The sequence below is a fragment of the Pezoporus wallicus genome, unplaced genomic scaffold (assembly GCF_028554395.1).
Source record: "Pezoporus wallicus isolate ANWC-B61680 ecotype Strahan unplaced genomic scaffold, APGP_CSIRO_Pwel_v1 contig_4847, whole genome shotgun sequence".
Lineage (NCBI taxonomy): Eukaryota > Metazoa > Chordata > Aves > Psittaciformes > Psittacidae > Pezoporus > Pezoporus wallicus.
Window position 1 is genome coordinate 1,236,011 of NW_026642717.1, and position 72,089 is coordinate 1,308,099.

The following is a 72,089-nucleotide window of genomic DNA, read 5'->3' on the forward strand; positions in this document are numbered from 1 at the left end:
CTGTATTAATATCCTCCTTGGAGATGGTGCTATATCCAACAAACATGAAGGATCCAGGTGACATATTTCACCTTACGCAGAGCCAGAATGGATCTCCTGTGAATGTCCCAAAGAATGGAAGTATACTTGTTAAAAAGGGACACAAGTAATACATTCAGAAACCCCAATAACTCCACATTAAGCCTGATTTTTAAAGTCTCTGACAACACCCATGATTGAAAGCACTAAAGTAAAAAACTACTCTGATCAGTGTGCCCTGGAGACAGAGCTCCATGGGGGGATACTTTTCATAAGTCAAAGAGCATCCTATCAGTTACACATGTACACATGCTCCTCCAGCTCCTCCAAACATAAATCACAACAGAGGTACAGCGACACATTCATCCACTTTTGCATTAAAAGCATTTGAAGGCAGACACCTATTAGGATCAGGTTAGAAAATGTAAATTCTATGGGATCTTTTATATGTGGCTGCTGCAGTCTGATTATAGCTCCAAGTGTATTTACACAGGTTATACTGTGTGTTACTGCTCTGTTTGAAGCTTTGGGTAATTAATTAAACAAGAGAAGGCCCGGTTCATGATTTGACTGGAGTTATTACTGCAGCAGATGCTTACACTGCATTGTGCCTTGCCCTCTTGGGCACTGGAAGTACTCCTGGTTTCTTATGGTGGCTGGTGGTTAGTGTGACTGTGCCTTCAGACTGGATTTCTGCTCCTTACAAGTTCAGCACCTCAGTATGTAGATGACTCAAAGGCAAAAAAGGAAAAGCCTATTTTTTCTTCTGACTATGTCCTCATTTTGGAGATAGAAGAGTTATAAATAGAACTTGTCTAATAGTTGAGTTTTCTGAGGGCAAATGGGAAAAGTGTATCTTTGGTTGGCTCAAAACTTGTTTATTTAACAAATTCTAATAAAATGATTGGGTCAAATGGAAAGAAATGTTTACTTTCGTAAAAGTTCCTTACCATCTTTGTTAATGAAAATCCAGGAAATATGGGATTCTAGTCTCAAGCAGCCTGGGAAACCTCATTTATATAGCCTCAATAATGAAGTAAAAGCCCAAGGTCCCATTGAACTCCTCTGGGGAACTAAGTGACCAAGCGATAAATCCCTGGAGTAGGGAAAGCAACACCAGCTGGTGGGTGTTGAGCAGGCCCCTAAGCTGATCATTAGCTTGGGGTGGTGTCCCTGGGGAGAGGCTGCCAGGGACAGCTACCCTCCAACACGAAGGGGTCAAACCTTATTCATTTCTGCTTGAGCAAGAACTCTACATTTTTTTACCTTTCTTGTTCCATATAATTTGTTTCGGCTGCCTGAGATGTGAGGGTTTTTGTTTTGTCTTGTGGATTATCATTTTCGTTTAGCTCCTGCTCTAACCCAAATAAACCTGGTATCCCGTTTCAAGAACAAGTGCATTCCAGGAACGATGGCTTCAGTCATGCAAAGAACATAATTGGCCTTTCCTACTGTGAAACTCATCATTTTTTGTTTGACTTTATTTCTACAGTCCATCCAACTTCTTCATCTGGTTGTGGATCAGCTACTGACTGTTTGCAAGGGCTTTGGTATAATCATTTCATATTTGGATGGCTGTCTCCTCTCCGCAGAGCTGGCGTTAAAGTCACAGAAGCCAAGGGAAAGTTAAAAAGTCAGTGGCATTGCAGATTTCAACTGGCATTTTCAAATTTGCTCTGAGATCTGGTGCACATTGCCAGGTGTGGGTGGAAGGTTCATACATTATTACTAGTTGTGAATTCGGAAAGCAGAGGGTATGCTTAATTTTATGTCTGTGAACACTCACTTGGTGGGTGAACAGGAAAAATGCTGAGGGATCATTGAACCAAATAAAACAAAACCAGAATTAACATTTAAAATATTTTACACAAATCCCCGGGGCCTTGCCCCCTGGTGTATCAGCTGATAAGCTTGAATAACAGAATCATGTAAGGAGACATCAGTCAGCTCTCAGCTCGGTTACAAACTATAAAACATACAAACTTGCTGAAAATACTGTTCACAGCCAATTATTCATTCTTTTCTTGTTTGGTACCCAGAGGACTTCTGTTTACTGAATTTAAATAGTGCTATATCTCTAACACATAGTTGTTCTCATGGAGGACACAGGCAAAATTAACTTTCCATCTACCCAAGCTGAAGATTAAGCAAAATCAGAGGACAATATATAACAACATATTTTGTTCATTTTTCATTTTATTTTTCATGTCAGGCACAGAGACACTTTTTATCTCTTTCCTGAATATTTTAATTTTTCACATTTGTTCTAGTTCTCATAGACCAACGTTCCACCGTTTTCCCTCTGGGAAAATCAGGAAGAAATAGTACTGGAAGTGACCCTGAGAAGTAGTATAGTCTAACTTTTGGTCCCAAAACAAGATCAGCTATACCTGTCTTAATTCCTTCTGATCAATCATGGTTGTTGAAATGAAATTTCAGTAGCTCTCAATGTGTTGTTCCTGTGGATTCTATAGGGATTCTATAGGTACTTAGTGAATAAAAGACAGACGAGGGACAACGTAGGCCCCCTCCAGAAGCTATCAGGTGAACTGGCTACCCTGGATTTGGAGAAGGATGAGGTTCTCAATGACTTCTTTGCCTCAGGCTTCACTGGCAAAGGCTCTGACCACACCACCCAAGTCTTGGAAGGCAGATGCAGGGACTGTGAGAATGAAAACCCTATGCCCACCATAGAAGAGGATCTGGTTCAAGATCATCTTAAGAACCTGAATGTGCACAAGTCCATGGGACCTGATGAAATCCATCCGTGGGTCCTGAAGGAGCTGGTGAATGAAGTTGCTAAGCCACTGTCCATCATATTTGAAAAATCGTGGCAGTCAGGTGAAGTTCCTGATGACTGGAAAAAGGGAAATATAACCCCCATTTTCAAGAAGAGGAAAATGGATGATCCAGGGAACTACAGACCAGTCAGTCTCACCTCTGTGCCTGGCAAAATCTTGGAGCAGATTCTCCTGGAAGGCATGCTAAGGCACATGAAAATCAACAAGGTGCTTGGCGGCAGCCAGCATGGCTTCACTAAGGGGAAATCCTGCATGACCAATTTGGTGGCCTTCTATGATGGGGCTACAGAACTGATGGACAGGGGTAGAGCAGTTGATGTCATCTACCTGGACTTGTGCAAAGCGTTCGACACTGTCCCACAGGACATCCTTGTCTCTAAATTGGAGAGACATCAATTTGATGGATGGACCACTGGGTGGATAAAGAACTGGCTGGATGGCCGCACACAAAGAGTTGTGGTCAATGGCTCAGTGTCCGGCTGGAGACCAGTAACGAGTGGTGTCCCTCAGGGATCGATGTTGGGACCGGTCTTGTTTAACATCTTCGTCGCTGACATGGACAGTGGGATTGAGTGCACCCTCAGCAAGTTTGCCAATGACACCAAGCTGTGTGGTTCGGTTGATACCCTGGAGGGAAGGAATGCCATCCAGAGGGACCTTGACACGCTTGTGAGGTGGACTGATGACAACCTCATGACGTTTAACCATGCCAAGTGCAAGGTCCTACACCTGGGTCGGAGCAATCCCAGGCACAGCTACAGGTTGGGCAGAGAAGAGATTCAGAGCAGCCTTGCGGAGAAGGACTTAGGGGTGTTGGTTGATGAGAAAATGAACATGAGCCGGCTTCAGTGTGCGCTCGCAGTCCAGAAAGCCAACCGTATCCTGGGCTGCATCAAAAGGAGCATGACCAGCAGGTCGAAGGAGGTGATCCTGCCCCTCTACTCTGCTCTTGTGAGACCTCACCTGGAGTATTGTGTGCAGTTCTGGTGTCCTCAACATAAAAAGGACATGGAACTGTTGGAACAAGTCCGGAGAAGGGCCACAAGGATGATCAGGGGACTGAAGCACCTCCCGTATGAAGACAGGCTGAGAAAGTTGGAGCTGTTCAGCCTGGAGAAGAGAAGGCTGCGTGGAGACCTCATAGCAGCTTTCCAGTATCTGAAGGGGGGCTATAGGGATGTTGGGGATGGACTCTTCATTAGGGACTGTAGTGACAGGACAAGGGGTAACGGGTTAAAACTTAAACAGGGGAAGTTTAGATTGGATATAAGGAAGAAGTTCTTTACTGTGAGAGTGGTGAGGCACTGGAATGGGTTGCCCAGGGAGGTTGTGAATGCTCCATCCCTGGCAGTGTTCAAGGCCAGATTGGACAAAGCCTTGGGTGGCATGGTTTAGGGTGAGGTGTCCCTGCCCATGGCAGGGCTGTTGGAACTAGATGATCTTAAGGTCCTTTCCAACCCTAATTATTCTATGATTCTATGGATCCCAAGGCAGTGTAGTAAATGTTCACTTAAGTCAATAAAGCCATGGTAGCTCAGACCAGGTAGAGGTCTGGTCCCCAGGGTTTTCAGAAAGGGCTTTCACAAAAAGACATGGGTGACTTGACACACTGCTCTAAAATAGAAATCCATCGGTAATAGGCACAGTAAGACGAACCTTGTCAACAATGGGATGGGACAAGGCTGGCGGTGTCTGCAGAGCATAGGGCAATGTCTGCATGATAAGGCAGAAGTGGGACCAAAGCTGTAAGGTCTGAGGAGAGGCACTGAGGAGAAGAAACAAATATGGAGCTTTAGGCAGTGCAGGGGTGAGCCCCAAAGAGAAGGGCAGTGCCCCTGGCTTCACCAGGTATTTTTGCCTATGCTGGTTTATTTTCTTTCTCACCCGTGAGGGTTTTGTAGTCACATGTAACCCAGCACACCAGGGACCTAAGAGATCCTGTGGCTCTGCTGTTTGCTGCTCTGATTCAGCAGCATCCCTTCAAACAGCTCTGTGCAGAAAGGAGAGCTATCTCCCCCTTGCTGTCCTCCCCTCCTTCTTCTGCACACCAGGATACTTTCCAGAGACCCTGCTCAGCAGAGCAGTGAGGTACGTGACTCAAGTCCTGAAAGCACTGACCACTCCAGCCACAGCACCACTGTATATTGATGCAGAGAAACACACAGGATCAAAAAGCTGTTTGTAGAGCTAAATGGAAACGAGTTTTTGCTGGAAACTGATACATGTTTGTTAACACTTTTCAAGCTATTGCAATGTCTGTAACAAGCAGCACTGCTACACAGATAAGTTACATGATTGAAGTCTGACTAATGACAACTGCCTGACTGACTTCACTACTTTGGTAAGGCAGACAGAAATATATATATATGCCATACCCCACAGGTACTTGAAAAGGGTTCAATTTAAACCAATTAATAAAATAGCCTGTTTGGACAAAATATAATTGTTCTCCGAGAATACGTGAATTCAACACTGCTAGAAAATCCCTGCCATCTGACGTAGAAGGATTTATAGGTTTAGTGGAAATTGCTTTCCCCACTGTCCAGATTAAATACTGCAGGATGATTTTTTGTATGAGTAAACATCCTTCCAAGAACGATCAGACCGATAATGTCTTAAAAAGAGGAACAGGATCTACATTTTGGTTTTCTTCTTTTTGTATGGACTATTTCTGGATACAGAACCTTCAGGTTACATGTTGACTGTCCATAAAATGCATTTTAGCATCTTCCTCCTGTTGTGGGGATGGGTTTTATCCACTGAATGCAGAGCCCACAGACAAGGAAAGGAAATACATGAGGTATACAAAAAAGGCAGGTAAGTCTCATTTCTTTACATTCAAATAGTTACAGTACGGCCAAATGTAATGTTTCAGGTGAAGATATAATGGCTAAGAGATAATGAAAATTTGCATTTGCAGATTGTACTCTTTCAGTCAAAAATATTTTTTGCTGCTGGTTTTGCCAATGAATGTTTTAAATGAATTTTCTACAGTGAAAATCTACATTGTTCTCCTCCCCCCAGAAAAGGGGTTTCTGATGTATCTGAAAGTTTGAAAGTGTGCAGAAAAAGAAACATTTGCTTGTATTTGTTGTGATTAAAATGTGGTAGAGTATGTGCATGAAAGCGGAGAGGAAATTTAGGTCCATGAGGATTGTTGCATTCACTGAAGATTAGATTGACTGGAGATCTCAAAAGAAAACATTCAGAATTTCTTTTATTATTCCCATACCCTTTGTTTTATAGAGTTCTTGAGAAGAAAAAGTTAAAGCCTCTCTGCAGACTTCAAGGCTATGGTCTGTTATCAGAGGAAACAGAAAGAGCTTTCACTATTGAATGTACACATTAAAAATCATTTAAAACATTGACTATTATCTCTCTTTCATGCAAAGACTGTGACTTTTTGCTCTTGCTATCTGTAGACAGCCATTTTAGGAGGTTTTGAGTTGAGGAAGGTTTTTTGCTACAACTGATTTCTGATTACTTATATCTAATTTGGGGAATATTTGGAACTCTGCATGAGGATTTTTATACTCAGGCACATAACAAGGGGCATCTAGGGGAAAAAATCCCTTGGATGTTTTTTTGAGAACATAGCTGACACATTAGTTTTCTGTCCAAATGCTGTGTACTTCTGCCTGTGACAGACTGAACCTACATTGTTTCTGCTTTGCTATAGTCACTGTTTCTGTTCTGTAATGACTCTGTATTATCATCAATACTGTAATGTGTATGGGGTTGGAAATGCAGGAATGTCACAGTCTTGAAGAACTCAAACCACTCCTGTTATCCTTCAGGACAAATGACTGAAAGGTGGAAGGGATGGCAAGCACAGTGCCTTTTTGTTTTCTTGTAGCCTCTTGCAGCAAGTCAGGGCTACATTAGAGTGACTCCAGTGTCCCAGTTGGCACTTGGGGGTCCATGAGCCATTTTATACATAGGAAATGGTTTTAGCAGTGACACCTGTTTCGTGGACGTATAACTGACAAGATGAATACAGTGTCTCTGTTCATGATCAGCCCTCAGATCATGCACTATCAGAGACAGTGTGGATGCAAGACAGGCATGAAACCTCTATTTTCACTGAGGCTCCATGACAGTGGCAGAAGAGGTGACATGCTGACTGTAGAAAAATAAAGGGGTAAGAAGCAAGGTACTGCCATTTGAGCTGAAAAGTGCCCACCAGAGGAATGCACACACACAGCCATGTTCTTGTTTAGCATCTTTAACAGAAACTCCCATTGTACCAAACACTTAACAGTGCCAGTGCAAATAAGTCGACAGTATAGCAAATCACAGCAAATCACAGAGTGTTAAAAATACATGACAACAGAAAATAAATACCTATTCAGTTCATGTAGGAAATGCCTCTTCACCCATGCCTTTTATATACAGTGTAATTGTCCATCAGAAAGCCTCGAGGTGTCGTGGCTCTGAAAAACTGGGTCCACCTCCCTCCCATTGTGCCCACACTGGCCTTGGAGGTAATCTGTGGCCTATTTCTGCCTCAGTAGAGCAGTACAGATGCTGAGGAGGGCTGATGAGGAGAGAGGAGCAAAGCTGTCATGCGGCTGCAGGGCTGTCCATCAGCAGCGTGGTGCTCAGTACAGTGTTTACTTTCCCCTGTGATGGACTAGGCCGTGAGAGACCGATGGTTTTAACAGCTTTATAATTTATAAGGTGAAAAAGGTCACCTGTCTGATTTGGTGCTAAGCACAAGCAACAAAGCCTTCTGCATGAATTGTGCATTGACTCTCTAACTTATGATAATTACCTTCAGTGTCAAGTAAACTCAGAATAGGATCACAGATATTTTTTAACTTCAACCTCCACCCATTTGCTCCTGTTCTATGTCAGCTTGTCTCTTCTTCATCCATGTATTTACAGGTGGATCAAACCCCTTTTTCATCTCTGCTTAGATATATTCAGAAGGTTAAGCTTCTTATATTTGTCAGTGCAGGATTTTTCCCAAGCTTTGAGTCAATCATTTTCTTGTTTTCTTCTCACCCTTCACCCCCCACTAAACCATGCCACCCAAGGCTTTGTCCAACCTGGCCTTGAACACTGCCAGGGATGGAGCATTCACAACCTCCCTGGGCAACCCATTCCAGTGCCTCACCACTCTCACAGTAAAGAACTTCTTCCTTATATCCGATCTAAACTTCCCCTGTTCAAGTTTGAACCCGTTACCCCTTGTCCTGTCACTACAGTCCCTAATGAAGAGTCCCTCCCCAGCATCCCTATAGGCCCCCTTCAGATACTGGAAGGCTGCTAGGAGGTCTCCACGCAGCCTTCTCTTCTCCAGGCTGAACAGCTCCAACTTCCTCAGCCTATCTTCATACAGGAGGTGCTCCAGTCCCCTGATCATCCTTGTGGCCCTCCTCTGGACTTGTTCCAACAGTTCCATGTCCTTTGTATGTTGAGGACACCAGAACTGCACACAATACTCCAGGTGAGGTCTCACAAGAGCAGAGTAGAGGGGCAGGATCACCTCCTTCGACCTGCTGGTCATGCTCCTTTTGATGCAGCCCAGGATATAGTTGGCTTTCTGGGCTGTGAGCACACACTACTGGCTCATGTTCAGTTTCTCATCGACCAGCATCCCCAGAACAACCCCAAAGCATGGTTGCTTTGCACTTAAGTCAAAGCCAGTACCTTTTCCCACCACAGAACTAGATCCTGAAAGAAAAACAGAGCAAGAGGGGATGCTATATAGCATCAAGAAAAGCTTGTAGTGAAGATTGCTCCTGAACATTTTGATATTGACTCTATTTTCCCTCCCTTCAACACTCAGCCCTGAATATCCATTATGCAGGAGAAGAAGTCACAGCAACTGACTTTGTTACTCCTCTCTAAACATCAGTATCTCTTGCTCCACAGGGCTTGGGGTAAGGATCAGGATGGAAAACCATCCCTTCATTGCAGCCTTTACCTTCTGAAGAGAGCCACAGGCCTCAGTGGAGATTGATGGGGGAAATCTCTTCAAAGTGGAAAAGGCTGTCTCCCCACCACCACAGGATGCTCAGGGTGGCTTCATTTGCACACATGGCTTCCCTAGCCTCCAGAAGCTCTATAGGAGCACAAAACCATCCATCCGCTTGCCATACTGCCAGGGCTCAGCGCCAGCCACTGGTGCTGGCAGGCAACACAGGCACCTGCTGTAAAGACCTGCCACCTTGGGTGCGCTGCCAGCTTCCCACTGTCCCTGACAGACGTGGTCAGCTTTGCTCCTGATCTTCATGGTGCAGCTGGCAGAGGAAGTACACAGGCTTTTACCTTGTTTCTTTGGATGGTGTTGTTCTGCAAGTGTTGCTCTCAAATTAAAACTCTGCACTTTTCAGCCCAAAGGCTTGTCCTTTGACCAGCTCAAATCCAGCAGAGCCCACAGCCTTTGCACTCCTGCTGATGTGGTGGATGGGATGAATGGGGGCCTGCAGGATCAGACACCTTCTCTGTCACAATTTTTGGCACTGCAGGTACCCCAAGGCAGCCATTCTAGGATGTGACAGTGCACACTGAAACCAGCAAAGTAGATGGCTTTATTGCATGGGACTTATTTCAGAAACCTCCAATATTGTAATTCACTGTAAAAATGTCTGTGTGCCAGTCAAAGACTCAGCTACTTATTTTTGCTAATCTCCAGGGCAAATCACCTCAAAGGAATTTCACTTCAAAGAGCAGCAATATAAAAATAAAACCTTCCTCACCTTGCAGACCTGCTCACAGTTTGCAGTCGGCCATGTGCAAATCCTGCAGGGTTTGCAAAGCTTTTTACTCCTGTTACATCCACAGTGCCAAAACTCCTACAGGAAGCAGCTGAGATCCGGAACACCAGTAAGAGGGCTGTCTGCTGCTTTCCCAACTGCTCGGGCTCATGGAAAGCCACCAGGCTGCACAGGGGTCACTAGAAGGATACAAAGGGTCACTAAAGGTTACAACATTGTTATGCCAAAGCCTGTGTTACTAATTAGACTTGCAGAATCTTCTAGAGAGGATGAGCAATAGCGAAAGAACTGGCCTGGAGCTGAGCCCAGGTTGCTCTGCCAAAGCTAACTGCTGTGAAAAAAATCTCTTTTAACACTAAAATCTCCCTGGACAGCATTATAGCCACCTTTCAGACAAACAACTCTCAGCAGAAGAGATTTCACTGTACAAGATCTACAGATCATGTTTGTTTAATCTTAGCTGAGGGACTCGCTTTATGTTTTCAGTCATGTCCTTGCCATTCCCTGAACATCTTATAATCATTTTGCTTCACTCTGGTCTCCAAATAGTAACTAATTTTCTGCTCTGTTAGAACTCCCTGTCCATGTTTGTATCAATAAGAGCTATCTTTTACAGCAGCTGAATGACATCTTCTACAATAAGCCATGGGCTTGTTATCACAGCGTCTCTCTCATGGCCAAAGATCTTTATGGCATGTTCAGATGTGATTATAATTAGCGATGCACTTCATAAGTGATGGGAACCACCCTGCATCATTATGGCCATAGTTCCTTCCCAGTCCTTTCTCAAAGGCTTAGGATCATACTGAACGTTCACAATATTAGTTACCTTCCCTTGTTTTTGTTGAATTTGGATAGCAGTTCTGTGTTGTCAACTCCTCCATACGCTGGCCACATTGCGTGCGAGATATCTGGCTCTGTAAATCACGTGCAGCTATGCTGGTACCCTCACTGCGGCTGCCTCTTACAAGTAGGGCAGCTCCTATCTTCTTGCCCTCTTAATGCTTCCTCTGGCTTTATAAATTCATCCCTATCAGGATTTCTTCCTTTGCCTCCCAGCAACCCTTAAGCCATTCTCTTGTCCTAGAGTTTTGGTGCCATATCTTATCTTCAGGATTGATCCTGAAAGCATTTATTTGTATGAACAAAGCTTACTAACTCAAGCTGTCTTTAAATCAGAGTGCACAATAAGCCTATAAAATGCCTGTTGAAAGCATTGCCTACAGGACCACAATATCAATAGGGATCCAGGAGCACCAGCAGCTCCCAAGGCACTGTTTTTGAGGATCAGCAATTTCTGCTGAGGCTTGACACCATTTGCACCAGCAGTGCTGGGTCTCAGGACACAAACAAGTGTATCCATCTTCCTTGTTGGTAACTTGCCTTTCCCTTTCCTCCTCTCACCTTCATCTCCTTCACTCCTTTTCTTTCCCCCATTCAACGTTCCTCCTCTTCTCCAACTTGATGTTTCTCTTTTGTTGTCCCTGACTTTCTCTGTCCTCCTCTTCACCTGCCTCAGTTACTTGCCCCTAAGCACATCTCTTGCACCTGCCACACAGCTCTGCGAAGTTTTCTCCTATCACTTTTAACTCTATATTATTCTGTAACTTCCTTCAGTAGTCCAGCAGCTGATGCTGCTGTCTCAGCTCTTCCACCTTCCAGAAATCCTTTTCTTCTGTCCAGCAGTACCCATCTTCTCTGTCCTGTTAGACATTAAGTAACCTCTTATTATTGCTTTGCTATTTCTTCCATTTGCCTTTCCACCCCTGTTGTTCTTTCAAGTAACTTCAGTCCTGCAGGACAGCTTGGAAATCTTGAAGGTTTTTTTCTCACAACCTGACCAAAAGTGTCCTCTCTGCTTATCGTTGCAAATGAAGATGCTTTGAAAACTGTGTTTTCTACTTTCATCATTATCACCTTTCATCCTTTCTAAAACTTATTTTGGGTCTACACTTCACATAGCTTCCTATTTTCACCCAGGTGATTCATGGCAGAACATAGTCTCTACTGGTACTTCTGTAGCTATGTTCATATACCCATGTAGTGGTCCACACTGGCCCACTAATGATACAGTACCCAGTCAATGTTGCTACCATGTAACTTGCTCAGGACCAGTACCTTGGTATTGTCTTCTAGCCCACCTCACTCTGATGTGTTTTGTGACCTGGTGTGAGGAGATGTAACAGCCTTCAAAAATCCTATCTGCAGCCCAGAAAAAAAATACCCAACACAAAACCAAACCAAAAAACCCCAACCCAACCAACCAAGCAACCAAAAAACCCAACAAAACAAACACACAAACAAAACACACACAAAACCCCCAAAACTAAGTCAAACCCAAGGATACTTCAAGGCAGTTTCCGCCCTTCTGAGTTCATATCAATTGTTTGATTTTCTGGTTTTGGGGTTGGATTCACAACAGAAATGCTATTGTTGGTCTTTCTTCTAACAACTGCTCAGCCACCTTCTAAACTCAATTGTATTTTTAGCACTCTCAGTTTTTGATGAGAGTGAATATCACAGCATGATGACATACTGTGTTTGTGTACTTCCTTTCAAATTTCTTCTCCTTGCTATGTGTTACGGAAAATCTTTAGCAACACATTCCTGTCACCTTCACCAGGCCACTCCTGGTTTTATATCATTGCACCATGCCACTTGGCTGTTGTCTCCTTTCCCACCCAGAAAGCCCAGCTCAGGCTGCCTGGAAGCCCTCCCCACCTCCGAGCTCTTTCTCTCTCCTCTTACGCTGCTCTGTCTTTTCCAACTATGGGCATTGGCTATGTGAGATGTGGACATACCTTGGTGTTACTAATAGCACTGAAATGCTTTCTATTTGGTTTGCTGCTTTACCCCTAGTAACAGCTAACCTCCTGCTTGTCTTTCTGAGCACTGTGGAACATTAAGCAAGAAATAGCCGCAATGATACTGAGACATTGTTCCTAAGCAGTAACAATTGATTTGGAGACTCATTATCTTAACATAGTTTCTTAAAGTGCAATGGAAAAAATTAAAGATACAAAGTACAAAGCTATGTCCACTTTTCTGAATTTGCTAACACTGAATTTCTCTGAAGTCACTTGGCATCATGAGATTCTGTGGTAATTCTCTACCCAGAGTTCTGATTTTGACCGTGAAAACCCTCAATTATGCTTCAGTTTCTTATTTTGCAACCATTCACATGTGGGGAACTTCCATCTTTCTGACTCTTTGATTTCTTTACAAGTCTCTGGAAAGGAGCTGTCAACACACTTTTGGAAATGGAGATGCCCTGTGTCATCTTGGTCACCCCCATCTACAAGGTCATTCACTTCTCAGAGAATTCTATTTATAGAGCAAACATCCCTCGAGAAGGTAAACTGCTTCTCACTCTTCAATATATGTTTATCTGGTGTCTACTGTTAGTGGTTTTATTGTATTTGTAGCTAATTTGTCTAGTGGAGCAGTCTGTAGCTTCAAGGAGTCCACTCGGAGCTCTTTCTCCGAAGGAGTGGAAAGTTGTCACCTTCCCCTCCTGCGACACCAAGGACAATTCAAATGCTGGTTCAGCAGTTTCTTACTTGGCTTTCTTCTGGGTAAAAACCTAGTGACTTGTTACTCTTCATTTACTTTAAATCTGCCTCTGGTGCTGTGTCACGAATATTTCTTAACATTGCCCCAACAGCAGAATTGTTACAATTCTGTATCTTTTGTAGTGCAGACAAATTCTTTCATTGCAAATGTTTTTGATTGCCCTTATAAAGACAGAGTGCTTTCATTGCTGTAAGTGATGAAGACAAGCATAGCATCAATAATTAGCTCGTTATTCCCCATTCTGCATTTGTACAACTCTTTCTTGGTACTCCATACAGTTCTTTGTATTCTCTTTTACTAAAATCCATCTTCTTGACATCAAACCTTTTCTCCAGTGTGTTAAGGCTGCTTTGAATTCTGATCCTACAACCCAAATACCTGTTCCTCTTCCATGCATGAGTTTTGTAATTCTGCCATCTGCATTATTATTGAAAATATTGACTCGTAGTTTCCAGGATGGAATTTGTGAAATGTCATTTAATGTCTCTTGAAAGCAAACTAATGGCAGTTACTCTAACCATGATCTTTCAACCATGCTCGAAATCACAATTTCATTTCAACTGTATTTCCCTAATTTAGTAAGGAAATATTAAAACCCTCACTTAAATCTACTTTTCCCCCTGCTTACACTAGGGTGGCCAGTTACACTGTTAGAAAGGACGTTAGACTGGTTTGACATCAATTATTGCAAGGATTCACTTTGAGTCTTTATAATCTCGTTATCCCTGGGGGGAACAGACAAGTGGATCATGAGCTTGCCCCATTTTCTTTCCAAACATCAAAACTCCAACATCCTTATTTTGTCCCCTTCTTAAAGCCAGGTTTTGTGCTTAACCTCAGGGCTGCCCCTCAGGGACATCACCCATCTGTGAAGAGTCCTCAGAGGTACCTGCTTGCAGCTCAGAGGCTGTAAAACCTGGTGCTCCTGGTGTCCCCAGGGAAGTGCCATCAGCCTCTGTTGACTTAAAATACCTCCCATCTATCTAGATACTCCTTAACATGTTCTTCCTTAATACTGTTCTTCACTGATCTGCACTGCACTCTGTTGACATCTGTTTGTAAGTCAACAATCTTCTTCAAAGACTAGGGCAGACATGAAACCTTTCAGCATGTTCCGCATCGCCCCATTAGTTTCTCCTCTTCATCCATTTCTTTTTTTCACTTAGCTGAGCCTTGGCACCATGCCTGTCTGGCAGGATGGACCTCAGTCACACTCCTTCTGCTCCCTCCAACCTTTCCTTTCAACCCATACAATACAAAACCACCAAACACACCCCCTTAGATGCAGTTGGATGCAATTTCTGCCACACAGGGACCCTTCCATTTTTGCAAGATCAGGTACAGTGCCACGACCACCAGTGGCATGGCATTTTGTGAACAACCTATATGTGGAGGTTTGTTTCATTTTTCTTCTTTAGTAGTGTCCATGTCCACGCAAAGAACAAAGAAAGTGCAAAATGTAACACGTATGTATACGTCTCCTGGCCCTGCATATTTTGCAGTCTGAGATTGATCTATATTCCAGTATTACTGGATTAAAATGGGGTTCTCATTGAATTTTTGTGGCGCTCAAAAATAAGATGGTAGAACAACTCTGAATAACACTGTTTCACAGACTTTGTGACGTGAACATTAAAAATAATCCTCTTTCCCCGTTTCTGTTCATAGATTTAAACACCTGCAATAGCAGTGGGTCACCTTTCTTCACCATCTTTAAACCTACAAATCATAAAGACACATGACCCAACATAATTACAAGCAAATACGGGCTTACCAAATGCCAAGATGAAATACGTTTCTTGATTAACTTTCCTCAGTTTTTAGTGGCTAGTTTACAGCTCACAACTTTGTAGCTCTCCCAGTCTGAGTACAAATCAGTGTGTTTCTATCCTACGCTATCCCTGGGAATTAGTATATTACGCAGCGCATTGTGTCCCCTGCAGTGCAGTGCTGGATAAGGGCAGCTTTTCAACAAAGCCTTGACTAGCCATAGTTTTATGGGCAGAATGAGGAGAGCACACCTCTTGCCATCCTCCTGCCCAGCATGGCATGAAGGCTGTACAACATAGTGCGTGCATCACAGGAGGCACCACACAAGGAGCCTACCAGTCTCCACCTAGGGAGGGAGAGCCCAGAGCTGAGCATCATGGCATAGCTGGCAGGGATGGGGGACTTTTCATCACTTTCATTGTTTTCCAATTAAAATTCCTCCTGAAATCTGGCTCGGCAAGCTCCACACCCTCCCTTGCCTTGCGTCAGTGGTAGGAGAGGCTGTGGATCCTCTGCACCACAGCACAGCGTGAGCTGCAGAGCTTGTATCTACAAAGTTAAGCATGTGGTGGTTTCAGAGGGTAGGGGGAGAGCGTCCACAGTCTCTGCACCACAGGAGGAGTGGGAGCATCACCCAAGCACAAGGTATACAAGCAGGAAACAGCTACCAGGTATCTAAGCAGGAAACAGCTACCAGGTATCTCTGCCCCAGTTGTCAGCTTCCTGGGGTGGCAGGCACCTCTGCTCAGGGTGGGAGGTTTGGAGTGAGCTGCAGCCAGAGCCACGAGCCATAATATTGCTGATGACACAAGTAACCAAAGAGACAGAGATTATGCCACAGCCACTTGCCAACAATATCTCCTGAGACAGGATCTGTTCTGACATCTCTTCCCTCATCTGCCACCCTAAGATTACCACAAGGGATGGAGAGGACAGGCTGTCCCAGAACTTCATGAAATCTGATAATAATGTGTTAGCCCAGTTTGCCAAACCCACCAGTACCACTCCCCAAGGATGTCATCCTTTGGACCCAGGAAAGACCGTGTAAATCTGGCTCCATTACTTCAGCAACATACTTTTGCTTTTCTCTTGAGGAAAATATGCCACGTCTTGTTTTTTTCCTGAGGAACTGAAACCATGTCTTGATTTAACTCCTCAAGGAAGAAATGTTCTCAGATCCTAATGAGGTTATTCTAACAAGAGTGTAAAATAGGTCACCGTCTACTACAGATGTATTGCCTCCCGTAGAGAAAAGAGAGTATCACTTATAGGTGGGAAGAGTATGCTGCATAACTAATTACAAACGAAAATGCCAAGATTGATAGTGACTTCTCTCACAATTGTTATAGTTACTTCCAGAAGCTCTTATTTCAAAGATGAAGAATACTGTGGGTTTTCTGGTGCGCACTGGAAGTGTGAACCTGACACTCCTCTAACATATGTCCTGTGAAGCCCTGCAACACTTTTTACTGTTTTGGAGTGGCTATAAGTGCCACAGTAAATCTTGGGCTTAAAAAAAAGCTTCAGTTGCTTCATTCACCCTCAGCCCCAGCAAGACGCAGCTTCTAAGGCAGAAGCATCTCATGATCCCTTGAAGCAGTGGGGGGTACCTGGCGGAATAATGATGGCTTTAGAGAAGTTGCATCACCGCAGCTGCCATCAGCAGCCTGAGAGCTGATGCTCTAGCAATGCACAGGGAGCACTGTGACTAAAATAAATGTCACTGTACTCCAGTTGTTGCTTTTTTATAAAGTGCCCCTGTGAGTTCATGAGCCATGAAATGCCTTTTGGCACTGTAACGGCTGGAGATAAATATTGACACTGCAGGGGGAAAAAAGGCTGTTCATTGTTCAGTGTACTTCACCTCAGGAGTTATCAGTTAGTTCTAAAGACAGCCTGTCACCCCAGTGAAGGCAGGGGCAGTACTGTCACACTGTGTGGCTGCAGTGGCAAACAGTTGTGCTGAGCAATCTGTGAGCAATGTCTGGGCCAAATCTCCTGAGTGCAGCTGCCACAAACACTCAGGGACAGCAGATGTGTGAGGGCAAGCTGCAGTGGTGTGCCATTGATTCACAGCCCGAATGGGCAGGCTAATGGGATCCCATGATGGAGCTGCCATTGATCACTTATCCAGCAGAGCACTCCCCAGAAACTGGACCAGAAAAGCTACTTATTGAACAGAAAGAAATGAGGCTTCAAAAGGCAGTAACTGGGGAATGACTGTCAACAGGTAAAGAATGTTTTGCTGACACAGGAGGAGGCAGGAGAGTGGGGAAGGCTTGGTAACCTCAGAGCTGTGACAAGGGGAATGGGACTGGCAAAAACCCAGGGGGAGGACATGAATCGAGGCAAAAATGAACAGAATGTCTGGAACACGAGGGACAGTTTGTCATAGAATCATACAATCATAGAATGGTTTGGATTGTGAGGGACCTTAAAGACCATCTAGTTCCAACAGATGATTGTCCTTCTTATGTTGAGATCCCAGAGCTGAACACAGTAATTGCAAGTGGGGTCTCACCAGAGTGGGGTAGAGGAGGAGAATCACCTCCCTTAGCCTGCTGGTCACTCTTCTTTTGGTGCAGCCCAGGATACGGTTGGCTCTCTGAGTGCAAGCACACATTGCCAAGTCATATTGAGCTTCTTGTCAATCAAAACCCCCAAGTCCTTCTCCTCAAGGCTGCTCTCAACCCATTCTCTGCCTGGCCTGTATTTGCACTTGGGATTGCCCTGACCCATGTGTAAGGCTTTGCACTTGGCTTTGCTGAACGTCATGAGGTTTGCACAAGTACACTTCTCAAGCCTGCTGAAGTCCCTGATTTGTTTATGCTGGTTTGTGATAAGAAAATAAAGTTTAGAGGCAGTGGAGAAGCACCTGGAAGAAATAAGGGGAGCCACCTTGGGTTCCTGGGTGCAGAGGATGGGGAGGATTTAGACACAAATCCTTGATGGCTATGCTTTGAAAGCTCCCTCAACAGGCAGGATAAGGCCAGGGCCAACATAAAGCATTAGATAAGCTCCACAAAGAGAAATTAAAATTAGAAATTGAAAGAACATGCCTGCTTCATCTCTGTTTGAATACCAACATTACTCCTGAACAGCCAAGAGTTTACTAGGGCATTTTAAAGTCATGTAAGTCGGTCAGCTTGTTGCCAGAATCTGCTTATCCCCAAAACACATGAAATTACTTCCTGACAGCCAGCGAATGACAAGCAGGCAGCAGTGAGACATGTCAGCAGCAGCCCAAGGGCGCATTGACAAGGCAGAAGATTCCAGAGAGCACATTTTGCGTTTGCAAGTGCATTTTGCTGCACAATGCCTAGGTCCAAGAGTGCCTAAGAAGCTGCTCCTTGCAATAGCAGTGTTGCTGCATGGCCCAAGGCCATGTGTTCTGTCTTTGGGCTTATTCCCACAAGCAGAAGAAGAGCAGAAAACATCCCGGTTGGCCAACACTTTGCTTCAGGGTGTTTCAATGGTACAGCCCAGTGTGCCCCCTGCTAGCCTGGGAGATGCGGAGCTTGCCTGCTTCTCTGTGGCAGCAGGAAGATGAATTTCCCTCCAGTGCTATCGGCTTTTATAGTTCCCAGCCTTGGGAGAAGTCATCCTGCATAGCCTCTGTTTGGCCACTGCTCACCAAAGGGATGATGGTGCTCGGGTGGTGACATCAAAGGAGTTTGCTGCTGTATCTTCAGAGGGATTTGAAATGCATATTAATGGGCAGAAAGTCTCATTAGTAGAGTTGATTAGAGTTAGTTTTAATTACAGAGAGAAGCTAATTTTTTTTTCAACTTTTAATTAAGGATGAATTAAAACTGTTACATATTTAAAATGTTACTTTTGCTCAAGCTAGCTCTTACATTGCTAAAAGCAATATTGTTTCCTGTAATGCTAAAGTAAAATGTTGACCGATCACCTGAGAGGAATTTTTTTAGCATCCAGCTGGGGGACAGTATGAAACCAGAAACAAGCTCTTTACCTTTCCCACCCACCCCTGAATACTTTTCAAAGGTTTTGTTCTCATGAACACACGCAGCCACCTCTGGTAAGTAGATGCAGCTCTGTACTCTCCACTGGCAAAGGCTCCTGGGCAGCCCACCTTGGCCCGTGCAGTGTGTCCTCATTCCAGGGCCCCTCATGGTGCCAGCCATGGTGTTGGAAGGAGGGAGGTGAGCTGCTTGCCTGGGTCCTTTGCCAGGCAATCAAAACCAGTGGTGTCCCACCTTCCAAATTCATCACTCCCATCCTTTGGCCCTATCCAGGCTCTGAGCCCCCTATCCCGCTACCCTCCACACCTTCTGCCATGCATTTGACACTGACCTTTGACAAAAAGGTAAATAAAAGGTAAATAAAAGGTAAGAGCTGTTTCACACATGTGACAGAAGGTAACACCATGGGATCCGGTGCTTCCTGCTGCTCTTCCTTCCTGATGCCCACACCACCCACCCGTGACTGTCTGTCTCAGTGCTCCCTTTTCCTGTTTCCATGCAGCCGGCCGCAGCGGCAGCGACGGGAAACCCACGGTGAAGGACACAAGCAAGGCAGGTAGGTGAAACCTTATGGTGGCTGCTGCTGGCCCAGCTTTCCCTCCAAGCATCCCTTCTGCAGAGCTGAGCACCCCTCACGGGTTGTCCATCACACCACTCATCCCTCTGCCACTGCCAGGGAAAAAGCACTGTCAAGTCTGCTCACAAAGGTTTTGCCAGTGACTTGCTAATACCTCTCCCGTGCCTCAGCAGGGTGTGAATCTTCCCCAGTACATGCTCACAATGCCTACAGGTCTTTCAGAGACAAAGATAAATCTAAAGCAGAAGCAGGGGACACCTTTCAAAATGCCTGAGGGATATTGATGACTAGAGCTCACTAACGGAGGTAGATGAGTTCCCATTCCTAGAAATTATTAAAATGAGACTGATCATCTGTCTAAGATACTCCATAGTCCAGATAAAGCTCTGGGCTTGAGAGACGAGTCATTGATAACACCACTTAAGTCTCTGTTAGGAAATTGTTGTATTGGCTTCTTGGGGTACAAGTGCCCAAGAGTCTGTGAGAAGTACAGCATGGCGAAGCAGTCTCATTTAGAAGGAGCTTTATCTCAGGAACATATTGCCTGTCAAGTTGCTTTGTTTTCATTTGATCTGTTTCTGTTTTGTCTTGTGTATATTCAGACAAGTGCCTCTGTGGCCATGCCATCTTTCCTTACACTGAAAACCAGCAAAACCTTTCCTCCTGTTTCTGAGCCCTCCTGCTGCCCGAGTGGGTGGCGTGCAGCTCATTCTGAGGGCAACAAGACTTACCCTACATGATGGAGCAACCAAGAAGCTGCTGCCACCACCATTCCAGCCAAACACTGGGGGAGCTTTACAGCATTTTGCACCTTGGATGTGGAAGAGGAGCAGAACATCCTCTGCCCAGCATTTGGTGCAACTCCAACAGTTTTTAGAATGACCCTCCCAGGCTCTTTAATGCTCCATTTTATCCCCGTTAGAAATCTGGGGCAGGAGCTAATAATTTTATCCCAAGTTAGGGGATGGCCTGCCTCCTGGCCTGCTTCCCAGCCTGTCTCCATTTTGTTCCTGAGCAACAGCCAGTAGCTTATTTGGTATATTGTTTCCCTAACTCCTGGCCTCATGGCGCATCACAACTCAATGTCAGAAATGCCTCTTCTTGTTTATATTTCCCCGCTGACCCGCACACACTATTCCTCCAGCCCACACCTTGAATGATTGTCTCCAAACTGTGCTAGAAGCAGGGATAATCTTACAGAGACAAAATGTCACCAAACAAATGTTTTCTCAGTGCCAGAATTACTGCAGGTGCCTAAGTTGTGTGGTGAGTGCAGGGATCACTTATTAGTGACACACTGCAAGCCACTGAAGCAGTTGTGTGATTATGGTCTATGGCGTAAACGGTCTGAGGGGTAATGGAGTTAGGTGGGTGCATACTTCTCACAGGCACTGCTGAGGGCTCACAGCTGTGCTTCTCTCTTCCTGGTAGCCCAATCCTAAAACGAAGCCCTGACATCACCAAATCTCCCCTGACAAAGTCAGAGCAGCTGCTGCGAATAGATGACCATGACTTCAGCATGAGACCAGGGTTTGGAGGTATGAAACATGCATATTGTCATTGTTTCTGTTTTACACTGTCACTTCTTTATACTGTAGCATGTACTCAGGTGAACAAGCAGATTGGCAAGCAGAGCATTTTCCATCTCTAATTTTTGTTATTTTGTGTTGTGACTTCATGACATGCTCAGGTGGAGAGGGATGCAGTGATATAGCCTTCTTCCTTGGATGAGCAAATAGTGTGCTCAAAGGCATGGAAATGTGATTACAGACAATATGATATTCCTGGTATTCAGCAACACTTTCTTTTGATAAAAATCTGCAAATACACCTTATGTTTATCCCTCTAAGATTTATGTTTATCCCTGTAAGATGTCACCTCACTACAGTGATGTGTGTGCATAAATAATGTACCATGTCTACTGACCTGGCCGTTTCATTTGTAACCCAAAAGCAAATATATTTACTGTTAATGCTTGCTCTTAGTTTTGTGGTTGTGTGGTAGAGCAACCGAAGCTTTCAGGGAAATGGATGAAGGAGAACACATTTTCTTTCAGCCCATCAGATTAGAGAATGTTGTAATTTATCTATCTTTTCTGGCTGACAGATGGTCATTCAAATCCAGGATACCATTATATACTCTGATGGAAGAAGATTTTACTGCTAAATGCTCAATATACCAAATACCAGCATGTTCAATTAATTTAAAAAGGTTTCAGTTTCATCGGAGTCTGCTAATGTGAGCATTATTTGTCTTGACAGAGCTCCCGCCGTGTAATTGCCAGAGGTATACAAGAGCCAGTCAAAGCCTGGAGAAGGGAGAAAAGATCAAAATCCCTATTACATGGAGTCGCAGTCAGACCTCTGGGGAGCCCCAGGCTCAGTGGCACATGCTTGTGTCTTGCAACACATCCCCTCCTGTCACCCTGTCTTTTCTACAGCTGAGCAATGGGTGATGTGAAAGTCAAATACACAGAGTAGCTGGCTCTCAGGGGTGTTACTGGCCTGAGAGGGAAGCAGAAGTGAGGAAAAAATTTGGAGTAACTCTCCCACATTCCCTTAGCTGCGCCAATACTGTCCATGTAAAAGGATGTTCTGCTGGGCACCTGTCTTGAGAGCCCTGGACCCAAGCGCTAGAGCTAAAACCAATGAAAATTGCATTTAAGCTTTTAAAGGACACGTGTAGGATGACACAATAAAAACAGAAAGCCTGCAATAGGTCAATGTCATTGCTGATTTTGGTTGTTATTAGGTTTTTATTCTGAATTCCAATCCCTTCTACTTAGAATTTGTTTATTGTCATTTCTATTTCTTACTGAGCATCTATTTTTATCTCTAAGATATGAAAGCCAGAGGATTACTTTGTCTCATCAGGTTTATATTCTGCAAACTTGTAATTTTCCCCCCAGGCCCTGCAATTCCTGTTGGGGTGGATGTCCAAGTTGAAAGTCTGGACAGCATTTCTGAGGTGGACATGGTAAGAGTCACAGAAGAGCTAAGGTCAGATGGGACTTCTGGAGACTGCCTAGCCCAAACCCCTGCTGAGAACAGGGCCATCTAGAGCAGGCTGCCTGGGTTTGTGTCTGTGGGATTTGAATACTTCCAAGGATGAACACTTCACAGCCTTTGAGGGGCAGATTCATGTTTGATCTGAATCTGCTGACAATTACTTCTGTTGATCTCACACTACCATTTCACCTCCCTCTAAGCAGAAGGCAGAAACCTGACATTCTCTTCTCTAAGACAAGATGATGCAACACTGCCAAGACTGTCCCAAAAGATGTGGGTTTCTGCATATTCTTAAAAACCGATAACACGTTTCTCCTCTCCGAGGAGACCAATTAATGTGCTGGTTTTAAAGCACTTTGATACATTGCAGACACAAGCTCACTTCAGCCATGTCCTGAGGTGGTTGGGGGCCAGCTAGCTCCCAACCAGAAGTCATGAACCATCCTGACAGCAGCACTCATTCAGACTGTTAAGTCCTGCTCTCAAAGGGCAGGGCTTCTCCAAGGGGAGAAGTTTCTCCAGAACTTGCCCTTTGGCACATTAGCAGTTTTATCACCCCCGCTGCGTGCTGGCAACCAGCATAAGGCTCTGTTGGTTATTAGGTTTTTGTTATGAATTCCACACTTACTATAGCTCATATACAGTATCTTCACACTAACAGTGAAGTAGGATTTCAGGGGCATGCAGGACTAATACTGGTGCTCTGCACAGGATAATTTCTGTACTGAGTCTCTGTTCTTCGTTTCCTACGATACAATTAGTAATGTAAACCCAGTCAGTTTTCGAATGCTCTCAAAGGATTGCAGATTTTGGTCTTGATGACTTTTGCTGGAAGGGCTTTTTTTTTATCACCAAACACTGCTGAAAGAAAGATGTTATTTCTGCAGGAGATTTTCCATGGGAAGATTCTCCTGCATACAGGACATGTAAACAACAGCCTGTGCAGAAGAGCAGGAGCATAGAAAGGGAATAGATATTTCAGCTTTTGAGTGAGCTGGGTATCTACAGTCAAACAATGACTTGCAGGGTACAGCAGGGAAGAGCAGGAGCATAGAAAGGGAATAGATATTTCAGCTTTTGAGTGAGCTGGGTATCTACAGTCAAACAATGACTTGCAGGGTACAGCAGGGTTGCAATGCTGAGGCACATAAGGGTGCACATTCCCCCCAGCCCTGGGGAGCCCTCCAGATGGCTCTTCTGTCTCCAGTGCTCTCGGCACTCTGACTGTCAGCCATGGGGACTCCGAGATGTCACCTCTCCTGGGATGGTCCCTGCCCTTCTGGTTGAGGAGAAAGCTTGTGAATGCAGCCAGAGAGCCCCTGAAAAGCTTTGGAACTTGAAAGCAAAGAGAAAGAACTTAACACTGAGGATTTAAAAGTAAAAATAAAGCATCAAACACACTCATTTTTTTAAGCAAGCATTAGGATTTTGAACAGCTTCCCTTGGTTTTTGAATACTGCCCTGCACATCATGCTGCAAACATCCAGTAATACACAAGGAAAAACACTGTATGGCCTCCAGTAAAACAAACAGTCAGGGTCAATACTGGCTGTTTACAAAACAATGATGGAGAATACTTTATATTGTCAGAATCAATTCATTTTAACTTGTGCAGCTTTATAGAAAAAGGCCATAGTGGTTTGCAAGACCATTGCTTGTTTTTTAAAGAAGAGACAGCAGTGACAGAGATATTCAGTCTGCACTAAATTAAAGCTCGAGGAGTTACATATATCAGTGTTTCCTTCTTTTTCTCTTACTTTCTGACTATTTGTAAGACAGTGGTAAAATAATAGCGGACATTATGAAATTTCATTAGGACGTTAGAAATCAGATTTTTTTTCCCCCAATTAATTTGAAAACTTATAAATATCTATCATAGGCCAGAGATTCTGTGTCCTGGTTTTGGCTGGGATAGAGTTAATTTTCTAGCCAAAGAGGTATTCCATACCACAGCATGTCATGCCCGGTATAGAAACTGGGGGCAGTTACCCAGAAGGGCAGATCTCTGCTCAGGTCAGGCTGGGTACCAGTCAGTGGGTGGTGAGCAATTGTATTGTGCATCACTGGTGTTTCTGGAGTTTTAGTCCTTTCTCTTTTTTCTTTTTTAATTATTATTAAATTTTACTTTATTTTCATTATTTACCTGCTCAATCCATGGAGTTTATCTTTTTTTTTTTCTTTTATGAAGCATTCCCAAGAATTATATTGGCCTCTAGTATAATAATAGCACAGAATGCAAGTAACAAACCACTTATGCTGAAAAAAGACTGCAGAACCCCCCCATATTTCAAAATGCTTGAAAAGTGCTATGGAGAAAAAGTTCAATTGTCAAGTAATTAAAAAAAAAACCCAGCACCCCAAACTTATCTGACTTCTACCTCAGACATCAGGGCTGACTTATGAGCCTTAGACACTTCCCTCAGTTTATGGGCAATATATTAAGATACACACAAAGATATTGTGCCTATAAACACTTGTATGTGAGGTTATCTTCAGATATGTGAGATCTCCCTTTGAAATAAGAAATAAGGCAAACCCAATTTATGTACCTCTGGGGTCTGATTCCAAATACAACAGAGCTCAAAGAGAAGGAGCATGCCTCTGGTCTAAGAGTACAATGTGTGGGGAGAAACAGCAGAAAACCCTATTTTCGTCAAATACTGAGTAAAAAAGAATTCAGTGGCTGTGCTGGAGGGAGAGCTCTCACTGCAACATGCTCTTTCAGCTGCCTGGGGGGTGGCAGTTGCCGGAGCAGCATGAAGGGCAATGCAGGCAGCAAATGCTTCTTCACAGGTGGGTCCAGAAATGCAGCACCATATAGGACTGTGGGATTAAGTGGTCGGTGGCACTCTCCACCTACTGCTGCCTCAGCATGTCTGCCTTTTCATCCCTGGAGTGGCTGCAGACATCAAAACGCAGTATTTGCATTTCAGAGGTGCATTCACTGCCTGCATGGCCTCTGATTTCTGAATCCAGTAAGTCAGTCTGACCTGGGGAATAAATAAGCTGCAGCCAGTCATGTCCCCTGCAGCTCAGGGGGTGGATGTTCCTTCAGGAATAGTACTTTACAGCTTGTGGTTTGTCCCAGAGAGGAGAAATCACTGCTATGCCAATAAGGTGTATGCTGTAACACAAGCCTGTTTGTTGCAGGACTTCACCATGACGCTTTACCTAAGGCACTACTGGAAAGATGAGAGACTGTCCTTCCCCAGCACCAACAACCAAAGCATGACCTTTGATGGCAGACTGGTGAAGAAAATCTGGGTCCCTGACATGTTCTTTGTCCACTCCAAGCGTTCTTTCATCCACGACACCACCACAGACAATGTCATGCTGCGGGTCCAGCCAGATGGGAAGGTACTTTACAGCCTCAGGTAAAGCTGCATTCAGTCAACGGGAGTTATTTGTGGAGCGAGAGAGAAAATGGTTTAATTGATTCCTGTATAGTGCTTTTGCATGACTTCATACTGAAAAAAAAAGCCTAACAAAGAATGAATGTGCTGACTATCCACTGACATCTGAGTCCCTGTGCAAGTTCATTAAGTGCTTGTCGCAGGAAGTCAATCTCTATGCTAATGTCACTGCTTCCACCAGTGTGCTTTTGCCTTGTGTGCGTTGTTATCCAGTGCTCCTGCTGTCAGAAAGCTGTAGCCAGATGTCATAGTCCCCTTGGGGCATCTCGCTGGGGACCAGTGAGCTGTGGGGCACACTGATGAAGAGCCAAGGCACCATGCAAGGAAGAGAGCAGTTTCTGGTAATAAACAGAAGTCCAATGCAGCTATAGTTATCCACTGTACAACAAAGTCCCTGGGCCTAGCAAAATGTGCAATTTCTATTCTAATAGGTAATTATGAAGAAACATAAATTACACCAAGCACAACTTGAGCTTTATCATAAGCAACAAACCACGTAGAACATCCTTCAACATCTGAAGTGACAAGCTTCAGAGCAAGGGTATATGGCTCCGGGTGACTCACATGTACGGTTAAAGCAAACCAAACCCTTGACTTTGGCTTTTCCTGCTTTTTGCTCAGTTTCATGTGAAATGCATAAAAGCTCCTTGAAGGGACATTTTGGGTAAACTGTTTTGTCTTCTAGCTTGAGGGGTGATCCCAATCCTGGCTTTCTCCCTTATTTTCCAACTGGTTGATCAGCTTTGGGAGAAACATTGCTGGTCTAAGTCTGAACATTATTAAAGCAGGATTTTTTTCTTTCTGATAACTAACACTTTCATACTTGGAGAGCTTTCATACCTTTATACTAGATGGGGAGCATCTGTCAGTCTCCAAAAGAAACTAAAATCAGCGCTTTAGTTTTCCTTGGCTGCAGCTCCACTGAGAAAACAAGTCTTGCCAAATGACCCGTAAGAACCTATTAAAGAGGAAATTGCTGTACAATATTCGGATGCAAGAATGTCAACAGTCTCCACAGCAATGAAATAGTAAAACACATCCTAAATAAGCAAAGTATCAGATGACAGATAATGTATTCTGAAGGACAAAAGAGAATGAAAATCTGACTGCTAGGAGGTCAGCATCAGCAAAATCCATACATAAGTTTAACTAATGATAGGGTTGCAGAAGCTGTGAAGACCTTTAAGTGCATTCTATACAGCAACCTTAGGAGTGGCAGAGGTAGAGCTGAGCCTGCCATCAAGTGAGAAATTCATCTTCCCAGCCTGCTGAGGTGTTTTATGATTTTACAAAAGAAAGGGAAGCAAATAAAGTCTTGATCCCTTTGGTGTATCAGTTTGACAAGAATTTTCTTGTTCTATGACATTTTTATATTCCTGTACATTGGAATTCAAAGCCTGAAGAATGTCTACCTTCTCCTTATTAAAGCTATTTCTTCACTCAGCGCATTAGACAAGGTTCAGGTATTCCTTAGTCCTTTGCAAAGTTTGCTCAGGTCCTTAGCACAATAAGAAAAAAAGACAATATAATGTCATATTGCTGCATGATACCAATCACCTGCGCAGCAAGCCTTTATGGTGTCTAAAGAAGATGGGAATTGAAGATCAAACTACTTAGATCCTGCCATGCACAGTCTTGTGCTTAAACATTTGTCCTTTATAAAATGGTGGTGAATGTCTTGAATAGCAAATTGACAGAGCTTAATTATTTCATTCGGTGGCAAACTGTAGGTTGGAGTGCTTCATGAACACTGTGGAAGTATGAATGCTGGTCTCCCCTTAGGAGCAAACGGGTCATTGCTGCCTGCCTGCCTTTGCTGAATGCCTTTGCCTGTAGATTGTATTTTTCCTTGATGTCTGCCTTTTTAAGGTTCTTCGCCAGACTTTGCCTCCTCTTGTCTTGAAAACCACTGTAGACCTCACTGGCACCTAAACAACAAGTCTGAGCCAAGCACTTGCACTCAAAGACTAAATCCAGATAGGAAAGCAACATCAGTAAGAGCCCACACTTGCAGAAGGACTACTTAACATAAGGGACTGCACTGTGTTTTTGTCACTATGTGACAGATGTCTGTCTACCATTAGCACTGCTATAATTCATTAATTCTTTCTCCGTTATGATTTACACTTCTATCTTCATTTACTTTCCTAGAGTTCAAGACAGTTGAGTCAAGATTTATGGATGTTTCCAGTGCAAACACAAAATCATGCTGTTAAAAATGAGATAATGAGACTATAGCATGACCAGAGCTTTTGATTGATGGGGAAGGGCATTTCAATGGTCTTTGTAGCATACCAGCTCCAGCATTGCCTGTGCCCTCTGGTGGTTGATACCCATGTGTGGTCACTGGATTCTCATTTAGCAGCTGGAAAATCAGAGTGCAGAATAAAAAATCCTACCTGCATCCCTCATGCTGCTAGGATGGCTTTGAAAAAAATGACATTATTTTAGCATACAAAGCATCCCCCGAAGGCACAAATCTCTGCAGAGAGATATTGGCTGATAGTCAAAGAGGAAGAAGGTCCCTCTCTGCCCTTTCCCATTTTCTCCTCCAGTATTTTTGTCATCTAGTAGCAATTTGTCGTGGCCTAAATTTCTAGTCACCTCTTCTAACACTGGTTTGCTTAGAGGAAAAAATGGCTTTAACTAAATTGGAATGGCTCTGTCCTGGGTTCAGCAGTAGCAGTCATGTTTTTCCTTTGTGTTAACTGGTGCAGTGCTGTGTTTTGACTTCTAGTTTGAGAACAGTGTTGGTGAAGCCGATGTTTTCGGTTGTTGCTAAGTGATGTTTACCCTGACCAAGGACTCTGAGTGGAAGGTGCTTGTTTCCAATGGACTGTTACTGGCCAGATAGTTACTTAATAAAAAACCCAAACAGACAGCTTTATTATTTTACAGTCACATAAGAAGACAAGTTTTTAATGGAGTGGGTTTTATTATCCCTAGAGTTACGGTAACGGCAATGTGCAACATGGATTTTAGTCGCTTCCCACTGGACACACAGACATGTTCCCTGGAGATTGAAAGCTGTAAGTAAAGCGAAGGGGAGCCAAGGGCTGCACCTCAGGGGCACCCAAACTGTATTTCATTATATCAATAATTATATCAATAATTGAATTGTTGCTACATGCATGGAGGCTCCCACAAAGTCACTGCAACACTAAGAGAAATTCCCTGCCCCTATTTTTTCACTGGAATTGCAACAACAACGCATTGCTCTGAAAAAACAGCTATGAGCACTGTCTTGCCAGTGTCCCTGAACCAGGCTGCCCCATGCGACCCCAAGCCCAGGGCCGCTTCCCTGCACATCAGCAGTCTGCAGCTGCATCTGCTCGCCCGTGTGCCCTCAAATACACAAATAAATGGCCCTACACCCTTGTTGTGGACCGTCTGTTCATCTGTGGTATAGCAGCCATGATGGGGCACTGACATTAGTTACCTTCCTCCTACATTTCTTACACCTTTTTGAGACAAATGCAGCTTATACCCACACGTAGCTCCTTTGTCCCAGGTATGATGTACAAATGAATTAGCTAGATTGCAATCAGAAACGTTTTAAACTTCCCCCTTCTTAGGGGGTTTTCCCTTCTCCTTCATAAGATTGCAGTAAGAAATTATAATCAATTCTGCTTTAAAGCATTTATGCGTGACTTTTTTTCCCTGTCTGGGAAGAGCTGCCACTAAACCCATCCGAAGGGATTAACATTACTATATTTCCACATTACTATTCTCCCTCCTGCGTGCCTCAGACCATCAGTAGATTGTTTCTCCTGTTACCCTAAGCAGGCCCTTTCCTCTGAGGCTCCTTCCTTTGCTCCTGATTTTAGGACGTTTAGAAGGGACAATTTTTGAAGTTCTGATGTGGCGGGTTACCCAACATACATATTATGTGCGTGAACCGATGACGTACCAGGGGTCAGGCCTGAGGGCTGTGACAAGGAGCACGCCCACTCCTTGCCGCAGACATTCCCACCCTCGGCACGGCTCTCAGCTAGGCCGTGGCGTTTGGCCCTTTCAGCCGGGACCCCGCAGGTAGCCTGAAAGGTGTGTGGGGACACGCTGGGCTGTGGGTGTGACACCTCAGTGCAGTGGCACTGCCAGGTTCGCTTTGCTGCCCTAGATGCCTACACTGAAGATGACCTTATGCTCTACTGGAAGAATGGAAACGATTCCCTAAAAACAGATGAGAGGATATCGCTGTCCCAGTTCCTGATCCAGGAGTTTCACACCACCACAAAGCTCGCCTTTTACAGCAGCACAGGTGAGAACCAGAGTGTGTCTGATAGAGAGTGGGCTAGGGGAAAAAGGGGTGCAAGCTGTCCCTTCAGACCTTGGCCATGAAGGATTATCCATTGAGAGGCCTTTCTGTGGCCCATGAGATCTGCCTCTTTTCTACGCTGAAGCTGCTGTCCCTGCCACAGACTTTTACCTTGACAGTTGTACAGTCTGGAAAGACAATCCTTCTTCAAGATCACCCCAAGCCTTAACAAGAATTAAACTCTTCAAGTGCACAGGTTATATTGTCTTCTCTGGAAGTTACGGTCCTGAAAGATGTTTTGACTTTTATAGCTGGTTCCATAAGGAGCCCTTTCTGCAAACTGCAATTATCTGTGGTCATTAACGGTGTTTTTCTAAAAGCAAATGAGGCATTTTTCCCCTAATGCAACATGACCTTACCTGAAAGTACTTCGGTATAGGTGTGACTTCTCTTTTTCCTTCTCTCTGTTATACAGGGTGGTACAATCGCCTCTATATAAACTTCACTTTACGCCGACACATCTTCTTCTTCTTGCTCCAAACCTACTTCCCTGCCACCCTCATGGTCATGTTGTCCTGGGTGTCCTTCTGGATCGACCGACGAGCAGTTCCTGCCAGAGTCCCATTAGGTAAAAACCAACCTTGCAGTCAGCAGACCTAAGAGACAATTGCTGCAGCTGCAGCCTTGACCATCAAGATGAAGTCCCCTGTGCTAAGCACTGCCCCGTTGCCCTGTGGCACAGAAATCAGCTATGCCACACGTGTGTCCCCCATGCAGGGGCCTGGCCCTGGTACAAACTCTCCATCTGTCCTGCAGTACCAAGCAATTACCTTCCCTGCTTGCACAGTTCAGTGTGAGGGATTCAGCTTTCCATTTCGCAACATCTTTCAGACAGATGAAGCCATATGTCAGAGGAGTCACCATGGGAGCAGAACTACGATACGGTTATAAATCTTCCAAAGCAGGTGCCTTGCCCTTAGCAAAATGCTGTTTATGTTTTCCAGACTTTGAGACCCAAGCTTGTTTCTGCTTACTCCAGGCAACACACTCCTCAGGATTTTATTTATTGTTAAAATCATATTCCTCAGTGGAGGGGATATACAGAGGCATAATAGAGATGGCAAATGGGGCAGTTATCCATGTCTGTGTTTAGAAACAGCATCCATTGCCTTGAGACCTTATTAAAAGCAGCATAAGGGTTTTGGCTATGGCTTTTTGGAAGATATAGGCACTGCCTTTAGCAGCACTCTTTAGCACACAGATACTCCTGTGAATTCAGTCCTTTATGCTTATATACATCATTTCAACTTTCAAAGGGATCATAAATGTGACATAATTAGCCCCTGAAATAAGAGGACCACAGAAAGCCTCCCTCAGAGCCAGGATAACACTGAACTACAGGGGTTCTTGCCTTTGCCGATGTGCTTGTTGTGCTCACCCATGGTGTAACATGGGGCAATGTTACACCTGCGGGACCCCATTAGTCTCTGCTCTTGCTCCAGGGAAGGCACAGACCAGGGTGACTTCCCGCAAAGCAGGACTTCCTAGGAGCAGATGGAAAACAGGCCTGTGGAAATGGGTGGAAGCAGTAGCAGCAGCATATGGGCTTCATGTGTGTCCATGCTGTGGAGGGGCTGAACTAGGAGATACTCAGGATCATAGAGTCAATGTCTCGAGTTAGAAGGGACCCATAAGGGGCACTGAGTCCAACTCAATGTACTTATACCCCTCCAGGGACAGACTGTCCTGAGCCTGGAGATGGGGTGCAGCCAGCACATGGTCAAAGCACTACTGCCTGGCCATGGGGTAGGAGGCTGGTGGTGTGGTGAGGAACCAGGCTGGCTACACCATGAGACCAGAACTAAAGCTGTTTTCATCAAAAATGCAAGAAAACCCAAGTTAGAAATCAGGGCTGCCTGGACCCTCCCGGGCAGTGACACCCATCACCTGGATGTGAAAAGCAATACTGAAAGGTGAATTCCGATGTCAGGAGATTGTAACAGCAGCTCTATTTGTGATAAAGAGTCTGGCTTGACAGAGTCTTATGGTCTCTCTGCTGGCGTATTCCCAGGGATAACCACTGTGCTGACCATGTCCACGATCATCACTGGGGTGAATGCCTCCATGCCTCGTGTTTCCTACATCAAAGCAGTGGACATTTACCTGTGGGTCAGTTTTGTGTTTGTCTTCCTCTCGGTGCTGGAATACGCGGCTGTGAATTACCTGACTACGGTGCAGGAGCGGAAGGAGAGGAAACTGCGGGACAAGGTGAGGTTTTTTATCTCTAATGCAGCCTTATGCCCCTGGGAAAAGACATGGCAAATGCCTGGCAAAGTTCAAAACCTTGCAACTACAGTGTGCTGCTCCCAGCTGCCTGGGAGAATGCAGCAAAAAGACACCAGCAATGAGGCATTCCAGGGTGTAGACAAACCATACCCAAGCTCACTGCTCTTTCTTCAGAGTCTGAGGATGCTGGTTCCCTCTACATATAGTCCCCCACCACCTGTATAAATGGGATAGGGTTTAGGATTTTACCTTTATGTATTTTTTATATTGAGGATCCAAGCCTGTGAATAGCACCAGAGGGATACTGCATTTTGTGCTTTATATAACTTTTCTCCAGGCACAGTCTGAACCTACACAATGGTCCAAATTTTTCCCTCCTGCTTTTGTTACATTTAATTATAACCAAGTAAAATTTCAGCCTCTTCTCTTCAAATGGGGCAGGCCTTACACATTCCTCCTTGTGGTTTCCCCCTGCTCTCTGATTTTCTTAGCTTCAATGTACAGGTCCCGCATTTATTTACACCCTGATAGCTGGGCTGAAGCCAAATGAGCTTTTCCACAGCCAGCCCCACTCTCTCCCTGACTACACTGTGTCTTGCAGGCACAAAAATGGAGAAGGAAAAAGCTGCTGATCCTCTAGCTCTCCCTTTTGTGTCCCAGCAGCCTGAATTCCTCAGACTTCTCTCCTCTGTTTCTGTAAGGAGAAAAGGGATATCTGTGTATAGCTGGACTCTACTAAAACCCATCCCACACTTGGTGTCCACAGCTTCCCTGTGCATGCAGCCTACCTCAGCCCCGGCCCATGATGGTGGACGGCAGTTACAACGACGGGGATGTGAATGAACTGGGGCACTACATGTCTGAGAACGGGGACAAACAAGACCGAATGATGGTGCAGCTGGCGCTGGGGTCTGAGAGGGGTTCGGGCAGGAGGAAAAACCAGAGATACGTCAGCATGCGGATCGACACTCATGCCATTGACAAGTACTCCAGGATAATATTCCCTGGTGCATACATCCTATTTAACTTGATATACTGGTCCATTTTTTCATAAACATACTTAACTCCTGTAGTCACAGAGCGTTGTGACATTCAATGAAAGTACAGTCTCATAGGCTAACAGATAAAACTCACTTGTGGCATGAATAATTGTGCGCGTTGTTGTGTATTTCAGCAAAATAGAGGTGATACGATCGGAAGTTTTATACTTACTTAAAGCTGTGCTATGTTCTTTCTTGTGCCTCATAGGCCACTGTAAACTATTTTAATAATTAAGTGACTATAAGTGCTAGTTGCTTATATATAGTGCATCCTCCATTTAGTGCCCCTGAGATCCTAATTCTTTAAGTACCCGAGCATGTGCATGCATCTTTCAACTCAGCAGAATTCTACACATTCAATAACAGTAAAAGCAAGAATATGCAAATACTTGCATGCTTGCAGGATGAGGTCAGAAACGGCCATTACATACACAAAACATCCAGTACTGGAAAACACTTTGACAATGTTATTGCTAGCTACAGCTTGCTTTCACTGGTTAATGCATGCTGCCCTCACAGTACTGTGCTGGCAAGTCCACACAGGAATACTTTCAGAGTTGTACTTTGTCCTGATCGTATCTAAAAGAAAGAAATCTCACCAAGCTATTTTGACTATCTTTTTAAAGTATGACTTGCAATGTACATTCACTAAAGAACAGCGCTAATCAAATCCTTTGGAAACACAGGAGCTCTCCTTGGATCTGCTTATTTGAGTCAGTGGGAGTTTTCTCCTTGGGTTTCCTGGGAAAAGAAACAGGTCTCTGTACAAAATGACCCATTGAAGACAACCAAGTGTCTACAAAGAGCAAAACTACTCTGTGAGAAGCCCATTTTCTCTGCGATAGTCTGGGCATTACTGGTCTGTACAGCCTGAGAACCTGTTGCAGCCTGTAAAGACACCAGTAGTTGTATTTGCTTCCAGGAAAAGCCTAGTTCATCTGGGTTTTAGTAAAAGCATAATAGAAAGGTGCTTAACAGGTGACAAAGCAGTAGTAAGGGCCTTATATTTGAGTTACTAGAGCTACCATGCCAAAAACTTCAGAGTGAAGTAAAAAAGAACTTCCACCACGAGGTAGCAGCTCCACTGCAGACCCAGGTACAACTAACTGAGGACTCTGCTTTCATGCTGCATTTGTCTCCCTGGCACCCTGCATCCCTCTGTGACCTTAAAGCAGGCCCAGCATTTTCCAGAGCAGGAGCAAAGAGACACAGCTGGAGCTGAGGGCACTTGGCATTGACTCAAGTCCTAGCTCTCCATCATGGTTTCTGCAGAGCAGCCAGTCAGTAGAAATATTCCGTATGGAAGAGGCAAAATCTGCAATGCAGAAGTAATAAAATAGCTCAGGAAGACAAGAATCAGTTGAATGGAATCAGGGGCCTTTACAATAGGAGGAGCACCAAAGGTGTCTCAGAAAGCGTAGCGTATAGCATGTCTGCTGCCACGTGCTGTACAACTACATCCACAAAGCTAACAGAGGGCTTGGGTGAACAGGACTTTAAACCCATACACAATTTTGCATGCAATTACCAAGTTCTTTACTCCCTGCACAGCAGCTGCTGTTGTCTCTTACAGATGTAGCTGCTCTGAGAATCAGACCAAAGCAGTTGTCTCTAAAATGAAAGTGAATCTTCTGACATGAGACCTGCCCTGGCCTGACTAATCAGCCACTCTACCATCAGGCTCGTGACACAGACTTTGCAGCTATTTGATCACTGCTGGCTATTGATTTAATTCCCTATGTAAATAAACATCATGTAAACATATGCAGCCTTTCTTACAACTGCTAAAATCATGATGTGCAAAACAAGCTATGCTCATCTTGCCCTTACAGCCTACACTCCATAGGTGATGCGATGAAATCACAAAAGCTAAAAGCCATTAAAACACACCCATCCATGAGATAGTTTTAGTACTCATTTCTACATAGCTGCTTTTTTTTTCCCCACATACACATACTAGGTTTCACTTTATCAAGTTTCCTCCATATCATATTACTCTTCAGTAGACTTTTTCAAGAAATTAAAGTCTATTTGATTAAACCATAAAGGTTTCTGCACTCTGGCAAAAGCAGAGGAGAGGCTGGCCACCTTACCTTATTCTTTGCTATAATGGCACCTTTTCCCTCAAAAAGCTGCGAGACTCCTTGGGCGCTACTTGCACAGGAATGTATTTAGATTCGCAGTATTGTGAAAACCCATTTATTCCTACGATTTAAGAAGAGCACAAACAGGAGTGCCAGATCTTGTAGTAAGCTCTCCAGCTCCGTAAGAAGCTTAATGCTATGTAGTTTGCTGCAGTACTGTACATTCCTTTCTAGACTCCTTAATCTCATGCTACATGTTATTTGGCATCTGAGTAGTATGCGTATAAGGGAGATTCTGAAGATTAAAATGGGAACTAGCATGCTGAACTCCCTGGCTTTCAGTGAGAGACTGGTTCCTAACTTCCCAAGTGATTTTCAAAGTTTCCCTTCGAGCCCACCAACCTGAACAGATTTCCCAACCACCATGTTTGGATTTACATTGTTAATTTACTTGTATTTTATTTTGGGAAACTCTAGTGCCTTTTCAGTCTTATGTAAATGTGTATATAGATGTATTCTATAAGTACAGGATATGTCATATACAGGCAGTGTTTGCTATCAACAAGTGTACTCATTAAACATATTTACATACACCACCTTCTGTTGTCTAGCCTTTCAGAGCACGAGTTTCATACCCAATCATTAACACTCTGCTCCTTTGCCCAGCCACAAGAAATCAGTTGTTTGGGTTTATTTCCAGAAGCACTCAAAATCACAATAAAACTTTACATTTGTACAGCACTGTTTATTTTCTGTCTTCAAAAGAATGATCTCCGCGAGAGTCCATGAGGTGTGAAGCGTGTTTCAGCCTCCAAGAACCAAAAGTATATATGTAAAACGAAAGTATATATATAAAACAAGAAAACCAAGGGAAATTACAACTCCTGATGACTTTTTAGGGCTTATTAAATAGTTATGAACAAGGCTCCAGCACTGTAATTCTGATGAACATCAATTACATTTGTGTGTTTTCATCCTTCAATATGGTCTTGAGAAGCTAAGAGGAAATGGGCTGCGATTACATTTGCCCATTACCTTCGAGACCGAACAGCTCAAAAGGTAACTTTGTATAAGTACACTAGCACAATCATATGTGATAATGGTGCATAAACAGCTGTTAAGACTATCCACGGCCATGTGGACTTCAGCCTTTCCTAATTCTGAGGCATTTGGCTTCTCACTGTATTTTTAAATAAGGACTTCCAAATGCACGTGTGGCTGAGTAAACTCCTTGATGCGTTTGTCAGAAACTTCCATTAAGGCCTAAAGGAATCTAAAACTGCAGCAATCATGCCAATGTTTCCTTAGCAGAGATTTTGCGTAATAAGTCTTCAGAGGTATGCACCTTTGCTCCCTGACAAAAAGATGTGGGTGTCAGCAAGAGTCAACCAGACAGACTGGTGGACAAAGGCCCTGTGGATGCCTGTTACTTTGAGGACCAGGAAATGGCAATCTTTAGGGAAAAAACAGGAAATCATGTAGACTTTTTATTTTAACCTTAAACACTTTGTTGTAAATAAAAGCCTGTTTTAAAGAAAGCTGTTAGCAAGTTGTAAGATCACTCAGTGAATACAAGACGAAGACTCACTTTGACAGCTAATGTGTTATGGCTCTGCAGTCACAAGCAAGATTGTGCTCCTGTGAAGAAATGTAATCAGGTCCAAGTACTTAATGGCAACAAAATGATTTCAGAAGTATGATCCACAAGAACATGTAGCAGCTTCCCATTTACTGTTTGAAGAAAGGCTGCTGGACCTTTCTACACCACATTGCTCAACTCAGCATGTTACAACTTCTCTCCTTCAAATCTTCTCATGAAAAGTAATCCATCGCATTTCATGGTTTACTTTTTAAGCCACACCTATCTTTTACTCAAGTTTTAGGAAAGACATTAAATAAGGAAGCACTGCAGTTGATAGGGCAGAGGCTTTAAGTTCTTCACAAAGTCTGGACATAATCACCTCATCCTTCCGTGACTCACATTCAGCTGTTCAAAATCATTTTGGCAAGTACAGTTTATTACCTACACATTTTGATTCACTGCTAGAAGTACTATTCTTGACATATATTCCAATATTCTTAAGTTACAGGCAGCTTGGGGACGACTGCAGCTAGGGTAACTTAAAAACCATGCCTGATATTTTCATAGATTTATGAGCACATATTACCAATTTCATTCCCACGGAAAGTAAGTTTCTCTCATATATAGTATCATTGTTATAGTAAAATCCTAACATTAAATCCCAAACTGCTTTAGTTCTAGACCTAAAGAACGAATGTTCTGAGGCACAAATCAGAACTAACTTGCCTGAGGAAGTCCAAAGTCTCTACCCTTGAAGGCTTCCAGAATTCAGCAAATGAAGACAAGCTCACCTTACCTAGTGCTGGCAACAACTCCACTTCAAGCTGGAGGCTGGACAAGGTTTAGCCTCACAGAGATTCTCCAGAGAGCCCTCCCAAGCACCATTCCTATTATTCAATGGATTCTAACATGTTTTAAAACAGCCCTACAACTATATAGACTACCATTAAGTATTGTACTTGAAGAGCAGTAACACAAAAAACCCTGCTCACTAGGCAGACCAAAATGGAAAGCTTACACATCCTCATTCTTATATAATCATACCAAACTGGGGGGAGGAATCAAATACGCTATTCAAATGAAGTCATGCAGCATCCCAATATTAATCAAAAGACAAGAAAATTCAGTCGCAATTAAACTGCTTTATTGATATCAACTCATCTTTAATCAGCACTTCAGTTTCATTTTAATTCCAGCAACAATTACAATAAAATGAGGACATGATTTTAATTCAGAAATGCGTAATTAAATGATCTTGGGCATAATGCAGCCAACAGCCAGACAGTCTGGACAAAGAGACCTGAAAAGGATGCATCAGCCAGTAGGAAACAACAATGCAGCATGTATCGCAATCACTAAGATCCCAACACTGCACCTTAAAAACAGCAAAGCAAGAAGGTAAGCAGCTCGTGCAGGAGGAAATGAAAATACACTTATGCTAAGGAAATTCATAAACCACCTTGTTAACCCAACAGAACTTAATGAATTGTAACTGTGTCTGAGAACTGGCAGAATTTAAGTTAAAAATTGCAGAGAAAGTTCCTTTGACAAACCTTGGACCAATTTCAGTTGGATTTAGTATTCAACTTACAATCCTGGACACACCTACAACTCAAAGTCCAACCCTCACCTGTTTCATGTATTCATCTGTCAAAATTGCTTACTACTGAAAGCAAGGACACTGGTGTAAGGACAGGCCCTCTTGGAACCTGGAGTACTTACAGTCATGCTCTTCAACTAACTGGCTTGTAATACCAAACAAACCCCTTTAACTGCCTCTACTTCCTAGATAATCAGTTACTTTTTCAAAGGACACCGAGCAGTTAATATATTTAACAGTCTGTGTCCTATTACTACAAGCACAGAGACTGAAGTATCAGAAAGTCTAAAAACTGTCAAGTTGTTGTCTATGCAACATATAGAGGCTGTATAGTCATACATACAGTCATCCCTCTAAGAAAGGAAAGTCTCAAAAGAATTCATAAACAGCAGCCTGTGTTAAAAAGTGTGCAAAAATGCAGAGGGAGTGCACAGTTAAGCTAAGGAATCTGTTTCTTTCCAGAATTAGAAACTGAATGTAGAAATTAATAGAATATAAATTCTTATTAGAAATTCTATTAGAATTCTGGAGTTTACCATTTAGAGACTGGTTCTGATAAAAATTCAACTTCCTGGGGAATACAGTTTGCTTGACTACTTATCAGAAGCTTACTATAACACTTATGCTTAGAAAAACGTTAGCCAGTAAGCTGCTTTTTCACTCTGACTCAGCTATTTGTATCTGAACAAAAGATTAGTTCCTTCTCTACGTACTCAAGTGATCCTTTAAAAACTGAATTAGAAAAAAAATTCCTAACATGTTTGGACGCATACACCACCAACCTAGGTAAAATCTGCAATATTAGTGTTTCTGGGAAGCAAAATAACAAGGCTTAAACAGATTAACACATGGGAAGGACAACTGGCAAGACTTAACACATCTACTTATCTTACAGGATATGGGAACAAACAGGTTTGAGAAGCCAGGTACTGCACAAGCAATCCCCAGTGCAAACTTCTCAAGAGCTTACTGGTTTGCACACACCAGTTTAAGGTTAGCTTCATTTACTGCTTCACAGTACCAGGCTTGCAACTTTGTGAGAAAGATTCCCACTTTGTTAGCTAGATTTACAGAGATCCTTCAGATCAGCTAGGCTAGTGAACACCTCGTCTGCACACTGGTACTGCCTTAGAGTACAACTTAAAAAAAGGACCACATGCATTTCTCTGCAGTGGTTTAAACATGTTAATTTAAATAAATAAACATTCAGTTGCTTTCCAATTTGTTGATCAATGACTTCTCCATATCACCTCCAAAACTGTTAGGAGGCAAGCCAATGCATTTCAGGACAATCAGACTTTAAAGATGCCATTTCCATACAAATGGTTCTGCTCCATTGCTAGCGGTTACTATTGTCAAAATCAGGCATTCTTCCAAACATACGCCCTTCTTTCCAGTGAAATCAGCTGAGGTTTTAAGCCTCTATCTTGTCCCAAGAAAAAGTGACTGGCCAGACAGAAATACTTCATAGATCTGATTCAGCCTTTGATCGCCAAGTGAACAGAGCTCATTTTAGAACCAGCATTTTCAGGTAGATGTCGTATTTCCCCTATAAAGAATGTTACTTTAGCAATACATAGAAAATCACTGACAGGGAACTAAACACTCATTTTTTCAACACTGCAGCTTAAAGATGATGTATTTGTTTCCAGAGTTCATCACCATATTGAATACAGCAAACATTACAGATAGATGAAATTGCACACTTTTGAAAGCAATGATACTGTTTGCCTTTCCTAAAGTTCCCCCCCAAAATTGAACATTTCTTCAGCTATGGGTTTATCCAGCCCCTTCCAGGATTTAAATACATCATCTCCATGAAGTCAGTCCTACTGAGAGAAGCTGAATAAAGTTTAATGGGATGCACACACTCCTGCGCCAACTCCAGATTCTTTGATAGGTTCTACTGGGTTTATTTGCCCCTCTTCTTTTAGCTTCACCTGTCTAAAGTCTTCCCTGACTTCTTCTAGAAGACCTGGCTTGAAAATGACATCCAGTGCTGTCATTGCCAAAGCTTTTGCTGTGCGCAAAGCATAGAACTGAGCATTTTGTGACCCTGCAGAAAAGTAAGAGAAATTTCAGGTTAAACTACTACTATTAGACACAAACCACTAGCATAAGGCATATTCTATAAGATCTTCAAGTTTCAATTGCAAGAACAGTTTCTTAAAAATCTACTTGCATGAAGTATGTCTATTTTCTGATGCCTCAAAACAAGTTTTCACATGTAAGTACTCAACTTTCTGCTACTGACATAAATAAGACTGAAATCAGAGAAGTGAGTGTTCACATTTTCCTTTTTAGAAAATGCAGCCTTTTATACTATATTTCCCGAGTATCGTGCTTTAAGGAGTAAAAATTACTTTCACCTTTCGGTTCATGTTTAGAAGCTCTTCTGAATACGCTGTTAGGGATAATCCCTCTAATTTCTTCTGCCTACATGGCATACTAAGTCAGGCTTTTAGCACAAGGAGAGGTCATCCTTCCCGCATACATTCAGCTTTAAACACACACACACACACACACACACACATTCTACATTTTGTCAGCTCTTTTCTGCAACTCTACAGTTAGCTAATTGTCCATATTCAGCTCAGATCCCACCATGCTTGAAGAAAGCAACTCCATTTCACATGTAGCCACTTTCAGATCTAGTACTTACATTTTTGTACATTTACTACACAGTACCTCTGAATACCACAGAAGCATGTGAAAGCTTTAATCCTCTGTAACTTTAAATAATTTCTAGATCTGCTGTAGTGAAAATTCAGGAAGCAGTCACTACAAGGCACAAAGGTTCCAAATACAAACCTCTAGCCCTTTTCACTTCCGCTCACCTGCAGCTTCTGTGTACTGCTCAGTATGATTCAATGCATCAGAGCCAATATAAAAATAAGGATGAAGCCCAGGGACTACAAATGTAACATTTCCAAAGTCCGTGGAACCTAGAAGCAGAATAGAAATTTTCTTAATGAACAAGTGTTAAAGAGCTTCAACTGCTGTAAGAAAATGTATGAAAGATACATCCAGCCCCTATCTAAAATGTAATATCCTTTACCCCAAATACTAAATTAAAAGCATACCAAGTGAGTCATCCATACAGAAGTCCCCATCACCAATATGTTTTCCCTAACTAGCAATCTTCAGATGCTGCTCTCTACTGTGCATATGACCAATAATCAGTTACTGGACTGCAGGGAAGATTTACCAGCATGTCCCTATTCCATTTACTGTTGAGTTTTTAACAAGCATCTCCTGAGAGTAAGCTGTTAATTCAGAAACAATGAAAGCTACAAACCTTGTGAGGACCAGGTAGTTCAGCTATTTTCCTGCTACAGCCACTTTTCACCAATATGCAAATATTCAGCATTAGGTAGGGGACTCTGAAGTACGAACAATCTATCTTTAAACAAAACCAGATTGAGGACAACTATTTTTTTCCTGTGCCTTTTGATTATTCTCAGTTATGGAAATCTTCAGCAGCACAAACACTCCTAAAATAACAAGATCAGACTAAACTCCAGACATAATGCTGGTACTTTGTAGACATAAAATTCTTAATAGCAACAGTGAAGACTTTAATGCTTTCATGCCTAGCTAGTGTTACGTTAGCTACTGGTATCTCACATCTCTGATTCCATCCAGAAGCAGTGGATCCTTCACAGTAAACCATCCAAGAGTTTGCAATTACTTCCTAAGTACCCCCCCACCTGTTTTTTTTCTACCCAAACAGGCAACCCACTATTTGTTAAAACAACATTTAGAAGCCAGAGAAATCAACATATCAATTACTGTGAAATTCAGATACCAAAGGAAGCATTGTTTCACAGTGGGAGAAAATAGGGATTACCAACTAAGATCTCATTTAACTTTTTTTCAGGCCAATCAGAGCTGCAAGATTTATTGTTTTTTTTCTTTAGCAATGCCATTACACAGTGACTGTTCTTAAGATTTAAAGTTATTTGTAACACATCAGGTAGCCTCCATATCACAATACTTTATGGAGAGAAGGTATCGCTTAAGGATTCAGTAATGACGCGATTGAAGGATATAGATTTTACTTGGAAACATATATTTATTAAAAGCAAGTCCACAGAGCCTACATTATGTGATCAAAGACAAGACTAGCTTGCTATTTGCTCTGCCTACAAGCTGAAGTGGCAACACTTGTCCAAAACCATGATCTTTTCCCACACTGTATCTGTGTGCCTTTGGAGAAAATCCAACTCTCGGCACAGCAGCAAGTTATTTTAATTTTTAGTAGTCTACAGTACTGCCCCATTCTTCAGTCAGTCTGGAAAGACAAACCAGAAGTCTGGAAGTTCTGCCTACTTCAGACTAGGCCAAGAGTTCTAAACTTGCTTTACTAAGTCCTAATACACATACTTCTGGAAAGACTCTTGGCCTTTTTCCCTGCTCTCACTCAGCAAATGAAGCATTAAAAATTTCAGTGCATCCCAGCTCTCGGTCATGTAATTCCACTTAAATTTATGTCCATATCCAAGCGACTACCAGTTCACAAGTTATTTTTGCTGAACGTAAAGAATTTAAACTTGGTATTTTCTAGTAGGATGGAGAGTTTACCAAGCCAAAATCCAGACAGCTTTTTATGAACATGACACAGTCACATCTTTCCCTCTTTCAGAAAAAAAAAATGTTACACCCTTTTGTGGTATTAACTTAGTGCCATGTTTAAAACGTCAATTACTCCAATGGGTTCCATACAAGCATCTGGATCTGTATGCTTGGTAGAGATGTATGAATTGGAATTCCTTCTAGAGGCATAAATAACTGCACAATTATCAACGCAATATATAGACTTGTGCACTGTCTTCAAAAGGAAGGTACTAGGGGCTCCAGCCTCTCAAAAATATATCCTGAAGCTGACACAGAAACCTCTTCAAGTCACTGAACACATTATGGAAATCAGTATTATCACACACAAGAATGGAAGGGAAAATGCAGAAGATTCCATGAAGCATTTATACACAGCCCCAAGCTTCAAAAGTGGTATTTTCAAAACATACTGGCTCCATAAGATCGTCTATACCAGTCTTGTGCATGAAATCCATGACTGCTAAAAATACCAAAGTTATTACAAATGCGGGTACCTCACCTAACGCATGCTAAACTAGGCCATCTGCTTTGGGAGGTAATCATTACCCTGGAGTTGAGCCACGCTACCAGCAGAAGGAGAACCAGGTTATGCCACCTGGTCAAAGCTAACTCAGATTCACATTATCTCACATCATCCTTTCTGTGTGCCAAATGAGCAGAGTGTGCACAAGGCACACAAAATGTAGTATGATTTGATGGATTGAAGGAATTCTTTGTAATGCTTAGCTGCCTAGAGCGATACCTGTGAGCAGACCGATACTAATACCCATGTAGAGGTGGCAGCGAGTATGCTCATCTGTTAAGGACTTTTCTGCTGCACAGACATGGAGAAGCAACTGAGCTATCTTCCTTCCCTTTCAACAGAAGAAACTGATATCCTAAAAGAAAACATTGAAAACCATATGAAAACTAAACAGAAATAGAGGTCTTGAAAAAGATGAGACAAAACATTCAACCCCCCCCAAAAAAGGGCAGCATACAAAATTCCACTCCTATGTCTCTAGAGATTGTGGTTTGTTATCACTCCTGAAGCCCCACTGCAAAAATTCAGAGAACCAGCTGTGGGAAGAAAATTCAGTAAAGCCTACTGTAGTGTGAGATAAAAAAAGCAGTTGCTCAAGCACATTCTGACATTTGACAAGCAATTTAAGGACAGGACAGGCATATGGGGAGTTTCAGTTTAAGCAACTTCAGAATTAACATTTTGCATATCATGTAAGTTACATATGAAAGCACTATTACAATTAGGTGTCTGTACTAAGCTCATAAGAAGTCCTCTGAATGCAAGATCACGAGTATTCACGATCTTCACCCTTAAACCAGTGTTTTGAGGGAAGCTACCACCAGAGCTCCAAAAATTTTCATTAAAGTAAACATTCTAAGAGACATTCCTCAGACCCTTTCTTAGGCTAAATGAGGAAAGCTGTAAACCTTACTTATACCACAAGGAAGAAAAAAGTTTATAGAGAACTCTGTCCCCAAGCACCAAGATCTCAAATATATTTTGCAGTTAATATAGAGAAGATTAGTGCTGTCATGAAATTGAGTAACAACGTTTTACTGAGAACAATCTCTTCCTTTTACCCAAAAAGGAAAATCTTTGACGTAAGTGGAGTAAAAATGTTTAGATACACAGTTATGGTCAGTAGTGAAGGCTATAAAATATCATCAGCAGGTTAAGACTTCAACAGAGCTCCTGCAGAAAGATTCTGAAAAAAAACAAGTTATGAGTAATGAGAAACCCACCTGACTTTTCAAGAATTCACACTCCTATTGCTTTAGCTCTGAGAGACCAAGAAAATGACATAGTTTGAGACACAGTCAAGACTCAGAAGTGAACACCTACTCGAACAGCACCCTTTGGAAAACTAATCTGTTGAACTCATGAACTAAAGTTAGAGGCATAAGATTACCTGTTAATGGAAATAGGTTTAAATTAGGGTTACTGAGATGCTTAAACTTCCACTTAAAGTCTCTTCAAAAACTCCCTCTCAAATATTAGCCAGATGCTAACAAATTTGTTTATATGTAAGCTTGGAAATATTATTAAACAAGGTTCATGAAAATAAAGTCCAATCTCCACTCACAGCAAACTAGGACTGAAAGCAACAGAATGGGCTGCAATTCATTACACATCCTTAATGTTCTCAGGAAGAGTGTTCTTCACTTTCCATCCTTCCACACCTCCCCCCAACTAAGCTGTTTTGTATTTGAAATATTTTCAGAAATCTTATCAGAAAATTACTATTGTTGGGAAAATTTCCTAGTTTCTACAACAAATACAGAAACACAGGCCAGAGGTATGATCCTTTTACGAGCTTCAACTTTCTAATTTGGCTGTTTCCTCTGACCAAGGTATGTTTAACCTAGCTCTATCCCATTCTTTTATACACTTAAGAGCTAATCAACTTAAGCTTAAATTGTAACAAAATGCCCAGATGGAGTTACCTGACAAACCATTCAAGATACAGTCTTCGGATATAAATTCTATTCCAAGCTTCTTTCCATTCTCCTTGTAAACTTTCTGCAGGCTCTTATTTGGAAGCACGTTGTAGTAATCATTTTCACCACCTTTTATTTCCACCTAGACAAAAAAACTTGAGTTATTAGAAGTTTTTCTCCAACTCCAGCCAGTTTAATGAAACCAATTTAAAGACCAGAAAAAGTAAATACATATCGATACATCAAGTCCATGTCAAAACAGACATAAGTACTAAGTTTCTTTCAGAAATTCAACATTCTGCCAAGTGTTACCCTTCATCAAAACAAAGCCGGTGTTCCATCAACTTTGCACTAGACAGCCAAATTCCAGAAGGGTGGACTTCACTGATATCATGTCCAAAAATAGGCAACACCTGTAACTGACTAAAAGTTTCCACTGCAGGTACTATTAAACTACACAGAAATCAAGTTAGGCCTTCACCAAATTTACTATTGTTTAGAACAGGTCCAGTACCACAGCCCTACCCATAAATGACTTTACACCAGCACGAAGTTTGAAAGCAAATGTAAAAAACCCATACCAATGTCAAATTTCAAGAGAGATCTTAACTTCCTGAAATCCTTTTCTAGCTAGAATGGAGAGGCCATACCAGTAAACAGCATGCAATACCTAAAACAGACCTTAAATCTCACTAACTCACATTCATATACACCACACCTATTTGTTCTGCTGAGCACTGACATTCTCTTCACAGCTGTATTAAACAAGCCTGTAACTACAGAGTAGGTAGAACTATGTATCTTAGCAATACACTGCAAGGTAATCATATTGCTGGAACCAGCTACAGGAAACATTTCCATTTACTAAAAGGAAATAAACAAACAAAAAAAAAAGACTGCTAAATGAATCACAGAATGGTTGAAGTTGGAAACCCACTCTGGAAATCATCTTGTTCAACTCCCCTCCTCAAGCAGGGTCATCTAGGGCTGGTTGCCCAGGACTATATCAAGGCAGCTTTCGAGTACCTCCGAAGATGGAAACACTACAGACTCTCCAGGCAAACTCTGCTCCACTGCTCAGTCATCACAGTCTAAACATCAGGAAAAACCTTGGTCACCATGAGGTGGGTGGAGCACTTGAGACAGGTTGGGGGATTTCATCCTTGGAGATACTCAGAAGACTACAGGGCACCAAAAAATCTGCTCTAACTGGTATTGCTCCAAACAGAGGCTTAGACTAGATGACCTCCAGAAGTTTCTCCCAACCTAGATTCTTCTATGATGCTGTGTCATTCTATTTATAAACCAAAGCTTGCTTAGATGGGACGCAGCAACAAAAGAACAAATAGTATATTCTGGCTAAATACCATGCAGATAAATGCTGCTAAGCCTCCATTTCCTATTCCAGCCTACCTTACCTTCATATATTAAATGCACAACCATTAATACATTCTTACTTTGCATCCTGTGGCCAGTGCTGCAGATTTGAAGCAGTTCTCAACCTTCTCGATCAGAACAGAAAGATCTTTCATTGAAGGGGCACGCAAGTAGAACTCCAGCTCAGTGTAAGAAGGAATGATGTTGGGTTTCACACCACCATTTTTTATTACACCTGCAGAAAGGGAAAAGTCATATTACCAGTGTTAACTATAACTACTTGATCTTCAGCTCTGCCATGAAACTCTTTGCTCAAAAACTAAATACATAAACAAAAACCAACACATCAGCCAAGCATGAAATACGAAGAATGTCAAAAATACAGTATGTGGATAAAGTTTCTTCATCCCATCAGATTAAGTGGAACATGTGTATATTTTTCAGCACAATTTCATTACATTCTTTGGTTAGACATCTGTTATAAACCTTAAAGCCAAACTAGCATTCGTAATTAATGCCCTGAAATTCAATGCAGAGTCATAAAGCAAGATGGCTGCCACTGAAATAAGATTTATAAAGGCTATCTTGGATTCCAACTTTTAAAGGTTTCCAACTTATTTTGCCAGTTTGGAGAGAAACTGAGTAAGTTGCACTGCCCAACAATACTGGAGCAATGTGCGTGTTGCAGTCCACAGAAAGTTCATTAAATTCCTCGTACTAATTCTTTAGAAATATTGGAATGTATAATATAGGTAGTTTTATTCCAGAGTGAAGTTTGAGCTGAAACTATTCCCTCAATAAAACATGTGCCAAGTACATAGTTTCAATTATGTCAGAGCCTTAGTACCTAAGTATTTCAACAATAAACATTGTAGACTTCCATTCTACATTAGATTTCAGTGCATTAACAGCTAGTTGCTTTCAACAGGGTGCTTTGCTTGTTTCCCTGGCCTCCTACCCTCAATTTATATATGTGGAGTAAGCTTTGTTTTCTGTAGAATCTGAGGAACTATCTACTTTAAATGGAAATACTGCTCAAAGCTACTGATGCATGTCACTGAAACCTGAAATGACAGCACTATCAGGAGGCAAATGGGCAACAAATCTTTACTTCTGGTGCAGAAAACCTATTAAGACTATGAACTCCCCCTCAAGTAAAACTTTTCACTCCCAAATAAAGTAAATAAAGTGCTGATTTAAACCACTATCAGTTCTAGTCCACAACAAAAGGAAAAGCACAGCAAAGGAACCAGCAGGCAATCGTGCAAGTTTGCAGGACACACACTGTCCATACACATTTGCTCAAAATAAGTAGCTCAGTAAGTAAACAATTTCCACTTGTAAACAGAACTGGATAGAGTCTGAGAGTATGTTTACACTTAAATTTCAAAGCAGCTGCAATAAGGACTGGACAGATTATCGAGCTTAAAAGTAGGCTGCCTGCACAAGACTAATAGCACCCAGCTTGCCCTTCTAGATGGAACTGTTTTGTTTTTTTTACAACCTGTTTAATACAACTTCTTAAATAGAAAAAGAAATCTACATTCCTGTATTTCAAGAGGGCAACATAACATTTACTCATGAAGTATCAGACAAACTCAAACCAACAATATTCAGGTACATAAAAAATGGCTTAGAAATTCCAAACTTCAGTAAAGAAAATTATTTCAGTTTCTGTTAGTGGGTTAAAACTAAGATTCTTAGGATCACTTCAGTCAGCAACTGCTGTTACTACAAGTCTACAACATGAGATCTCCAACACACAGTTCTAAAAAAAGCATTCCTAAAATTGAATCTCATTCTGACTGCTTATACTTTCCCAAAAGTATTTTAAGTATTTCCAGTTTGAAAACCAGGCTTATGACAGCAGATGCATCAACAAAGCAATTTAAGTTTTGCCATACTTCAGAAGTGCTACTTCTAGGACGCTTGTTCAGATAGTTAAATTTTTGCCACCTTATCCATGTAGCTTTTAGAAACTATGAAGAAAGTATTTAGGGGTTTATGCTTAGATTCAATAGAAGACTCGGGCACCTCCAACCTTAAACCTGCAACACTCTGCTTTCACACACCAGAGCTCATAATTAAGTACCCTCTTTCCTACAAAGTAATAGGATAGAGAGGCTATGCCCAAGGTGTGAAATTCAGTTGGGTATTGCTGCACAGCAAAACTGCAAACAGTCAGGGCTTCCAGACTCCATCCAGATATCCTGGAGAGAAATACACATATATATTATACAGCACAAGCACTAAGAGGCATAATGATTAGCTCAGAACTTCTGTATGTGTTTTTAGCTCATAACAAGTATTCCAAATAAACAGTTCTACATTCAGAAGTCCTGCAGAAATGGCAAACTTTCTTAATTTCAACCTGAAAAAAAAAGCTGTGTTGGGTGCAATAAGGGAAACCTGGGTTTAGAGATGAAGGGCAGCTTCCATGTCAACTTCTGAAACATTCTCACTGTACAAAAATAAATACATGATGCTGAAGGAGTATGAGTGAAGCTTAATGGTTAACATGTCTAATTACAAAAGTGACTTTTCTAATCTGAACTCTAGTAGATATTAAATACTACAATCCAGTGAACATCTAGTTGATTGGGCTACTAACTCAAAACTACAGGCTTCTGCCATCGCTCGGTTTTGTACTTCAGCAAATAAATTTCAATCACTCCAAACCCAGACACCCTTTCAATAAATATCATGTAATTAACGGAATGCCTACTACAAAAAATCCTGCAGTAACACTTTTTCGGAAGCATTTAACCTTACACCTTTGCAAGAACATGTACATTAACTATAAGGAATTCAAGGCCATGTTCCAAAATAAACTTAGCACTTCTTTTTTTTCTTTATGAACTGCAACTTCCAAGTGCAAACACTTAAAAATTGCCTAGCCTCTACCTAGGTACCACAGTCCTCTTTGGAATCCAACCTATAAGCCTATTTTCAGAAGCTAGTACTGGACACTGACATGATTTTAAAGGTGACCGAAAGCTATTTAAAAGAAATAGTGCTATTTCATAATACTTGAAGAGACTATAATAATTTAGTGCAATAATGCAATACTTTAAATTGTGGGATTTTGTAAGTTAGTATTTCAACAGCCTAAGCTCTTACTTGCTAGGCATTAGATTTAATTAAGATCTCACCATGAACTCTCCAGGTCGGTTTCATTTGCTGTCTTAAAACAGACAGATTGTTGTATGCAAGAACAGCAGCATCTAATGCATTAACTCCTTCCCAAGGATAAGCAGCAGCATGAGAAGCTTTTCCATAGTATTTCACAGTCACACTAGGAAATAAAAGGCATTACTTATTTCTTTTCCATTCACTGAAAAAACCTCTAAAATAAAAGTTCCTTTTGTTCAGAGAAATGTTTCAGTTTTGTGCAGAACACCACCAAACAATTTGCCTGGCACTACACTGGTGTAAAGTTGATATTCTTTCCCTGTACACCTCAAAAAAGCTGATGGAAAGAGATCTAATAATAAAGGCTATCTTCAAACTTCACAGAAGCCAAAATACTGCACCTGAATTTTCATGCTTTGCTTCATCTGAGGGCCATTTATATTAGCTCTACAACTTAATATTTCTAACTATATGAAAACTTTTTACATGAAAGGCAAATATTAAATACTGTTAACTACACAAGGTACTGCTATTTATCAAATACACAACTATTCATTTTTTGCCAGTAGCAGAGATTTTAACTAAATCTGTTTGTACTCAACAGTCAGTCTTTCATATTAAAAAAATCCATCTTCAAGCTCAGAGCTCCCCACAACTTTTCTCTTGGCAGAGAGGACAAGCCTAACTTGCTTGTATTGCACAAACGCCAACTTAGCCACTTACACTGAGCTGACCCTCACGCTCTGAGCCATGCTGTGTTAATACTGGCACTTAAATACTGGACAGCAAAGGATACAACAGAGTGCACTGCTGCAGCAGAAAACACCTCCTGCTACTGCCTGCAACCCAAGTATGCCCTTTTCCATTCCTCCTCATCCTCCAAGACAACCATACATCTTATTCTGTGAAGTACAAGATATATTTAAAATTTATTATGATTATGAAACCCAGATAGAAAACTTATCCATTAAAATCCCAAGTATTAGACTGCAATCCCTCAAATCAACTCACAAAGGCAGCAGGACAGATCCCTAGATATTCTCCAATAAAAATGGAGAGAAGGTGACAAAGTCAAGCAGAAAGTCTCATTGCAGTTCTTTTTTCCCGTTCCAAGAAACTTGTGCTTATTAAAAAAAAAAGTTCTTTCAGCATTCCTTTTCTTGTACTTCTATTGCTGCACAGATGGCACATACTCTTAGAAAAACCCAACAGATTTTGGTGAAAACAAAACCACCCTAAACCAGTCTAAGAGTATCAGCAGAAGAATGTGGATCCTGTTTGACCAACAATAAATAGGCAGATTAAGCAAAGGATAAGCAAAAAAGAATAAGCAAATTTTGGCATGTATCCACCACAATTATCGCACTGTGCTAATTTTACCATAGGCACAAACCAGCTTCCAGAGGCTGCAGATACAGTAGTACTAGCAATTTAGTGATTAAATTCCTTGGAAACAACTAAAGACCAATTATATTATCGAAACAGCCCTTGTACCTTTGGAATTTCATAATTACATAAATCATGACAAACTCAGTACTCCAAGCTTTCGGAAGTAGTAAGTTGTTTCACTCTTCAATTCCATGCTGCCTCCATATAACAGTTTAAAGGTTATCCAGGACTTGCATCATACAGCAGAGTCCTACATCCATCACCTCTGAAAGGAGATTTCTCAATCTTAACTTATCAAACTTAAAAGGCTATTGCAAGAGTTGAAATGAAGGGAAAGATAAAATTATCAATGAAAACTGCATTTTTAAAATTATATAGACTTAGGGTACAGTAACCAAAAAACAAGTTAGGATAACTCTTGGAAGAATAATAATACAATAAGAATACAATAACCAGTCAAGACTCTTCAGAAACACAATGATGAAATATAACAGAGAGGTAGCTGGATAAGGAAGACTCAGTGTTCCTAACCTCATCTGTTTTACCATAGAAACTTAGCAGTAACAGAAGCACTTTCAAAACTGATTAAAATAAAATGCATACAGAGGACTACATGACTTGGTGAGCAGGAAAGAAAGGAATTATCATCCATGATATCCCCTTCAGCTGCCCTCTTTTTTTCCTTAACGGATGCGATAATGGATGTTCAGACAGAAACACCCTGAAACATCAAAAGAATGGATTTTTTGAATACATGCAAGATTATCCCAGTGCAGTCAGGGACCTTTAACACTAGGCTGAACATTGCACTCCTGAATAATGGCTCAAGAGTGTCCAGAACTCGTCTCCTTAGCTAACTACAAACACTTAGCTCATCTGAAGGGCACTTGCAAGGTCTCCAGCCCTAAAGCTCAGTCCCTCCCAAAGCAGCTCCCTTACTGAAGGAAGAAAAGGCTAGTCACAAGCCCGTCCTTTCCACCTGAACGTGCTCACTCACTCATGCTCGGCCACATCGGGCAGGTAAGCTGCGTTTTCTTGCGACGGGTGTGCCATAAAAACCACATCCATGCCATCAAACGCTCCAGCGTTTATCAGGTCTATTTTGCCTCCTCCTTGCTCTTCCGCAGGGGTGCCCAGCACCGTGATCTGCAGCAGAAACGCAGAGTCAGGGCACGCCCGACCCACCGGGGCCGAGGTCGCAGCCTCCGCCCTCGGCGGGGCTCTCACCTGGACGGCGGCGGTCGCCGGCTGCGGCAGGCTCTCCAGGGCGGCCTTCAGCCCCAGCGCGGCGGCGGCTCCCACCTCAGCGATGAGGTTGTGGCCGCAGGCGTGCCCGATGCCGGGCAAGGCATCGTACTCGCAGAGGAAGGCGACGCGGAGCGGGCGCAGGCCCTGTGTCGGGGGGGCGGCTGTGCCCCACTCTGCGCGGAAGGCCGTGCTCAGCTTGTAGCGCGGCTGCACGGCCCAGGCGGCGCCCGGCAGCTCCCCGCTGGAGAAGAAGCGGGTCATGGTGTCGTGTGCCTGGTGCTCCTCGTAGGCCAGCTCAGGCCGGCTCCAGATGTCGCGGCTCAGTGCGCTGAGCCGCTCCGCGTTCAGCTCCACGCTCTCGCACGCCCGCTGCTTCAGCATCTCTAGCTCCGGCAGCACGGCGGCGGGGCCGCCCTGCGGCGGGTCGTGCGGCCTCATGAGGGAGCGGCGGGGCGGCCCCAGAGGCACCTGCCGGCCGTACAACGATCCGCAGCAACAGACCTGCCCGCCAACGTGAGCCGGCGCCCTCACTGCCCCTTTTATCGCCTCCTCCGCTCCGCGGTGCACGCTGGAAAACGTAGTTCATTGCCCCGGCAAGGCCTGCAGGCTTCGCCTTATCAGAACTACCGGTCCCAGCGTGCCCAGCGGGCCGTCGAGATGGGGCCCGCTTCAGGCTCTGCTCAGGGCGCGGGTGGCAGCCGTGGGGTCGCTTCGTGCCTTTCACCGCTGAACTGAAACAGCAGGCTCAACACACTGCTTGCACACCGTGTCTTTACCATCAAAACAAACTGAATTCAGCCTGCACCCTGTGTGTTGTTTTCCACAGATCGCATTCAAGTGCGGTGTCTGCCATAACACTGCAGGGCTTGGAAAGCAACACCTGATTTTCTCCGTTATCTCCTTCATTTTTTCAACTGGAAGCCCTCTTTGCCTGCTTTTTGTTTCCTCCCTTACGGGGTCGGTCTCCTCTCCAAACTAACAGGTGATAGGGCAAGAGGTAACGGCCTCAAGCTGTGCCAGGGGAGGTTTAGACTGGATAGCAGGAAAAATTACTTCACAGGGAGGGTGGTCAGGCATTGGAACAGGCTGCCCAGGGCAGTGCTGGAATCACCGTCCTCGGAAGTGTCCACAAACCGTGTAGATGAGGCCCTCAGTGACATGGTTTAGTGTTGGTCTCGGCAGTCCTGAGGTAATGGTTGGACTTGATGATCTTAAAGATCTTTTCCAACCTAGTGGATTCTATGATTCGTTTAAGCATGGTAAAGCTGATGCCATCTGCAGCACTGCATGCACAGCATGTGGTCTGAGCCTCTGCGCCATCCAAGTGCAGAAAGCTCAGCTCTCTAGTGAAGCGTTGGACTTGCTCCCCATATGTCACATGGCATGTGGGTGCATAGTTATGTCCACAAAAGTCCAAGCAGTAATTACCTGTGGTTTTGCTGACTTTCATAATGACCTATGATCAGATGCATGGTTTTGTGTTGTTTTCCTTCTCTGAAGCTGCTGTTAACAGGGCATTTGTTTAAAATGTGCATGTATCACTAATGATAGTTTATCAGAACTTGAATGGGTTTGGAGTTTTTAGATGCAAGCCAGATAGCAGGGACCTTGCCTATCTAACCAACCCATACCTGAAGTCAACAGGAACAAAAGGACAAAATCTGGTGTTTTTCCTGTATTTATGTAATAACCAGAAATTCACCTTTTGTTCATTTTAATCATGGTTTATCCACTATATCCTTTCCCCATGACTACTCTTGTCACCTGAAAGGTGCTTTGCTGTGCTGAACTGCAAGTTTCCCCCCTCCACAGAGGATGAGGGAGGTCCTTTTCCCAGTGACACCCAAACCCTACAGGATTCTCGGTCACTCCAAGCAGAGTTCAGGTTCCCATGCCTTATATTTGTCACAAGCTATTTTTACTCTTGTAACCCACTTCGGCAAGTGTTGTGGTTGTGGCCAGTTCTTTCCCTCTACTCCAGATCCTTCCAAGTGGAATAAAGCCACCCACCCAAAAAAACATGGGCTGAACTTTCAACTACCATGTGGGTACATGCAGTTTTTATTTTCCAGCAGTTGTAGGAGCACACACTCAGCAAAGGGGGTCACATAATTCAGGTCTGTTTGCTCAGGGATTTCTAGGAAGCCCTTTGGAGCAAGCAAGGTGTTCCCAAAGGTAGTGCCAGCATGCTTTAGGAACCTCTCTAAGCATGCATCAAACCCAACAACTTGGAGGGGCGGAAAACACCACACACATTTTTTCTTCCTAAGTACCTGGTTCCCTGAGGCACAACTGTTCATTATAGAGTTTTGTATTTCTTGCTCCTGCCTCTGCTGTACTTTTTGTGCAGTCTCTAATCCACCTGCACGTGATGCAAAGAATTCCCCATGTGATGCAGCCTGTGATCTGAGAATTGAAAACAAGAGGCTTTTTTGGCTGAGTTAGTTTTCTGCCAGATTACTGAAATGGCTTTGCATGGGGTTGGATGACAGCAGTCAGCACAGCACACTGCAGAGAACATGCCAACACATGGCCAGGGTGACTGTGACATGAAGGGCAAAGCCAAAGTGGTTCTAGTCTAGGACTGGCTTAGGCTGCTTTGTCATTACAGCTGAGGATGCTGAGTCTCAGAGCCATAGCTGAGCCTTAGCTAATGGGCACAGGAACAGCAAGGCTTGGCCATGGAGCAAATTGCACTATGGCAACTGCCTGCAAAAAAACAGCTGCTTGTCTGAAGGGCTGAAGAAGGAGCAGGGAGTGCTCAGGAATGCAGGCGTCTGAAAGTGAGACAAACTTAGCTCTGGCTCATCCAGGGAAAATTTACCACTCATGGGGAGCAGCAAAATTACTTTGGGGGATTATGTTATCTGCTCACAGCTTCCTGTTCTCTTTTCGAACCGAGACATCTCAGTTAATCAGAGGGTTGAATTACTCGTGTGACCACAGTCTTAATCGCTTCATGAAACTAACTTTTAGGATATACTCTCAATCCTTTTTGTCTGCCATGAGGATTTGTGAAGCGTGCATTAGAAAGATATCCAATAATTAAAAATACCAATATATTAGAAAGTGTCAGTTCAGCTATTACACGGTCATGGTTTTTCTCCTGCTTTAGGAGAAGGCACCAGTATTTCAAAATTTTATGCCCATTTGAAAATTCATTGAATGCTACCAGTAGGAAAAAAAAAATCACTTATATTCAGTATCTTACTTTTCTATAGGCTGTGCCTGGGTTATGATTATGAGAATGTTGTATTGTAGTCAGTCTAAGTTATAAGTATACAAAATGCAATGCATATACACAAATTATGTTGTTCTCATCTACTAGATATAAGAAAGAAAGAAAAAAAAATGAAGGAATTTTTTAAAAACAAGGTCACAAATACTATGCTGGTATTTTGATTGTGCCAAACAAATTATAACGCAGTATTAGACTGTTAAAAATACTGTTTCTTATATAGGGTAAATACTATTCAGACAACATCATGGTTCTTTGGGAAAAGCAAGACTTGTGCATATGTTTATTTGTAAGTAAACAAGAACAAGCTTCACAGATGCTAATTCAATTCATATTCCTGGAATCAAGTTGTAAACAAATGCTTGTATTTTTGTTTTAGAGGGTGGATGAGGTTTGGTAGCTTTCCATTGGTCTAAAAGAAGGAACATCTGTTGTGGCCATAAAAAACTTGATGATCAAGTTTACCACATCCCACATTAGCAACATTAGGTATTTATGTTGAAATCTGGATCAGACTGAACTTGGTGAAAGTTTTACTGTTAAAATCATGGTGGTCTGGATTTCAAGCCAAAATCCAAAGCTTTAAAAACAATAGCACAGTGAGTATTAAAACAAAAAGTAGGCTGTTGCTCTGTGTAGGAGCTATATACTGGCCTGCCTAAAATAGCAGTCCAGTCTGATTTACAGATAGCTTTATATTAGGAAGTATGTATCCAGATATACAATGCTACAGAAGTGGATTGTATGTTTAGAAAGAAAGTGTGCTAAGGGCTTCTTTGGTCAGATTACAATATCAATATCATCACAGAGCAGAAGAACTGTAAAGATTTCAAGAAAAGAAATGGCTTAAGTCACTGTTTTCTTTAACCATTAATGGATCAAGGATGCCACTGTCTTGTACATTTCTTATAAAGGGAAAAGAAATGCAGAATGGATAGATTCCGAAAAGCAAAAGCTTTCTGCCTATACTGTTCCCACCACTGAACAGTTAATTATTGTGTGGGCAAAATTTTGTTTTTGTCTGGAGCAGACTGAGTCAGAAAATAGGAGCTTAATGTTCCCTTTAGATTTGGTTACATCATGTAGAAAACTTGGAATTAAATCTGAGTTTTTTCACACAGAATGTTTATTTCTGAGGACCTTTTCCATCTTCCTTTTCCTGATGCCTGTGTGTTAGCTATTTAATTTAGTGGTTAAGACCTCAACATTTGTCCAAATGCTGTGAACCTGTAACCCAAAAGGGCAAGGTAAAAGCCATGCTTATTGCTCAGATACATTAACTGAGAAGGCAACTGTGGCTATTTGACATACCACTGCCCCCAATTCTTTGTACCTGCCAAAGTTGCCTGCCCCAGTTGTCATGGCAGAGAGGTGAGTGCCTCTGAGCTGTTTCAGTGTAAAGTCCAAGAGCTTAACTCAAGCTGCTCTGATCCCCCTTGGCATTTTATGCGTTAAATACTGGGCTTTCTCCTGAAGCAGCTTAGAATTATCTGTGTTTTCAGTCTGCTGACTGGGTGGCATCCTCTGGGAGAGAGGCAGTAATATTTTAAACTGAAAGAGTTATTTTCAAAACAATCACTTTCATGCGCCATTACACACAGAGGCTGGTACGAGCTTTGCTAGCTCTAGACTGGTTGAACAAAACAGTGCTTTTCTATCTGGTGCAGATTTTCATCTGGCTCTGAATGCTGGAAGAATGCAACGAGGGCTCAGTTGTATTTTTGCCCTATTTAATTTTTTTTTTTTTTAATTTTAACAAGAGACATAAGTTAGCTCCAAGAAAAGACTAAAAATTGCCCGATTTAAGCATTGCCAATTAGGAAGTAGCTATTTAAAAGACAGGGCTAGATAAACTCACATTTTTTTCTTTGGTTTGGCTCTCTGAAGAGTTACATAAAACTTATCAGCTATTACGGGCTTCCCTGAGGTTTGTACAGCAGAATATAAACAGAGAATTAACTCGCTGGTGTTACTGATATCCAAACCTCTAAACACGCAAAACTTACTGACTGCTTGCTCTCTCTTTGATACTCAGACTTCTTTAGATGCAAGAAAAGCATCAAATATAGGACATATAGGGATGCTGGGGAGAGACTCTTCATTAAGGAACTGTAGTGACAGGACAAGGGGTAATGGGTTCAAACTTAAACAGGGTAAGTTTAGATTGGATATAAGGAAGAAGTTCTTTCCTGTTAGGTTGGTGAGGCACTGGAATGGGTTGCTCAGGGAGGTTGTGAATGCTCCATCCCTGGCAGTGTTCAAGGCCAGGTTGGACAGAACCTTGGGTGACATGGTTTAGCGTGAGGTGTCCCTGCCCATGGCAGGGGGCTTGGAACTAGATGATCTTAAGGTCCTTTCCAACCCTAACTATTCTATGATTCTATCATATCGGAGAAAAATGCCTTGAACCCCTCCCATTCCTCTAATACAGAAATGCTGGCTCAACTATGCCTTTTTATTTCTACACCATTAAATTTACATGTGTATTTTAATCTCTAATATGGTCATGTATTTCACATTATACTATAGGTCAATGTCCTGGGTTCAGCAGTAGCAGTCATTTTTCCCCTTCTTGGTAGCTGGTGCAGTGCTGTGTTTTGACTTTCAGCTCGGGAACAGAGCTGATAGCGATGTTTTGGTTTGGCCAAGGACTTTGTGAGCCTCATGCTCTGCCAGGCGGGAGGGGAAGCCAGGAGGAAGCAGAGACAGGACACCTGACCCAAACTGACCAAAGAGGTATTCCATACCACAGCACGTCATGCCCAGGATGTAACTGGGAGTTAGCCGGAAGGGCTGGGAGACTGCAGGGTTGGAGGAGGTATCGGTCGGTGCTTGGTCGGGCTTGGGGGCCGAGTTATCGGTCAGCTGGTGCTGAGGTGTTGTATTCTGTTCCCTTGTTATTTCCTTTATCATTATTATCATTGGTGGTAGCAGTAGTGATCTGTGTTATACCTTAGTTACTAAACTGTTCTTATCTCAACCCGTGGGAGTTGCATTCTTTTCGATTCTCCTCTCCGTCCTTCCGAGAGCAGGGGGAGGGCAAGAAAGGGGGGGGAAGTGAGCGAATGAGTTACCTGACTGGGTTTAAACCACGACAGTCAATTATTATATTTGTATCATTTCTTTAGTAATAGCATCATTATGGTCATAATGTTATCCCAGCTTGAAAAGATTCATGCTGAAAATGGCGTGACCACATAGATGTCCCATCAAGACACTTGATGCTAAACCAGCTCCATTACTGATGCTATGAGGCTTTTTTGTTATATTTATTTAATTATTGTATTATTTGTTATATTTGGTTGTGTCTTATATGTCTACTTCCTACTTCTAAAAGGCAGATTTCGCTTGCTTAAAGTCAGATAAATTCAGCAGTTGATTTCATAGCATGACTTCTTAACCAGGAAATAAACACAAATAGCCCAGAGTGAAAGGAAAAAGTGATCATAAGATGCAAAAAGCTTAAGTCTCTGTTGATGCCAGCTCCTCTCTACAGCCTGAGCAATAAGCTAACTCACCTTTGGGAAGGACAGGAGCATGCATACGAACAATTATGGCTGGCTTTCCTGCTGTGCATTTGCTGGCTGACTCATGGACCACTTGTGCTGTGGGCAGCCCAGAAAAAAAAGGCATGGAAAAACAGGCAGGTGTACACTGCTTAAAAACTGCAGGCTCTTTGCCCATCATTGCTAACCTACCCCCCCACTACTTGTAAAAGAGAGTTGATGGATCTCTATATTCATGAGACGAAGTGTTCCCCCTGATAAATCTTTAAAGAACTAAAGAGAAAGTAGAAAAGTGTAACACAAATCTCTATGCATTTAACTGCTCCTCTCCTCTGCCAATTTTAAAAGTGGTTGATAATATTTTCAGTATTTATGACAATGCAAATATAAGTGAAAAATGAAAACTAGACTCTGATAATGAAAAAAACTAAACTGATCTTTCCCTATGTTCAAATGCTCCTTTATTAACATATGTGTGCCACTAGTTACATACAATGACATCCTATGCTGTTGGAAATAAAGTTTAATTCTGCTATTGATTCAAACAGAACCACAGTCAGGCCCCAGCTCTTTTATTCCCTTGGAGAAAGAAAGTATCTTGCAGTTCTTACAGATCTTTATTTTGAATCCATTGAGTTTGTGAAGTATAACAGCTCTTTGTTAGTAGACAGTATCTATCTGGGGGTTAGACAGACAGAAGATGACCACTCAATTCAATATTACATTTTCTATTGTCAGATTTCAATTTAACTATAGATGGAGATCTTCATCTCATTAAAAAATATGTGAAAGCCTCTAGTTTGTTCCATGAGTATACTATTTTGCAGATAGACGGCAAAAATATGATGTATTTACAATCCACAAGAATCTTAAACGGATTACTTCTGTTAGGCCTCACAAATTACTATTAAGTACTTTGTCATGGATTTAGTGGTACTGAGGAGCTATTGAGACAGTAAACCAGCAGCTTGCTGTGTCTAATTGCAAATCTCTTTACCCCCAAAGCTTTTTTGTTATTAATTTTTTTAAATCTGGAGTATGATATATTGCATAATCATAAATACACTTGTATTAAGTGTTGACATTTTCCATAATACCCACGGAAATTTCATTAAAAAGAGTCATTATTTGTGCTCCCATTACTGAGCAGATTTGTACCAATCATGCAAATACAAACACAACAAGCCTTACGGGTATTCATTAATAATGATTATTTGCCTGGGATATTATTTTCAAAATAAACATTTGCAAACCCATATTTTATGTATTCACAGTGGGAATATATAAAGCAATAACACACTGGCAATAGCCATTATAACACACAATGATTTTTTAGTCTTTATTTAACTTAAGTGGTATCATACCCTTAAGTAAACCCAGGGTATATTTGCATTAACCACATGTACTCCTGGGTTTCCTGGTGAGAAGAAGAGGCTTTTACGAGTATAGTGAATTTGCAGATTTGTTTGAGTTTATATCAGAACACAGTAATCACTGTGAAATGGGACCAGTATGGTTTTTTATTTTCTTAAATCTAAGGAAACTAGGACATCCAGTATATCCAGAAACCTGTGAACAAGTACTGAAAACCGCAAACAGCTGTGGTCAAACTGTATTACTGAACAAGCTAGTCAATCCATTTTGGTTTCAATTAATGGTTAAAATAACTTTCAGGTGAAGCCATGCATTGCACAGTGACATCTGGCAAACCTGGGTAATGTGTTCTAGTTGTTTCTAGTCCAAGAGAGCTTGATCTTTAGTTACCCTAGCCTGTTTGTTGCCTCCTAGAGTTAAGCTACTTTGGTTTTAAGCACATCATAGAGACCCTGAGTTGCAATTTGTTCAAGTACCTCATAACCTTATTACCTTCTCTTAGTTTATTTTAAATCTTAGGTTTGGTCTGTGCAATTACACTTTCTAGAGATTTTACTCTCCTTCTGCTGTCACAAATCTTTTCATGAAACATGAGACAGGAGTAGTTCAACATTAGCAAGTGGAAGATGGTTATACCTCAAACAGCATCCTGTTAGTAGCAAGGTGGCCAGGGCCAGTTCCTGTAATTAACAGGTGCATCTCCTGCATTCTCATGCACAATATTCATGCACCAACAGATACTTGTGTGCTCTATAGTATGTTTTATGTATGTTATGTATCACATGTGACCTCCCTTCTCCTTAGCGTGCTGCTTACTCTATCCCATACCAAAAGCACTTGTTAGGACTTGTTTGTGATGCCAGGGGATGCATCCCCTATGCACCCATGTGGAGATATGCCTTTCCAGAAATCTGCCTGTGAATGTCATCACTTGAGGTCAAGAGCACTATTAAAAGAATATAATAAAAATCATCCTTGCATTGTGTGGGTTATCCATACTGAACAGGCATGTCGGAAAGAGCTGAGGGCACTGTGCAAGGAAGTTAGACAACTGTGGACATGAAATGCTCTTTATACTCACATTGGAGAGCAAGAGAAGCAAATTTAACCAGAGACTGACAAGACCCATGATATACCTGTCGGGGACTGATCACTTCCCTTAGCTTTCAACAAGGTTGCTGGAGAAGCAGTAGGCAGACGGACACAATCACCTCTTTGCTGAACACAGTGTTGCTCAGGATTTACCATCAGCAAAAACACTGCACCCTTCTTGTTGCATTCCCTCCCCACTCAGTTACACTCACGTCTCGTATATGACTGCAAGACCTGCGCTCAGTTGCTAAAAACATTACCTGGTTGAATGAGCTCTGGTGATTAGTAGTCTCACTACACAAAGCAGCTAGGTAGAGCAAAAGTGCATTAAAAATATACGTTAAACTGCAGGATACCATAGGGAACCTGGAAAATTCTGTGGCTTTTAAGTGTGAACAGATGGCACAGAGTGACCTACTTTGGAATAAATAAAGACAGAAAGAGAGGCTAAAGTTGCTGTGGTGAGGATTGCCTGTGCTGGTACTGCGAAACTGCAGTGGCTATGGGGCTGACAATGGGGAGTCTGGAGGCTGCCAGCTGACTTCACAGCCCAGGCATCATTAGTATGTGCTGGCTGTTCTGCAGCCTACTCTATATGTGCCGGTAATATTAATCTGGGTTCCCTAGCAGCAGGTGCCTCTCTAGCATGATTACTTTGCAGATTGGCAGAAAGTCCAAGGTTTGAGTGACTTGAAAGAGCAAAATGAAATCTCCAACCCAAGCAATATCTTTGCTGGAGTCAGGCTGGGTATTGATTGTACAGTATCACTTTTTACTTTTAATAGATGCTTAAGAAAAAATGACTTCATTCTCCAAAGAGAAAAAAAAAAACCCAGTCCAGTACTTTCGATCGGCACCACAAACATAAAAGTAATTGTCAGATTTTTCCACTCTCCTCTTACAGTTGCTGTAAGGTATACACCTTGTATTAGTACTACTGCCAGTTTCAATGGGAAAATCTCTAAAATGTGTTATTCCTATAACATCAAGCATCCTCACTCTTCTCACCAGCTGTTTTGTAAATTCCACCTATTTTTGCTATCATAGCTGGCCTTTTCCAGAGCTTTCCTTAAACAAAGGGCACAGAAACCCTTCCAAAAGTATAAAGGAAAATTAAAATTGGATAAAATGTGATACTGTGAGACACAGTGTATGGACAGGTCAGGTACCTTACAGTGTATGGACAGGTCAGGTACTTTACTGAGCTTTGCTTGTTGTGTAACATGGTTGTGAAACTCAGTACCAGCATGTATCCACTTGATTTTATGGACAGTTAATGCAGAACTACTGTTTCCACCTGGCAAGCAAAATGAGTTATCTTGAGCCTGCTGAGCATCCTGTTTGTGAAACAATATAACAGATTAATTATCCAGTATAGATCACTTGCTTTTTCTCATCTGTTCAAATTCTTACAGTCTAAATCCATATAAACATCCAGTTCAATTATGAGTACAGAGTATGTGCTTGGCTGCCTGTGCGTAATACAAGAATATACTTTCCCACCAATCTGGGACAAATCCTCCCAAGGGACACTAGGCTAAATATCAATTTGTTTTGAGATGGCAGTTGCAGAATTAAAACACTCCACACAAGATCCGTTGTGATTTTGTTAAATCCTCCTGCTCATTCTTAAACATTTTATATCTTTCAGACCTTTTAACTCAACATGCAGAAAACAGGGACAGGTTGATGTCAAAGCTTTCCCAAACCGTTGGCATTATGGAGCTGTATTTAGACTCTCTGATAGGGAAAATCCTGTATGATAAGAAGATGTTGAAGGCACTCAGTCATCCAAGTCTCTGCCAGGCTCCATTTCAGATGATCAGAACTGGCCTTGAGTAACCTGTAGCTGACTCTGCTGTGAATAGGAGGATGGACTGGAAGACTCCTGAGGTCCCTTCCAGCCTGAATTACCTCATGGTCAGTATCCAGAGTCAGGTCTAAAACCTTATAGTGACATTTTTCTGAGACTCACTGCATATGGTGTGCATTTTTTGCACTTGATTCCTCTTGGAAATGCCTCTCTGAGCCCTTTGAATGCTCCCTCATGGGCACTGCAGAAGCCCTTCTGTCTGGACAGTAGACCCACACTCTGTGAAGTGGCCAGGGCAGGAGACCTGTCTGATCATGAGGTAGAGGTCCCAGGGTAAGGGGGAATTTATCTCATTCAGCATTGTAAGGGATTAAATCATTAGCAAAGCTTTATGGCTAAAATGGTCCCGAATTTTCATCTGTTACCTGTATATCTATCTCCTTTGCTTTTATCTCCTGCAGGTTCTGTGCTTATACAGGAATACTCTATTTGCACGCAGGATGTAAAAAAGGTCTTATGAAATTTTTTTGAACAAAGGCCTTGATTCACAAAAGTATGTTGGTACCTAATTTATTCTGGAAAGAAATTAGGGGCAATGGAGTCCCTTACATGTTTTTTTTTTACATTTACTCCACTGATGATATCACTCAACTCACAGCAATATTTTTTATTCTTACCGCAACTAATTTTGTAGCACAAATCCAGAGATGTCAGACTGTAGAAATTTGAATGCAAAGAAACTATTGTTAAATATGAAAAACAGTGTTGTGTGGTAGACAGATGTGAGACCAAGCAACTTAAACTTCAATAGATTTCAAAATGGAAAATGATAAATATGAATGCCGTTCCACAGTCAACAAGATAGCTCAAAGATACATGCCTAAGATGTAATTTGTGCAATTAAAACCACTGTAGCTTTACTGTAAGAAGTGCTGTAATAATACCGTGTCTGTTTTGCCTGTCAGAGATCAGACAACACTCTCACAACCAGTCTCAGTTCCACTCCAGGTAACTTCCAAGATGCTGTAGATCAACAGGGTGATCCAAGACAAAGTCACAGTCCGAGTCATTAAGAGAAAGATCAAAGTATGCAGAAAAAACAGGGTCAAGCTCCTGACAATGGTCCTTCAATTCAGGAACAAAATATTTTCTTCTTCAGCACTGAGACCTCCATCCCAATCTCCCCAAAGGACCACGCTGACATTCAAAGTAAAGCACAATGTAAGGAAATGTAACAATATCAAAATTCTCTTTTATGCTCCAGCTCTCAGAGTTTCTGTCATGGAATTGGTTATTGACTGGCATTTGAAGATGACTGACACCTGTTTCAAATAGTTAAATTTCTGAGGACGATAAAACATAATGGATTATAAAGTTGTTTCAGACTTAGTAACCTTATGATAACCCATTTGTTGTCTTTAATACAATGAGGAATCTCACTGATATTTGGTATTTCATTTCAAGGGGACATCCTCAGAGCTCTAAATTTGGACTTACTTACACTTAAGTCTGTCTGCTGGCAAGAGAAAATTTAGCCTGACACAGTAATGCTACAAGAACTCCGTTAAGACTGTTCATGTGAGGAATCAGAGTACAAGGAGAACTTCAGTTTCCAATGTACCTAAATGATGTTCAAGTGCTCATGACATAGAATTGATGTCATGAGTGCCTCCAGAACTGTCAGAAACCTGTCAAAAGCTTTGGCAATTAAAAAAATATCAAATTTGGCAAAAGGCCAGTGTGATCCATGCTCTGAACTTCAGTTAGCTCATCTGGGTTAGACGAACAGTCAGGCTAGTTTCACAGGGTATTGTTAAAAAGCTTGTGTTAAGCACAGTGAAAGGTGACACACAGGTAAAACACAATATCCATATGGCATCTCGTATAAAAATGCTATTTAAAAAAGTAAATAAAAGGTGTATTTATGCATATAAAGTCATATTTTGCTGTAATGAAACCTTGCGTGTACTTGAGCTCATAGCTTTTACATATTGCTGAATGGTGTCTTCATTATATTACAACTGTATTTTGAAAGTATGTTGCATTAGAAGGCAGACATCTATACCTTGGAAAAGAATGTGTCACAGTAGCAGGTTTTATACTTAACCTCACTTTGGTTTTGACCAAATGGATAATTATTTTTTGGAGGAAAATAAGGAACATAGGATTCTTCTTCACTTAAAAGTATTAAGGAAATTTTGGTGATTGTTGAGGGTGAGGTTAGACAGAGGTATCTGACTTTTAGACCCTCAATTCATGGCATATTCTACACTGTGTATCCTATGATAAAAACACAGGATGGAGAGCAGCAATATACAGTTTTACTCCTAGTTACTGCAATTTCCTCCAAAGTTCATAAGTTCACAGTAGGAATTATGTTCTTCTGTATTTTTAAAACCCCAGGGACACAGTAATTAATATGTCATAAGTCTGTATTTTACACTATCTGCCAAAAGTGCACTGGATGCTTCCTTTTAGAAACAGAGGTTTCCTGTCTAATCCTTTTGTCTTAATCTTCCATCTGCCTCTTTGGTAAAACACAAGATGAAGAAAACCCAAAACATCAACTGTTTTCTTCTATTTTTTCTTGATTGCTGTCTTTTCAGTGTTCTAATGCAACAGTACAACAATAATCCAACAATATTTTCTCCTACTAAATTACAGTCTGATGTTCACTTAAAATAAGTGTATTACACTGAACACAAATACAGACTCAAGCTGATGCTGGCTGTATTTACCATCTGCAGAGCCTTTCCCCCAAACTGCCTGATAACATCCCATAGGTTATTCTGACTCACTAGGATCTCACAAAGCCTCTGTCTAACACAGGTATTAGCAACAACGAGTATTAGCAGTGGATGTCAACTCTATTTTCAGATAGAAAATTTTTAAGGTGGTTCTGTCTGCATGTGAACTAATGAAAAATAAATATAGGGAAGGATCATTTAATCAGTTTACATAACTCACTGAAAAGTAACTTGTATTAGGACCTCACCAGGGATTACTTTGTGATTATACCCTCCAGGACCCTTACAATAAGCACGGGTTCTGGGAAAGGCGGTAATGAGGGGTGATGCTCTCAAAACGGGTCCTTTGTGTGCCACCCCTGCGAAATGCCAAAGCAAGCCACTAGAGGGAACTCAGCCTATGCCCTAAGAGGCCCTGGCGCTGGATTTTCCCTACTACTGACTTGGACCTTTAAGTTATATGCATATATGTACTTAAAGCTGTATGCATACGCTTTAAAGAAACCTGCCACAGTAACTCCATCTGTTAAAGCAAATGTACCAGTGTTCTTCTGTCTCGCACACACAGGATGCATTTCATCCTTTATATTACTATTAATGTAGTTTCTTAACTTTTTCTCTTAATTATTTTCTTTCTTCATAATTTCTTTGTCTGTGTGGTGTCAACGCTCTCTGGAAGTGAACCAAAAAATTACCTAATGTGCTTCTGGTTACTAGTGGGTGTGTAGAACACATTCCTTGCATTTCTGGAGAGAAAGGGACTTGTGAGTAGGAACTTGAGGAAGGGTGGAGACTTCCTAGAGATCCTTAGAAGGTGAGGTCAAGGAAGCTGGATGGAGCTAAAGAAGACGATATTGAGAAAGATTTCTAAGTGAGCAAAGAGTTTCTTCTTTTGGTCATCATGTATTGGTTTTCTGCTCCCTCGCCTTATTCAGTATCTTACGTCTGTGCAGAGGGAAAGCACCATCCTTCATAGTCCTCAGGGCTCAGCCCACACAGCCATCTCAGTAATGTTAAATGTAAGAGAAGCTCTTCCTAAGAAAAAAGTGACTAAGCTGGCATTTGGATCAAGACTGCAAGATTGGATTAAAATCACTTTACCCTTCCCCCACATTTTCACATTGTGTCACCACAGTATTTGAAAAGTAGGGCATGTTTGTGTTAAAAATGGTATAAAAATGCAACAGTTTGGAAGAGAGCAAGTAATAGCAAGCTATAATAGCAATACAGGTTCACTCTTCAGTGTTGCCACAGGGGGAAGGAATAAAAACAGGTTGTCTTGCCTGTACATAAGTTTCTGTTTCATCTCAAGGATATTTAGGTGTGGAGGTTGCCTTCCCACTGGGTGCTACTTTTGGGCCTGTGGAGGGAAAAAAACCTTTTTTGGAAGGCTGCTTTGTCTGAATGCTCTGAAATACACCAAGATGTGGCCATTGCTTCTGGCACATTTCACAGGATTACAGAGGATGGTGACTATGTGATCCAGATGGGGGATGGGGTGGGGGGTGGTGGTGGTGGTGTCACCAGAACTGGGGGTTCTCACCTGGCCCCTCTCTTCACCCCAACAGTTCCTCAAGGCAGGAATTTCAGTGAGTATGTTACTTGTTCATTCTCGTGTACACAGCTACAGCTCTCCAGAGCTTCAACATTTATTCAGAACAGCATGGTAGTCAGGAAAAAAAAAAAAGAAAGAAAAATTATTGAAAAATAAGGAGTGAAAAGGAAATATTGTGAAAGTAGGCATTTAATTCTGCTCAGGCATAGTTAGTTGATCACAGTTACCTGTGTGGACAAAGTAATGGCACCTATGTTGCCATTTCCTCATTATGGAAGTTAACTCTCAGCAAAAAGTCATATGGCTGCTGTTGAATAAGATCTCTATTATTATGAATTTGAAATTCTACCCTTAGCAAAAATGGGAGAAAAACTGTAGGTTCTATGTTAAAGCTTTTGGGGTATTTGCTTAAGAAGGACTGTCTGGTGGTAGAGAGAGACTGAGACACTCATAAACTTCACCTTCAGTCCTGCTATAGGAAGATCCTCTTTCTTGGGAAAGACTGTCTGTCTTCCAGGATCTAATGAGTGCCAAAAGATAAAGCAAATGTAAATTCAAGAGACTATGAGGATACAGTGCATGCGCATGACCCCCTCGGCCAACTGCTGGCTGCAGCTTGTTTGCACAGCAACGGAGAGCAGCAGCCAACAAGCAGAAACTCTTTACCATCAGCCTTCCCCAATGCTGCCTGTAGGGAGAGGACAGAGGAGATGAACTGGAAATGACACTGGTGTGTATAGGTTAAATATTATATCAAAGGGTCAAAAGCAGGCATGGAGAAAAGTGTAATAGTCATCTTTCACATGCAAATTACTAAAGCTAGTATGTAATAAAACTGTACACAGCATAAAACCTAAATGCAGTGTGATTTATCTCACCAGCCCTATCAAATACCAAACATTTCAAAGCAAAACATTATATTAATTCCATTTTACATACTACACACTTAGATGAGGAAGACTTGCAGATCACACAGCAACCATGTCTACTATCAAAGGGAAAATCTGGCTGGAGCTCCAGAAACTGTGGTTCTCTTCCTGGGTTAGTGTCTGCTGAGTGATCTTAAGCAAGCTAGCTCACTTCTGTATGCCTGTTTTTCCAGCTGTAAAACATAAAAGGTGCAATCATTCACGTACATGCTTTACCTGACCTCTTCTAAAAACCTGTGGAAACCTGAGAGTAGTAAGCACTTGTACAGCATTTGGTGATACCTAAAGCAGTGCTAGCCATTAGGAATGCTGTGTTCAAGGTGCAATTCCTAGTAATGAGTAATAGGTACTCATCAAACAAAGTCAGTTACAAGACTTGTCAGCTCATTCTGTCTTTCCCCAGATGGTCTCAGTCAAGAACTGGTAGATTGCATTTCATCTAGTCATTAAAACTCCCTAAATTTGCAGCAACATCATATACATAGGGAAATTAATTTTTTCTTGCAGTTTCATTCCTTCCCACATAATTCAGTGGTGACATCTATGTTGCTTCTCTCTTACCTCTAAGTTGACCTTGTTTTTCAGGGTTTTTTCCTACCTGTCTTATCAATTATTTTTATCTTATCACTCCTAGGACAGGACAGAAAAATGTATCAGCACTTTCTTTAGTGCTGGCATAAAAAGAATGCCTCAAATTTGGACAAGGTCTATCAATCTACTACTCCATTAATTCCTACAATGATCTGTTGATATTCTAAATATGGCAACATGCAAGTTCTGACTATTCTGATGCTAGGAATGCAACTTACAAAAGACTCATTTATATTTATAAATATATAAAATAAAATTACAGATTTCAAGCTATATACTAAGTAAGGGCTAACTTTATTTTTTCTCGTGCAGCTATGCCACCAGACAGTAAAGAACACAAGATCGAGGTGATGAGAAAAAACAAGAGAAAGGCCTGACTCTATGTACTAAGCTCTTTACTGAAGGAAGCTCTAAGTCTTGTTTCAGGGAAGAAAAAACAAAGTAAATTGTATTTTGATGGCCACTGCCATCACCACTTACAAGGATATTTGCAAATTAAGGTTCATAGACCTACCTGATTAAAGCACGGTGCTTCATTAAAGGAGTAAATGACATCTTTCATAGAAATCACATCTCCTCAAAACTTTATGCTTCATGGCATTACACCACTTCCTGAAAGACATACAGCCATATACTGAACTATAACTAAAGACTTAGCAAAGTCCTATAAATGCAAGAAAAGTCCTTGATCCCCAAATAGTTCCTTTCAGGTATAAATTATAGAAATCACACCGGTTTGCTCACCAGAGCCAAACTACAGCATAAGTACACATAACCAGTGTGGTTCTTGAACTGAAGACAAGGGCTTACGAACTACTTGGGACTAAGTGACCGCATTTGCCACACAGAAGCCTGAGTTTGCGTAACCTGTAGTAATGTCAACCAACTAACGTTAAACAGAAGTACCAATGCAGTCAGGGCTTTGTAACATCTAAAGGCCCGCTTCCTGGGGGTTGAACAAATGGAATCTTACGACCTTATGGGAAAAAAGGGTAGAAAGGAATGCTGGCTTCAACACAGGCAAACACCTCTGCTAGGGCGTATTCACTGTGCAAATTAATTCCTCGGGGTTTCTTTCCAAATTCAGCTGAATTCTTGGCCTTCCTGTCTTCACTTTGATAACATTCTTCTGTACCCTCGGTGCAAAACAAAAAGTTCTCTACACTGCTGCTAACATTCTGTTGCTCAACTGCAGTAGTTAGTTTGTTTTATTGGATAATTTATTTCTCCTTAATTGATGGATGTTCCCTTTATTAATCTTTTCTATTGAATCAGCAGCTACCAAAAATACCTCACTCTGTGGTTCCTGTCCTACAAGGTATCAGCAGATTTTCACAGTAAATGTTAACATTTTACAATCTTCATCTTTTACTTGCTTACTTCCTAGCCTCTTTAGGGTAAGGACAAGCCTATTCATAACATAAAAATTTCTTAGAAATTACAACAGAAGATAATTCCTCTTTAACAGTTCAGACAGACATATGAAGAAAAAAAATCTAAAGAATGCATTTTGAAATCAACAGAGTACAAGAAGTTGTGGAATAAGCAATGTTTTTAACTGCATGATGGAAGTGGTAAGACTTTCTATGCAGAAATAAAGGTAAACTTATTTCTAAAACTACAATGAAAACCAATCTATAATCTTTAAGATTCATATAATCTCTAGGTGTCATATTTGATCTTACGACTGAGTAAAGCAGGAAAAAAAAAACAATGAAGTGTGGCAGGTATCAAATGCTTTATAATGTAAAAATCCACATTTAAACAGTACAACCTGAAAATAATGATAACTGCTTAAAATGACACCACTTAGATAAAATATTAATCAGATGAAACAAAATTCAATTTTGGGAAAAATGCACCACCTCATACACAGACTGGTCAAGAATTTAGCAGCATCTCTTATGAGATTCTGGTGTAACGGAGCTCAAATGCACATGGGATTTCTAGCACCTCCTGCACTGGGAGGCAGAAGCATTTCAGCTTTAGTGGAGCACCAAGCCAGCCGTTATTAACAAAGCTGTCCAATGGGCTGAAACTCATCCACACATGAAAACCCAACAACAGATATTTCTACGCTCCATGAAAGCTCATTTTTCAGTACCATCACCACATGACATTTAACTGTTTAAAAGTAAGCTGGTAGTTAACTCGCAGTTGATTCCCATGCAGTTCTCACAGCATTGTGCTGAAGGTTTGTATTTTCATATATTTTCATTGTAACCAAAATATTTTCATTGTAACCAAAATGCAGTGTGTTCAGTATCCTGACCCTGACTGAAGTCAGACTTAATGAGCAATTCATTTAATTTCTGTAC

General features: G+C 42.0%; 2 protein-coding genes across 6 annotated transcripts; one reads left to right on the forward strand and one right to left on the reverse strand.

Moving 5' to 3' along the window:
* The first annotated feature begins 5,514 nt into the window (after positions 1-5,514).
* Positions 5,515-33,521, forward strand: GABRR1 (gamma-aminobutyric acid type A receptor subunit rho1). Its single transcript, XM_057432083.1, has 10 exons — positions 5,515-5,636; positions 19,376-19,429; positions 20,882-20,988; positions 22,359-22,426; positions 25,609-25,832; positions 28,818-28,900; positions 29,992-30,132; positions 30,605-30,757; positions 32,201-32,397; positions 33,182-33,521. Exons 1-10 carry the CDS (start codon positions 5,515-5,517, stop codon positions 33,467-33,469), a joined length of 1,437 nt encoding a protein of 478 aa, XP_057288066.1. The 3' UTR covers positions 33,470-33,521.
* A 6,845-nt stretch (positions 33,522-40,366) lies between these two features.
* Positions 40,367-53,404, reverse strand: PM20D2 (peptidase M20 domain containing 2). Of its 5 annotated transcripts, none has more exons than XM_057432084.1 (7): positions 52,906-53,404; positions 52,676-52,824; positions 50,310-50,452; positions 47,238-47,392; positions 45,787-45,922; positions 41,559-41,666; positions 40,367-40,777 (listed from the first exon to the last, which is right to left on the reverse strand). In XM_057432084.1, exons 1-7 carry the CDS (start codon positions 53,362-53,364, stop codon positions 40,575-40,577), a joined length of 1,353 nt encoding a protein of 450 aa, XP_057288067.1. In that variant the 5' UTR covers positions 53,365-53,404; the 3' UTR covers positions 40,367-40,574. The 5 variants fall into 5 exon arrangements, 3 of the variants coding, with proteins under 3 accessions (XP_057288067.1, XP_057288068.1, XP_057288069.1); XR_008975230.1 differs by lacking the exon at positions 40,367-40,777 and adding an exon at positions 44,081-44,216; XR_008975231.1 differs by lacking the exons at positions 40,367-40,777; positions 41,559-41,666 and adding exons at positions 43,428-43,629; positions 44,081-44,216.
* Between the last annotated feature and the right edge of the window lie 18,685 nt (positions 53,405-72,089).

What these genes read in the sequence shown, in the direction of transcription:
- PM20D2 (XM_057432084.1), bottom strand. Translation starts at nt 53,364, where the DNA reads ATGAGGCCGCACGACCCGCCGCAGGGCGGCCCCGCCGCCGTGCTGCCG. An exon ending in CGGCGACCGCCGCCGTCCAG is followed by an intron (nt 52,825 to 52,905) that starts GTGAGAGCCCCG and finishes TTTCTGCTGCAG; the next exon opens with ATCACGGTGCTGGGCACCCC. An exon ending in ACCGACCTGGAGAGTTCATG is followed by an intron (nt 47,393 to 50,309) that starts GTGAGATCTTAA and finishes CCCTTTCTGCAG; the next exon opens with GTGTAATAAAAAATGGTGGT.
- GABRR1 (XM_057432083.1), top strand. Translation starts at nt 5,515, where the DNA reads ATGTTGACTGTCCATAAAATGCATTTTAGCATCTTCCTCCTGTTGTGG. An exon ending in TTCCCTGGAGATTGAAAGCT is followed by an intron (nt 28,901 to 29,991) that starts GTAAGTAAAGCG and finishes TTGCTGCCCTAG; the next exon opens with ATGCCTACACTGAAGATGAC. An exon ending in AGAGGAAACTGCGGGACAAG is followed by an intron (nt 32,398 to 33,181) that starts GTGAGGTTTTTT and finishes TGGTGTCCACAG; the next exon opens with CTTCCCTGTGCATGCAGCCT.